Source organism: Xenopus tropicalis, chromosome 4 (assembly GCF_000004195.4).
Source record: "Xenopus tropicalis strain Nigerian chromosome 4, UCB_Xtro_10.0, whole genome shotgun sequence".
Taxonomy (NCBI): Eukaryota; Metazoa; Chordata; class Amphibia; order Anura; family Pipidae; genus Xenopus; species Xenopus tropicalis.
Genome location: NC_030680.2, coordinates 120,109,315 through 120,179,788, shown reverse-complemented (window position 1 = coordinate 120,179,788; position 70,474 = coordinate 120,109,315). Strand labels below are relative to the sequence as shown.

At 39.2% G+C, this 70,474-nt stretch overlaps 3 protein-coding genes and 1 non-coding gene across 6 annotated transcripts in view; all 4 read right to left on the bottom strand.

The window, feature by feature from the left end:
• LOC116410452 overlaps positions 1-6,692 on the bottom strand; it is an 8,090-nt gene extending 1,398 nt beyond the window's left edge. The window contains exons 1-11 of the mRNA XM_031901074.1: positions 6,191-6,692; positions 5,281-5,455; positions 4,772-5,059; positions 4,288-4,443; positions 4,034-4,180; positions 3,735-3,848; positions 2,791-2,871; positions 2,412-2,537; positions 1,712-1,990; positions 1,266-1,334; positions 904-999 (exon numbers count right to left, since the gene is read on the bottom strand). Coding sequence (XP_031756934.1) covers positions 904-999; positions 1,266-1,334; positions 1,712-1,990; positions 2,412-2,537; positions 2,791-2,871; positions 3,735-3,848; positions 4,034-4,180; positions 4,288-4,443; positions 4,772-5,059; positions 5,281-5,455; positions 6,191-6,350 — 1,691 coding nt within the window. The 5' untranslated portion in view covers positions 6,351-6,692. The remainder of the gene's footprint in view (positions 1-903; positions 1,000-1,265; positions 1,335-1,711; positions 1,991-2,411; positions 2,538-2,790; positions 2,872-3,734; positions 3,849-4,033; positions 4,181-4,287; positions 4,444-4,771; positions 5,060-5,280; positions 5,456-6,190) is intronic.
• An 8,484-nt stretch (positions 6,693-15,176) lies between these two features.
• srebf2 (sterol regulatory element binding transcription factor 2) lies at positions 15,177-54,095 on the bottom strand. 2 transcript variants are annotated; one of them, XM_012960582.3, is made up of 19 exons: positions 53,865-54,095; positions 40,395-40,760; positions 38,817-38,998; positions 37,070-37,216; positions 35,380-35,601; positions 34,705-34,819; positions 33,784-33,965; positions 32,577-32,766; positions 30,664-30,848; positions 29,249-29,510; positions 28,411-28,580; positions 27,921-28,083; positions 26,984-27,095; positions 26,651-26,760; positions 22,755-22,878; positions 21,588-21,756; positions 18,684-18,869; positions 18,479-18,590; positions 15,177-17,161 (listed from the first exon to the last, which is right to left on the bottom strand). In XM_012960582.3, exons 1-19 carry the CDS (start codon positions 53,935-53,937, stop codon positions 16,941-16,943), a joined length of 3,291 nt encoding a protein of 1,096 aa, XP_012816036.1. In that variant the 5' UTR covers positions 53,938-54,095; the 3' UTR covers positions 15,177-16,940.
• On the bottom strand, positions 21,251-21,319 carry mir33b (microRNA mir-33b). Its single transcript, NR_049667.1, has one exon. It is a non-coding gene; the product is annotated as a microRNA mir-33b (primary transcript).
• Positions 54,096-68,205: 14,110 nt separating the features above from the next.
• Positions 68,206-70,474, bottom strand: part of ccdc134 (coiled-coil domain containing 134) — a 10,753-nt gene continuing 8,484 nt past the window's right edge. The window contains 1 exon segment of one of the 2 annotated variants that reach the window (NM_001016089.3): positions 68,206-70,474. This exon segment is cut by the window's right edge and continues 657 nt beyond it. The gene's annotated coding sequence lies outside the window, so the exon portion shown is untranslated. 2 annotated transcript variants of the gene reach the window in all.

Sequence of the window (70,474 nt, the reverse complement as noted above, 5' to 3'; positions counted from 1 at the left end):
CCGTATTTCTATTGTTACATTCACTTTGGTACATAGTACAGCTCTACCGATTCTTTAGGGATGATGCATCTTTGCCTCTCTCTCTTTTATTTGTTAACATAAAGCTTAAAAACTCTTAAAGGAACAGTAACACCAACAAATAAAAATGTAATTGAAACAAATGAAAAGTCATTAAAATATAATGTACTGTTGCCATGCGGGTAAAGGTTGCTAGTCAAATAGAAATAGTGTTAAATGGCACAGGTTACATATAGATGACTGATCAGCTCTCTCAAATACCTTTGTATTCTACGAAGCTTACCTGTTATCTGCTATGTAACCTTTGCCTTTACTCCATTTTTCCAGATTGAATGGCTGCCTTCTTGGCTATACAGCAGTTTATTTATATAAACTATAGTAGTGTTTCTGAAGCAAACACACCGGTTTTAGCAGTGCAGGGCAACAGTCCATTATTACCTTTAAACACTATCATTTTTTGGTGTTACTGTTCCTTTAAGGGCATAACATCTGTACCAATACCAAGAATTCTTGTTTGTAGCCAATAACTGAGAATGATTAACAGGATATCAGACTGCGTACAGATAATATATGTTTATATTCTCAGTCAATCAATCACTGGCCATTCAGATAATCAGATATAAAGGTGGGTAGTTATTCTGACTGTTGATGCATATAAAGCTCTGTATGTGCACAGAACACTAAGCTTATCTTCAGTCTATAAAACTCACTCAATAGTTTCTTGAACTGTTAGGATAGGTTTTTAATCTAATCGGTTAAGTCCTTCTCTGACTTAACAGGTTGACTCCTAATATTCGAGAAGTAAAAATGTTTTTAACACCTATAACTCTAGTTTCAGCTTCTGTCCCATACACAATTTCATAGTTTAAACTTCAAAAAACTTACATGTTTGGCTCTTCCATCTGTTGCTGAGGAGAGCTGACTGGAGTTGCCACATGAGTTACTTCATGTTGATTCTGAGTTCTAGTGGACTGCCTATCCCTGTAACAAAACAATATGTTTAATAATGCAAAACAAAATAACTTGAAAAGTCATCATTTAAGTGCGTAATTATTGAGCCGCATTTCTCTTAGAGAAATATTTCTTTAGAGTGATGAGAGATTGCTTAACCTGCAGTTATTCCAATACTTCTTATAATTCAGAAGCTAATCGTATTTGATGATATTCTTGTGTTAGTAAGACAGTTTGGGAGTTTTTTGTTTGTAATGTGCAAAAAGAAAGCAGAAAGTTCAGTTTAGCAAACTCACTCTATAGTTTGTTGAAGCATTTCACGCGATACGATCGGCTTATCTCTTGGTGCTATGTAAGTTCGGGCTCTGAAATAATATTTGAAAGGATTATAGAATTGTTTGTACCACATTTTAAAAGCTAAATTTACAGCATTTAATGAATCAGATGCATTGCCCAAGGGTGTCTGAACAAAACGACACATACATCAGAAGCATGAACAGCGAAGTAAGAGTCTGAGCTAAGATGCAAGATCTTTGGTCTCTTTCATTAGACTTGGATAGTATTAACCCCATAAGTCATTCTAGTTTTAGCTTCAGTCCCACCCAGAAGATCCAAGTTATGTAAAACAGATCCATTTATTTAAACAACCAAACCTAAATATTCCCATCTCTATGTAATTTGTGTGTAACAAGTATCACTAAATAAATGTCACATTTTAAGCTCAGAGGTTTTAGAAACTCACAGTGTAGTTCTATAAGCCCCAGGTATCTCTTCCGGGTGTGCAAGCAGCGCGTCAGAAGAGCCTACACCAGTGCAAATGGCAGTCTTTGACGCACGATGTTTCTGGAAATTTTCTTGCAACTCTTTAGCTAACATCGGTGATATCTTGACCTTGGATTCCAGCTTCTGCTGATAGCCTTTTCCATTGCCCTTCAAAATTCTTTTCCATTCAGTCTCTGGATCTAGGTCCTTATCTGTTCCAAGATGATTTCTCATCATATCCTTTAAGACCTGAGACGCGCTAAAAACAAATAATAGTAGTCTTAAAGATGCTGAAAAGGAACCAAGCACTTGCAGTTACCTCTATAACTGTTTTTACTGCTGATAAGCCATTAAGAAATGCTAAAATCAATGATAAACCATGAAGGGAAATCATGTAACCAAGTAAGGTAATTAGTTTAGGCCCTACAGTGTTTTCCCAAGTTAAATTATTGAATACCCAGCGTGATGCACAAATACAAGAATGGCACTACAGATTGGATAAGCATCCATTTTATTTTCATTTTAATCTTCTAAAGACATTGCTCTGTCAGCTATTTGATGTATATTGTGCCAATGTATGCATGTCATGGCAGATCAAAGAGCTGTTAATGGATTAAATAGGCAAAACATGACAATTTCCATATACAATATGATATAGAAACCTAAACTAAACAGTTTACCAATTAGGCTTAGGAAGTTCCTGGCATTCAGGAAAAACAGGCAGTTTGTCCTGAATTGGATTCTCAGGTTTAGGTTTTATATCTGTTGCTTCATGTTTCACAGTTTTCTTGAGCTTCTTACTTGCCCTAAAGCAAAACAAAAATTTTAAAGGCACTGATGAGTTACATAACAGATCACCGCTTTAGTCACATAAGTATAAAGATTTCTTTTCCTTAGATGTCATCTTCATATGGCTAATGAGAAACAATAGCTTGAAAAATGCAATTACTCCAATACTTATCATTTACACTGTTGTTTAGCCTTATTAAAAGTATGCCTCAAACATTAAAAAAAAAAAAGCAAAAGTAAAAAGGATTAACTGCAGTTTATTAAACTCACTTTAAACCATCTGGAGTGGTTTTAGGCTTTACAGTAGAAACAGGTAACTGTGGGTCCTTCTTTGGTTCCGTTACCTCCCTCCTAAAACAAAAGTATAAACATATTATGTTTGTATTGTGTTGGGTGGGTCATAACTTTATATGTAAAAAAAGATTCCTTTAAATGTAATAGATGCACTGCAAAAGTTGATTTTACATTCTGCATCACCTAAATGTAGATAAATATGTAATTATAACATTAACCCTATTAGAATCTATAGCACTGGTGTAAAAGGTGCAGAGGGGCTGATTTTATGAAGGAAAAAATGGAAAAACTCGCCAGAAGAAACTCACCAATTAAAAGCTGGCTTGGTTGTATAGCAGTTAATGGGAATATTCACTAACCACTTTATTAATTATTATAGTTTTTTTTATTCTAATTGAAAATAAATGGAACAATATGGTTCTCGCTTGTGTGCGTGTTTTTTTCTGTGAAAAAATGCATCCGAGAATATTCTGTCATGTTTTTTTCTTACATTTTTTTCCTGAACTTGCTTATTTTTTTCTGCAAGGTTGAATTTTAATAAGTATGGCTCATATTGCCAGAATAGCAAATTCTAGATTTCTAGCCAGTTGTTTGATGTATGTTGTGCCAGTGTTTAAATATCGATACACAACACATCAAAGGGTAGCCAGCATACAAAGGGTTAATGGTCAAACATAACAAACCCTTTGTAATATGTGAAATACAGTTGTCAATATATGAACTGGGATATAGCAATGAGCTAAACATTTTAAAACATCTTATTCCACTTGTAACTCCAGTGTCAAGCACACAGTGCAAACAATATTTCTTGCAGCATTGCCCACTTACTCTATACCTATCCTTAGTACAAATACATAAATATATATACATAGTTATGATAAATGATGTGGTCTAAACAGTGTAGCGTTAGATCAACTCACATTTTAGGTTCAAGAGCCACAGGAATCTCTTTCTGGCATTCTTTAATTTGATGAGTTGATTCTTCATCATCCTCATCATCTGTGATCTCTTCTATCCACGTCAAGACTATTACCCTGGACAAGCAAATGAAGTCATAAGATAATACAAAATATCCCACATAATTATAACATGATAGAGATAATAACAAATATATTTAAATCTATAAAGTAGAGACATTGCCACAGTGCAAGAAAATTATGCTAGAATAATGATTTCATCCCATGATTTGGGCTTTGAAGTTTAATATTAACAATCTTACCTCTTATATTTAACTTTGGAGCAAGTTTCTTTCTCATTTTCCACAGCAGGTTTGGAAACCTCTGGAATAATAGGCGGCAAAGAAACACTGGCTGATTCCTCGTGTTCCTGTTCCGCAGATTGTATCACACTGGTGATACCGACATTTCTAAACAAAAGAAATGATTATGTTAAGCAGTTTGCAGATAACACCGTGGTGTGATAAGTTACACTTTTTCTTTATGAATAAAGAACTTTACTCATAAACAAACTTACTCTTTAGGCATTGAAAGTGGTTGAGGGCCTTGATCAGATTGCACTGTATCATCTGTGCATTGCTTTGTGAGAGGCGCTTCAGATGCCTCCTCCATAGGTTTATTCACAGGAGCTTTTTTCTTCTTCTTTTTCTTCTTCTTCTTCTTGTCTTTACTCCTGAAGAAAGAGAAGAAATAAATAAGAATAAACAAATATGGATGTGCCTTTCATTAGGTGTTTTGAGGAAAACATCTTATCAAATGTCATACATCTTGACCTGAAATGTGTATAGTAGTTGCTAAGGGATCTATTGCTTGTTTATTTTAAAATAAAAGCTTATAGTAACTTAGAGGTATCACAACTAAAGAGTACAATGACTTTTTAAATACCAGCATTAAGTACAGCTGCAACTTATATGCAGTGAACAAGGTGTTTCATTATACCCTTAACAGAAAATAAAATTTACAAAGACAAAGAAAATGCTCATGTTAAGCTCAATACAAACCTCAAAGTGGTAGATGGCTTAGGCTGAGATTTCTCTATGGCCTTTTCTTCGTCATCAATTGGCTTCCTTTTCCTTAGTTTGTGATAAAGAAGCCTGAGCAGCTCAAGTTTTGCTGAGAACCATGATGTGATTTTTAGTCTGTCATAAAGATGCCTTATAAAGGCAAGGGGACAGTTTTCAGTGAGCCATGAAGTGATTCTAGACATAGTAGGCTTAGCCTGTGATTCCTCTGTTGCCTTTTCTATATCATTGATTGCATTCTTCTTCTTCAGTCTGTAATATAGAAACCTGCAAATGGGAAGGGAACAGTTTGTTGAGATGATAAGGTTCACACATAGAATCCCTTCCCAACAAAGCCAGTGGCATAACTATAGGGGTAAAAAAATATGTAGTCATGGGGGGTATGAAAAAGGGGGGTCTGGTAAGAAACCATGATCTCCATGAATTCTCTGGCTAACTGTAAATAAATATATATTAGATAATGTGTTAGATGAAGAGAAAAGACTTACCATCCAGCTGCTCCTGGCAATCCAATTAATACCATCACAATTAGTGCAATAATAAATACTTTATAGTTGTATTTATTTTCTGTACTGTTTCCTTTTCCCTCTTCCAAGTGACTGGCATTCACAGTAATTTGCTTGGGGGGTTCAGTTACATGCACTCTTTTTTTAGTTGCCGCTGCTAAAATAAAAATGTATAAGTGAAAATCTGGTACACATGTAGTCTAATAGCCTTAATCCAACTAATCCAACACTTGCCCCTTATCCCTATATTTAACCCTCCTCTGTTAGTTGCATTAAATCTAACTCGTATGTTCACTTTCATGCACTCATAATTACGCACATTTATGCACACAGACCCCGTGCAGCAAGCCACATTCATACCCGTTATGATACTCTTAGCAGTATCACCTTCATGTACAAAAAAAATGAAAGTATACATGCAAAACACATTCATATTTATACACTGCAATATAATCACATTCGTGAATATAAACTACACTTATTTGTTTAGTAAAAAGCAATTGTAATGAGCTGCAGGTAAAGTAATAATATAAAAATGTGAATGATTGCCATGGGTTACTGCCCAGGTGCAATTTTGCCAAATGTTGAGCCCCCTAATATGTTAGGATGAACTTTATTAATGACTATGCCCTTGAGTTTCATGCATGGTTTACTGTTCTTACTATGTGTACATTTTATTGGGCACTATGGTCTTATCTCTGCTTGTCTATATGGTCTGTATATTCATAAAGGCTGAGCTCTGCAAGTCCTAGAGATTATGCTATATTATATTCCGTTGTTATCCCTTCCCCCTTATACATCACAAATATATCAGATATACAATATCTCCACCCAAAACCTATCCCTCAAATCAGATTAGTTGCAAAACTGCAGTCGTCATTCCTATACTTACCGAAAGCAGGTTGGATACACTGTACAATGAATCCTACAATAATCATGTACTTGATTAAATATATGTATAATATCTTCATTCTGTTAAGTATCATGTTGGATTTATAATCTTGTTTCTGCATAAAGTGAAATGGATAGAAAAATATTAGAAGAAAATACATATAAAGACATCCATAACCAGATAGAATCTGAGTTATCCTTAACCTCCTCCTAAATAATTGTCTGTTCTGCTTCTTGAGATATAGGCTTCTTGCTTTTTAGTTTTCATTATATTCAATAATGTCTAACAGAAAACTCTCATTCAGGGCTACATTCTCTAATTTTTCTAAATTATGTGACAATACTTTACCTTAACTGTTATACTTCAAATTATTTTCTATACTACTGGAGTCATTATGTGTTTTTCTGCATTAGTTTGTGTTTGATATCTTTCAGCACCTTGGGCTAACAAGCACAAACTGAGCAGAGAGTGTAGGGTTTAACTATAACTATATGCCTGTGATATCATTGTGTGACATCATTACATGATGCCATGGTCACCTACTTTCATCCTGAAACATAAAACTTTGGCATAGACTGTCAAATATAAATTGTAGGCCTAAATATAAAGAATACTAATTGAACAGAAGACTTGGTTAAAAATACCTAAAATTCAACTCATCATCACCATCTTTCAATCTGCTGTTTATTTAAAGGAGATCTAAACCCAAGTATTAAATTGATGTGAATTCGCTCATGGTGCTTCTCTGAGCACTTTTGTCATTTAAATAACATACATCTGAGAAATTTGTTTTTTAGACTTCTAATACCTGGCTTTTGGCTCAACTGGTAATCAGAAATGCAAAGGGTTAACTGAATCCACAAAGTGCAATAAAATATATAGACAGTTAGGCTGATTGAAATTCTAGGCCTTTAATAAAATCTGCAGAGCTGAAGCCTGCCTAGCTGTATGCAATGGTTTAAAACTACCAATTCCTTAGAACCCCCCGTATCCATGTAATGCCAAAAGAGCTGAGAGACTCTCTCTGATTGGTTTACATCAGTTTATTTTCAATCCCTTTTAAGATTTTCTGTTCTGTAGGATACTGACCATGGTAAAAGGCCATTTGAATGTAAGAATAAGGGTGAATAAGAGAGGCCTGAACTGAAATAAGTAAAATATGTAGTTAATGTGTAGTGGAAAATGACTTAGAATTGCATTAATATGACATATCATCAGTAAAATAAATGTGTGTATGTATATATATATGGGTGTGCGTATGTATATAAATAAATTATAAAAAGCACAAAGCCATTAATAGTATTACCCAACTTTGTGTTTATAAACCTATATCCATATTAAATATAGACCATAGATAAGAGCAAATAAAAAACAAATCTCTTTGGAATATAGAGAAGACTCTCACCTTTAGTTTGTTGAAAAATAAGTTGAAAAATAAGTTGAAATAAATAGTTTTTCTTCTTAAATGCGTGTTTGTAGCTGAAGAGCGTATAGCACCTTCAACTAAAAAACACGCACTGAGCAGAAAGTTCTGGGTTAGTTTACAACTAGATAGCTGTTATGTCACAATGTGTTACTATAGCAACCTCTCATTGTGATGTCATTGCTGACCTGCTTTGAGACTGAGTGATAGAGACCCTGGCAGTGATGTCATTATGGTAACCTGACACCACTACTGTTAGCAAATACTGGAAAATTTAAATCCTAGGTTTAAGTATTAAAGAGGTAAAAGGTTTATCCCCATATGTCATAAAAGCCAGGATCAGTCACCCATAGCAATCAATAGCTTCCAAATAAACAGTAACTAGTGATGAGCGAATCTGTCCCATTTCACTACGCCACAAAACAACAAAAAAATTCTCGAAACGTGTTTGTCATGTCACTTTTTTGTCACCCGCAGGTTTTTTCGCGCAGCCACGCCCAGTTTGACGAGACTGCGCCTATTTTTACACAACTGTGCCTTTTTTTGCACGTGACAAATTTTTCCGCAGCAAATTTTTACGGTTTTGCAAAACAATTTGCCAGTGGCGAAATGCAGAAATTGGTTGCGAATCTATGCCTGGTGAAAAAATGTGCTCATCACTACAGGTAACAAGAAGTAATGAGCAAATTTTTTCGCCAGGCATGGATTCGCAGCGAATTTCCTCAATTCACCATTGGCGAATTGTTTTGCGAAACTTCTGTGAAAATTTGCCCGTGGAAAAATGCGTTGCACAAAAATGTTCTTCTTGTCGTGCAACAAATTGGGCGCAGTCGAGTAAAAAAGGGTGCGGTTGTGTCAAAAAAGGGCAGGGTCATGAAAAAAAAGGGCGCGGACGCGTCAAAAAAGCGCGGGTGACAAAAAAATAGACGTGGACAAAAAAATCTAGCAACATATGTGTTTTGTGAATTTTTCGCTGTTTTGCAAATTTTCTTGCCGTTTCTGCGAATTTTATGGCGAAGCAAAGCGGGACAGATTCGATCATCACTAGTAACAAGTGAATGCTACCTGCTGATTGGTTACTATATGTAATAAAAACGTTTAACAAACTTTGCTCCTGAAATTACATAACCCCATTAATATTTATAATGTTTAAATATTGCCAATAACACCTACTAAACAGACACAGCATATATTATAATAGCAATGACAGACATAAGGCATAATACTGTGTTTATTTCTTATTTTCAAATTCACTGACTGGAAACTTGCTGCTGAGCTGTTGGAACATACTAACAGTTAAGCTGAAGGGGAGCCTCTCCATTAATAAAATAGGAAAGACCAATATTTTTACAAACGCTTGATTTCAGTACTAATACTCATATTTGCACTTACTGCTAAAGCTAAATCTTTGGCTTCATAAAACCTACTGAAGGGAATGTGGGATATAACTAAAAGCTGAAATAATCCCCTGCTTTATGAATCTGCAGAAGAAGTTAGTAAAGTGGTATTTGCTTGCTGCAAAACTACTCAGATGCCCGGGTCCAGTTGTAAAAGGGCGGAGGAGACAACTTTTGTTGTATTTCAAGAACAGCAAATGACAAAAGAAAAACCGCCTAAATAACAAAATTGCTTGTAGTGCTGATGAAATCTAAAACAATTATGATTTATGTAAATTGCAAAAGGGCTCAGAAGAACACTATGAACAATTTTCTATTGCTATATAGTGCGCTTATATCAGCTTGGAACAAGTATACACTTTTGTTGTACCGATATAAAAGTCTAGTTTCCTTCAACACTCCAAAAACTTACAGGCAGGTTAATTGGCTTCCAGTGAAATTTCCCCTAATGTGCGTCTTTGAAGGAAATTGCAACAGAGGCAGGGACTTAAGCGCAACAGGGGCAGGGACTGAAGCGCAACAGGGGCAGGGACTGAAGCGCAACAGGGGCAGGGACTGAAGCGCAACAGAGCAAGGGACAGAAGTGCAACAGGGGCAGGGACTGAAGCACAACAGGGGCAGGGAATGAAGCGCAACAGAGCAAGGGACTGAAGTGCAACAGGGGCAGGGAATGAAGCGCAACAGAGCAAGGGACTGAAGTGCAACAGGGGCAGGGAATGAAGCGCAACAGAGCAAGGGACTGAAGTGCAACAGGGGCAGGGAATGAAGCGCAACAGAGCAAGGGACTGAAGTGCAACAGGGGCAGGGAATGAAGCGCAACAGAGCAAGGGACTGAAGTGCAACAGGGGCAGGGAATGAAGCGCAACAGAGCAAGGGACTGAAGTGCAACAGGGGCAGGGAATGAAGCGCAACAGAGCAAGGGACTGAAGCGCAACAGGGGCAGGGACTGAAGCGCAACAGGGGCAGGGACTGAAGCGCAACAGAGCAAGGGACTGAAGTGCAACAGGGGCAGGGACTGAAGTGCAATTTTCTAAACTCCTCCAACAGTTTTAGGGGTACAACACCTAGACTCCCCACACTTCTTCGCCCTATAGCGGAGCAGGTTGCTTGTGCTTTTCTAAGCGATCCTGCCCCCCGTCTTTTTGTGGCGCTGCTCCAAACACCCCAATTTTCCCATTGACTTTGACAGGGAAGATTTTCAAACTGCTGCCACTCTTACAGCTTTGAAGCTACACCCCCCAAACTTGAATAACATAATCATGGGGTCACCCTGAATGAAACAGCAATATTTGTTGGATGACCCAAAGTGGGAGGGGCCAACAATAGCCATTCAAATTTCACTCTTTTACTTTAATGGGGAAATTGAAACTGCTGCCACTCTTACAGCTTTGAGGCTACACTCCCCAAACTTGAATCACACAGTCACGGGGTCAGCCTGAATAAAATATGATGATTGTTGGATGCCCTAAAAATCAGATTTTACTTATTGATTTGGCGGAAATCCAACCTGCTGCCATTCTCACGGTATTAACACCGGGGTCCCCAAACTTTTCACAGTTAGTCACTAGGGGACTGCATTTTTAGTGTTAAAAAGTGGGCGGAGCCACCAACAACCAATCAGATTTCACCCATTGAATTTTATTGGTTTGATGCCAGGGTTCCCAAACTTTGCACAGTTAGTCACTGGGTGACTTCATACTCAAGGTTAGAAAAAGTGGGCGGGGTTGCCAAAAGCCAATCAAATTTTACCTATTGACTTTCAATGGGGAAATTTAACCTGCTGCCATTCTCACAGTATTAACCCTGGGGTCCCCAAACTTTTTGCAGTTGGTCACTAGGGGACTGCAGTTTTAGTTTTGAAAAGTGGGCAGAGCCACCAACAGCCAATCAGATTTCAACTATTGAATTTTATTTGTTTGATGACAGAGTTCCCAAACTTTACACAGTTAGTCACTGGGTGACTTCATACTCAAGGTTAGAAATAGTGGGCGGGGTTGCCAAAAGCCAATCACATTTCTTTCATTGTTTTCGGTGTGGAAATTTTAACTGCTGCCATTCTCCCCAAACTTTGCACAGTTTGTCACTGGGTGACTACATTCCAAGTTTAGAAAAGTGGGCAGGGCCAACAACAGCCAATCAAAATTCACCTATAGACTTCATACCTTTATATTTAAACTGCTGCCATTCTTTAAATATTAATACTAAGGTCCCCAAACTTTGCAGATATAGTCACCAGGTAACTGCGGTTCAGAGTTAGAAAAAAGTGGGCGGAGCCACCAACAGCCAATCAGATTTTAACTATTGATTTTCAATGGGGAAATTCAACCTGCTGCCATTCTCACGGTATTAACACCAGGGTCACTAAGGGACTGCATTTTTAGATTTAATAAAATGGGCAGAGCCACCAACAGCCAATCCATTTCCACCCATTAAATTTCATTGGTTTATATTTAAACTGATGTCATTATTTAGGTATTAATTCCAGGGTTGTTAAACTTTCCAGAGTTAGTCACTGGGTATTAGCCGTTCAAAGTTAGATTTAGTGGGTGGAGCCACCAAAAGCCAATCACATTTCAGATATTTACTTTCAATGGTGAAGTGTAAAATGCGGTCAGTCCCTCAATTTTTATGCCCAAGTCCCCAAACTTTGCAAAGTTGGTCACTGGGAGACTGCAGTTCAAAATTAGGAAAAGTGGGTTGGGCCACTAACAGCCAATCAGATTTCATTCATTGAATTTTATTCGTTTAAATTTAAAATGCTGCTATTCTCACACTATTTATGCCAGGGTGCCCACTGTTTGTCACTGGGCGACTTTGACTCAAGTTTAAAAAAAAGTGGGCACACCCACCAACCACAATTCACCTATTGACTTTTATTGGTTTAAATTTAAACTGCTGCTGTTCTTTAACTATTAATCCTAGGGTCCCTTAACTTTGCGGGGTTAGTCACTGGGTAACTGCAGTTCCAGGTTAGAAAAAGTGAGCCACTAACTGCCAATCAGATGTCACTCATTGACTTTTAGTGGGAAAATTTAAATTGCTGCCATTCAGACACTATTAAACCCAGGGGCCCCAAACTTTGCACAGTGGTTTTTACTATATAACTGTGGTCCAAGGTTAAAAAAAGTGGGCAGAACCAACTACAGATCAGAGTTCATTCAGGAACTTCACGTTTTCCAAACCAACATGAAGTTTACTGCTCTAATATTTATGAAGTTCATTAAAGTTGTCTATAACAAGTGAGCAGTTTAAACGATTCTTCATTTAATGCCAAAGGGGCTACTATTAGTTGCCATACGCTGGCACTTTTTAGTGGGCTTTAGTGTTCCTAAAGTGTATTTTATATCTCAGTCTGGCCCACCAAAGGATTTCTATGGCCATTGGTCTGCACAAACATTTTTTTTTAGGTCTGGTGCTAGATTTATAACTGCATTTAGCTTGATAACAGGGAGGCTGTTATCAAGAAGTTGAACAATATACTTTGCATATTCTGTCCCAATCCTATTCAACAGCACAGGTATGGCCTTTCAGTTGTTGCTGAAGTATGAGTCCTATTTTCCCCAACTGCTTTTAGGTGTTGGTAGGTATCGGGAATTGCACAGTAAGAACTCCATCTTGCACTACTACAATTTATAAGCTATTCCACTGCTATGGTCCAAGGGACTAATGTCACTACTAATAGTGGAACTAGAAAGTAGAAAGTGTCGCAACCTATAACTTACCCAAACCGAGAGCATGTTGGTTCAGAGGAAACAGCTATAGCAGGCAGGAAAGTCTAATGGTAATTGTTAAACAAAAATGCTCAAAAGTTGTTCATGGCTGCGAATCGAACACCCGCAGTCTGTTTCCTCTGAACCAACATGCTCTCGGTTTGTGTATAGGAACTAGAAAGTAGAAAGTGTCGCAACCTATAACTTACCCACACTCTCTGTTCGTTTGTTTCCTTTGACTTCCTTTTATTTATTTTTTATTTTTATTATTTTTACTCTTATTTCTTCCCCACACTTCTTAAAACTGTTGATGGTATGTCTAGTAGGAAGCGTTTTTCCACTTGTGCGGTTGCCAGGATCACCGCCCCTAACAACCACACAGCGGTAGATTAGTTATCCAGCACTGCTAATTGAGTGGTACATACTAAGATGCACCTATGTGGACATGGTTCCATAATAAGATATCCTTGACAGTGATTGGGTTGTTTTTTATCTTTATTTATATACCGATGTGTATTTTTTCACAGCACTGAATTTGTTTACTGTGCACTTACGTCATATACTCACGTCATTGGGATGAGTTCCCGCCACTTCTTGTATTTAGGTATGTCTCACAGTATGTCTTGTAACTTTGAGAAAGGCTGGTTATCCAGCTGAAACGTCAGACTTTGTTATTTTGCTGCAATAAACATTTTTTATTTTCATAAGTCCTGTGTGAAGCGGTCCACTTTCTACGAATATCTATGCATTATCCTTTGGACTGTACCCAGGCAAGAGCTTTTTCTTTTTTCGTGAGTGCCTATCTGCTATTGTTTTGTTATATATATATATATATATATGAAATGTTCAGCTAGACAGAAGGTTTACAGGAGTTGAATGTGTAGTATGTTTGGGATCATTATCTTGTTGCAGAATGAAGCACTGTCCAATGAGTTTGCAGGCATTTACTGGAACTTGAACAGAAGCTTCTAAAAACCTCAGAATTCATTGTGTAACCGCCATCAGCAATTATATCACCAATGAATATAAATGTGCCGGTACCTGTGGCAGCCATACATGCCCAAGCCGTAACACTCCCACCACCATGTTTAACAGATGAGCTGGTATGCTTTGGATCTTCCTTTTTGCCTCCACACTTTCCTTTTGCCATCACTCTGATACAAGTTAATCTTGGTCTCATCCGTCCATAACACCTTTTTCCAGAATTATGCAGGCTTTTTGACAAACTGGAATCTGGCCATTTTTGCAGCTAACTAGTGGCTTGGATCTTGCAATGTAGCCTCTGTATTTCTGTTCATGAAGCCTTCCGCGGATAGTAGTCTCTGACAAAGACACACCTGCCTCCTGGAGTGTTTCTGATCTGTTGGACAGGTGTTTGAGGATTTTCTTTTTATCATAATAAGAATTCTTGTCATGAGAAGTGGAGGTTTTCCTTGGCCTACCAGTCCCTTTGCCATTACAGAGCTCAACAGTGCATTCTTTCTTTTTAATGATATTCCAGACAGTTAATTTTGGTAATCCTAAGGTCTGACCAATGTCGCTAATGGTTTTATTCTTGTCTTTCAGCCTCATAATAGCTTCCTTGACTTTAGTTGGACTTTTTTCCTCATGTTAAACAAAGGCAACTACAGACTCCCAATGGCAGAAGCAGCCATAGTATTGTATCCCTGCTCTAATGAAACAATGCAACACACCTGAGTGATCACACCTGTGAAGCCAATAGTGCCAAACATTATGGTGCCCTGAAATGAGGGGGGGACTATGTACAGAAACTGTTGTCATTTCTACATGGTGAAACTAAAATGTATGCAAATAACTTTACATTAAAGCCTGATATATGCATTTTAATCACATCTGAATTGGTTGATTTAAAATTGTACACTGAGGAACAGAGGGTTAAATCAAAGAAAAATATGTCTGTCCCAAACATTATGGAGAGCACTGTAAAATCAGGTCCAGGCTGGGAAACAAAATAGGCCCTGGCATTTCAATTATTTTAAAGTACAACTACAAATCTAAAATTGAAGTAGTTAACTATTTACTACTTCATTTTTACCTTAGTAGTTGTCCTTTAATGTAAGTAAGCTTATGTCATGGGGCTTTTTAATCCTCACATTTTCTCAGGTGCAATCAGTAGCTCAGCGCCCTGCTCCTCTAGGAAAGCAGACACTGATCAGCAGATAAATGCAGGCTGAGAATCAGCCCCTACGCCGGCATCAGCCTTTTCCTGTTCCTGTATTCAGAGCCACTGTGCTGGCCTGTGTGCATGCCAAGAATTAGCCCCATACGGCATTAGCTTTGCAGTATGGTAGGTGATTATGTAAAGCTAACAAGCTGGTGTCGCTGCACATGTTATCGTCTATTCTTCATCTTGTTCCATATCCCATTATATGCAAACGAATGTTGTGAAAACAAGCAGTCAAGCAATTGGTTAAACACATACTAGTTCAAGCACCTCACCTTACAAAATGTCAGTTTATTCTAGAAAAAAATTGCTTTGTAAATAAAAATGTAATATACCACATTTCTCCAAATTTGTGTTCGTAAGGAATATACAATTGTGATTCACAGGGTAAAACAGCAGTACTATCCCTCCTTGCTGAGGCATAGTATCATGTACATTTATTTAAAAAAATAAATACATGAAAGAGTTATTTACATACATGCGATGATGCAAATGAACCAAGTCCTCTCCAAACTTGTTGCCGAAAGTAATGAGCTAGGCAGCTTCCCAGGAACATTTGGGGTACAGAGGATTGAGCATAACCAAAGCAGATGGTGAAAAAGCAGCTTGGCTCACTACACACAAGTTATTATGGTTTAAATTAACTACATAAAAATATACAGCAGTCTCCCTTTATTTAAAATCAGTAACAATTATTAACCATTACCATTCTTACTTTAAGGAATATTATTCAATGGGATTTTAGGCTGCTTTACCACACCGATCCATTTTTTATACCCAGAAGTAACACATTTTACATGGGTAAACTATTTCCAGCTGCTATAAAGCGCTACAGAGCTCAAGTATATATATCAGAACAAGGCACATATCCAAGAATTTGTGCAAGCATTTTAGATGAGTGCCATGAAAGACTCAAGAAAGCCAGGGTACAACAGAATAGTGCCAAACATTAAGGAGCAGCAAGAATGCAAGTACAACAGAATAGTGCCAACACTTACGAGCAGCTTTCATAGCAGTTGCAGTGACCGCTTGACTGCCGTAAAAAATGCAATTCTATGGTGTGTGCTGCCAGGGGCTTGACTGCCAACTCCATAGATTTGCATTTCCTGGTTAAGCTTTGATCTATGCCATTCTACATATTTATCAGTAATGCAAACTACATATAGATCACAGTGCTGCAATGAACTAATCTGCAGTAGAAAATGGGCTAAGCAGGAATGATATATCTAATTCTAAACAATCCATGATTTTAATATTATTTTTTATCTTTTACAGCCCAGTTTTATTTTCTCAAGGAATATGTTGTTTTTTTCCCATAAGGTATTTAAGGAGCAGGTAACAGTAACAAGCTCAGCCTATAAGCCAACTGCACCAGACCGGTAAACAGGGAAGAAAAAAGCCATATTTAAATATGGCAAATCCGTGCATCATGTAGGGTTCGAAAGCTAAACAAGTAAGAGTTAACCAGGAGATCTGGATATTTTTAATGTAAAGCTCTTTGGCAGAGAAAGACAGGAGTTTTATGTCCTGATCTTCAGTTCTTTCTGCTAGCTTTGGTACATGTTAACCAAGGGATTTGTATGCAGCTACAGGACATGTGTGAGTAGAGCTTTGACATAAGAAATGTCAGTGACAGTTGAAAATGCCTTCAATGTAGGAAATGGGAAATATATAACTGTAGCAATCTCATTGCTATGAGCCTGTAGAGGCGAGGGCTGAAAAAAGCACTATATTACATGTACCCTGAGAATGAGGTGAACTATAAAAAAAAGAGACTTAAATATTATCAAGGTGTGATGCTCAGAAAATGTATATTACAAAGCAAAGCATGGTCCACTTCAATTTATCTCTACAATCCTGGAGGAGATCCCTTCTTGAGACTCAATAGTTGACATCATTGAAAACCCCACTGAGCTGTGAAGTCTCTGGGTTTTAACCTCTTAAAATATTGAATATGTTCAACCCAGACAACATTGTTTGTTCCTGCCTGAAAAAAGTTGATGTTTTATTGGACAGATCTTGGCGAGTGTTCTTTTCAGGAGGCTGCCATAGCAGTGCCGCCACTCAGCTTTACCATCATTTGCTGACAATCGTGGTAAGAACGGCGGTCGCCCACTTTCTCAAGAGTTCGGGCAGCTTCGGCAAGCATGACTGCTCTCTGCCCGGGGGACGACAGGAATGAAAGTGGTAGGTGTCGGCAGGCCAGGAGAATGGCTGTAGCTCTCTCCCGCTGCCCCGGTAATGAGTCCAGGTCACCTGTTGGTAGAAACGCAGAATCTATGATTTGCTATACTCCCATCAGTTTTATTTATAGAAAATGCACATCAGGCTTCTATTTAATAGTTCAGCTTTATGAAATGCAACTGGAATTTATCACAAATTTCTAGAAGAGAAATCTAGAAGAGATACAGAAAAGCAGTCATGTATTTTTTCTGAAAAATAACGAACTGTAGCTGCTAGTCATATCTGTTCCTTACTTTAAAAAAAAAATAAAAATTCAGCAATTATTACAAAAGTTTATAAGGGAAACTCTAAGACCAATATCCACTTTCTTGAGCAATTATAGCATTCGATAGGATTAGGAACCTGCAAGGTTATGTCATAGAAGCTGATGCTACATGGTTCATTACCAAGTTCTGATGCAGAATTCAGAGTGACGCTATGTGATGTGAATCTGAATTAATTACTAATCAGCCTTGTATTGTGACATTTAGATTCTATATATACAGTATATTGTCCCTCCCTAGACTCAGGTAAGTAACAGCAGTACAGAGAATGTTTTGTGAATCAGCAGAAAAGAAGATGGGGTCATCATATGAGGCACAGATATTCACTGCTACAGGGCTTGTACCTTGTCTGGTACAGAACTGTAGCAATTGCAGCAGATATATGGGAGTCTGGAACAAGATAGCAGCAGCCTACTCAGCACACAAGCACACTGGGGTGGTGCATTCCAGGGCTGTGGAGTCGGTTGATAAATTCTCCGACTCCGACTCCTCAGTTTCTGATACTTCCGACTCCGACTCCTCTGTTTTTAATATGCTAATGTATTTTATACATTCATACAGTCAATAAAACTTCATGGTCACTCAACGTGTTCGTTTATGCACTGCGTGCATTGGGCTTTATTCTTATAGCAGAGAAGTAATTAATTATGATTGTTTGTGAATTTAAACTTGCTTTATTTTTTTTTTTTTATTCCCATTTAAATTTAGTAGGAGTCGGAGTCGGTTCATTTTTTGCCGACTCCGACTCCAACTCCAGGTACCCAAAATTGCCTCCGACTCAGACTCCTCGACTCCGACTCCACAGCCCTGGTGCATTCTGGGTTATGAGCTTATGTCCCCTAACCCTTTAACATAAAATGTAAAAAATAGCGCAGTATCACTATATAACGGTTGTGGGAGCAAGGTGAATAAAACACAGCTCTTGAATTCCCTCATTTCTATGCCAAAAGCAAGTACATAGCAGCACCAACCTAATGAACTAATGGTGTAACTAAGATCCAGGGACTTAAAGGACTTTAGATGGAAACTATATGCCTTTTTAACATTCACAGACTTTATTACAAACCTTGTTTATTTGCAAGTGCAGTGCGTTTCTGCAGGCTGTGTTGCAGAAGCTGATGTGTACGGGTTGGACTTGCACCGGCCATCAATCGTACTGTGGCTTCATGAAGGAAAAGCTAAAATGGAAGAGAAACCATAGGATTAGCTAATTTTACATTCATAATCAGATATTTACCCAACCAACCTATTTCTGTATAACACACACAAACCTTGCAGTGGGCAGGTTTAAAGGTGAGAGCCAAACGGCGCAGGCTGCTGAGATCACGCTGGAATCCTGTTAGGACAGAAGTGGGTGCATGAATAGATTCTCCGGCTGCTGGACTAGAGGAGGACTGTTTCTGCCATAAGGAAGTGCGCAATGAAAGCAGAAGGTCGCAAATTAAAAGCTGCACCACCTAAAAGTATATAAGATTGAGAGGGTTAATAAAAGTAGAATATTTATTTCCAAAATACGATCTAGCTGCAGGCGCCTGCAATTATCCTTTAAAGGGGTGGTTCACCTTTAAGTTAACCTTTATTATGTTATAGACAGGCCAATTCTAAGCAACTTTTCAGTTGGTTTTCAGTTTTTATAGTTTTTGAATTATTTGACTTCTTTCAGCTTTAAAATGTGGTTCACTGACCCCAGCAGCCAAAAAAAAATACTGTTATGTGATACTACAATTTTACTGTTATCGTTACTTTGTATTACCGTATATACTCGAGTATAAGCCGGGTTTTCCAGCACTCAAAATGTGCTAAAAAAGGAATCCTCGGCTTATACTCGAATCAAGTAGGGGCACTGCTGGATTACCTGTCGGGCGATTCCGTTGCTGAGCATGGACACATTGTGCCCCCCCCCCCCCCCCCCAGCCAAGTACAGGCACTGCTGGATTACCTGTCGGGCGATTCTGTTGCTGAGCATGGACACATTGCGCCCCCCCAGCCAAGTACAGGCACTGCTGGATTACCTGTTAGGCGAATCCGTTGGGACACATGGACGCTGCGCGAACCACCCCCGCATCGCCCGAGCGCACACGTCGCACGCCAGTCGCGCGCGACGTGTGCGCTCGGGCGACGCGGGGTGGGGTGGGGTGGGTTTGCGCGCGGCGTACATGCGTCCATGCTGCCCAACGGATTCGCCCAACAGGTAATCCAGCAGTGCCTGTACTTGGCTGGGGGGGGCGCAATGTGTCCATGCTCAGCAACAGAATCGCCCGACAGGTAATCCAGCAGTGCCTGTACTTGGCTGGGGGGGGCGCAATGTGTCCATGCTCAGCAACAGAATCGCACGACAGGTAATCCAGCAGTGCCTGTACTTGGCTTGGGGGCGGGGCGCGATGTGTCCATGCTCAGCAACGGAATCGCCCGACAGGTAATCCAGCAGTGCCTGTACTTGGCTTGGGGGCGGGGCGCGATGTGTCCATGCTCAGCAACGGAATCGCCCGACAGGACAGGTAATCCAGCAGTGCCTTAGTGCAAGTTAGTACTGTGCAATTCTGATCAAAGGGCATTACATTTAACAAAAGACAAAGCAATTCTTGCATACATCCCACTTCATAGAATACTTCTATAATGACTTCTGTCTAAATATAAAATCTTTTTAGTATGTAGATAAGATTCACTGGCATCTCTCTCCGTTTGCATTATAGACTTTAAGATGCTCAAACAGTATGGCTAAGGACAGGTTACATTACAGGCTTTACAGTTTATGCAGTTACACACTGCTTCTTTGGGAAGCAATGGGCTTATTATTTGTCTGCTTAAATATTTGTATGTTGGCCTGACCTGCAAAAATCAACAATAAATATTCTACTGCATCTGTGCAGAGGGCTGCTAGCTGCTGCAATAGAAAACATGTCCCTGTGTGTGCTTTACTGCAGTAGGAATGGGACCCCTAAATGTATGCACATGTATCTCCTTATTCTGGTGCATGCTCGGCAACGGATTTGCATGCTGTGGTTAACTTATGTTGGATGCGCCTCATTTTCCAGCCCACACCTTGTGTTTATTAATATGGTAGTCGGCTAAGCACTTGTGAGTGTCCTTTTATTAAATAATTTGATTATTGAAACTTAGCAGTAGCGGCTGCATTTCCCACCCTAGGCTTATACTCGAGTCAATAAGTTTCTCCAGTTTTCTTAGGTAAAATTAGGTACCTCGGCTTATACTCGGATCGGCTTATACTCGAGTATATACGGTACTTATTTTTCTATTCAGGCCCTCTCCTATTCATATACCAGTCCCTCAGTCAAACCACTCCCAAATAAGACCCTAGCAACCAGAAAGCAGCTAAAACTTCTAACTGGAGAGCTGAAGAAAAATTGAAATCATTAAAACACTACAAATGATACAAAAAAATCATTTGCAAACTGTCTCAGAAGATTACTCTTTACATCATACTAAAATTTAACTTAACAATCCCTTTAATGGTTATGTGAAACCTTTAAAGGGTCTCTAAAACTTTACTTTGCTTACCTGTCAGTTGGCATGACACAGATCAAACACATCAAAAAGTAATTTAAGCTTTACTCCAATCAAGTGGTTAATGCATTATAGTTCTGCAATTTTCATGGTTTAGTTTTCTTTCCAATCTCTGTACAATCTCTGGCAGTCATTTATTAATCTTGCTATTACTGTTATAATCCTTGAGAGGCAAATCCTTGACTGTTCCAGGAACTCTTCTTGTCCCATTATGTAATAATGACTTTATATGAGCAATAAATACTGTACTGCAGGGAGACCCAAGTAGTTATCTCTATCTCATAACAGGCAGATACGAAGACAGCTGGAACCACCATACTGCACTGAAGAAACATTGCACAACGTCCAAGGTGACATGCAATGCAACAACAATGCACCAGGGTGACCCCAATATTATATCAATGAATTCTACTTCTGCCATGAATTTGCATTTATGTCTGCACTAACAACTATTGCAAAAGCTGTCTAATTTTGGAAGAATGATGAAGACGCTTCCTCATAGATGAAAATGAACAGTTCTACTTAAACATTTTTAACTGACAATACAAAAAAATATTCAAAGAATAGAAAAATTAACAAATAAGGGGCCTTAACCCCAGAGTAGTAGATTTAAGGACAGAAATTAAATACATTAAAGTGTCAGTAATCACCTTGTTGAGATTTGCATATGAGCCAGTGCTGCTCATATTAAGACTGTTCCACAAGAATGTGCTGGCTTTCTCACAATGATAGAATGAGCTCTGTGGGCCATCACATTTGCCAAGTACAGCTGCTTGCATGGCTCTGCACATATGGATCACTGCTTTCACCAGAGGGTTACTATAAAAATGAACACTTTTATTAGGATTTGATAGCAAAAGGCTCTAGTCCTACTTTTTAGGATAAAACTATACAACTACATCTCTACTCTTGGATGTCTTTTTGTTTCTTAAGTCCTTGATCAAGCAAAGCTTTGGCTTTGTTTCTTTTAGCCTGCATATTGTAGGCAGGCAGAGAGAAGTGGATCTGCTGTCTTCCACCGCCCCATATAGCTGCACTGATAAACATAGCTCCTGCCTGAGTGCAGCTACACGGAGAGTAGATCGACTAAAAAAATTGTGAAAGCAGACATTTTTTGGCTGTGCTCCGTGTAGTTGCAATCATGTGGAAGCTATGCCTGTCAGTGCTGCTTTATGGGGCTGAGGAAGAGAGCTGCTTTTTTCTGCCTGCCTACAAAACACAGGCTGAGTGAAGCGAAGCCAACAAACACTCTGTGTGACCAGGGCCTAAAACCCAACTTGTAGAATGCTCTACCCCAGCACTGTCTGTTACGGTAAATAACACTATCATTACATAATTACATAGTTGCATACATAGAGTGTAAGCCTCCGGACACAGCCCGCATTACGTAATGTAACAATTTGTTTGTAAACTATGTACCCTTATGTAACATGTACAGTGCTTTAGAAAATGTTGGTGGTTTATAAATGAATGTAGTAATAATAATAATCATAATCATCATCATCATAATAGGGAGGTCCTAAAAAAAGAAAAAAACCTTTACAAACAATATTTAAAAGGCAAGTATATGTGTCCAACAAGCAATTGTTTAGATATTACTGTTACTATTACTGTTTTCATGATCATAAAGGTACACACACCACAGGGTTGATCAGAATGGTTTGCCCATTTTTATGCACAAGTCAGTTGTTGAATATTCCTCACTATATTAAATCTGGACCTACTGCATGCATGAAGGATTCTTGAATGGTGACAAACCTAATGCTTAAATGGCTACAGATGTTGATTACCAACCAGGCTATGGGGACGGTACTTACTCAGAGTCAAGGAGCTTAGGAATTCTTTCTACTTCTGCAAAGTGTGATTTCACCACAGAATCATCCCCTTGTAACCAGCCAATAGCCATGGAAGATACAGAATACCACCAGCGACAGATAGGATCTGTATATAAAGGTATTTCTCATTATATGGCACATATTTATCAAAAAGTGAAAACAGATCCTGACAAAACTCAGTTCATTCTAATTAAAGCAGCCTGGTCAGTAAATACAACTGTGAAAACACATAAATATTTCATGTAAACCCTATGAACCTTTCAGTGTTAAACCATAGTTTTCCCCCCCCATTACTACCATCGATTGAACCCAAAATAGCTCTTTACCCATAAATTGCCAGAGCACGTTTGTCAGACATACTATAATATACACTATATGGCCAAAAGTATCCCAACATTTGTCTGTTCAACATCTCTTTATTTAGTTTACGGAAGTCGTGCAAAGTTGCCTGTAGAAGGAAAATATGCTCAACTTTGGATTCCCGAAATGATGCAAAGGGATTTCTACAGGCGACTCCTATTGTTGCCGGTGGAAGGCCATTTAGGAGTGGTTAGTCGACCTTAATAGCAGAAATCTATTGTGGCAAACTGAATGCTCTGTGGGTTCTTACCCTTAGGCAAAGGTATTACTCTTTGCTGACACAGCAGCCACTATTGGAGGGTATAAGGCACCAAACAAAATGGTTAATGACTTGTGAAAATTATAACATTATACAGTGGCTTGCAAAAGTATTCGGCCCCCTTGAACTTTTCCACATTTTGTCACATTACAGCCACAAACATGAATCGATTTTATTGGAATTCCACGTGAAAGACCAATACAAAGTGGTGTACACGTGAGAAGTGGAACGAAAATCATACATGATTCCAAACATTTTTTACAAATAAATAACTGCAAAGTAGGGTGTGCGTAATTATTCAGCCCCCTGAGTCAATACTTTGCAGAACCACCTTTTGCTGCAATTACAGCTGCCAGTCTTTTAGGGTATGTCTCTACCAGCTTTGCACATCTGAGACTGAAATCCTTGCCCATTCTTCTTTGCAAAACAGCTCCAACTCAGATTAGATGGACAGCGTTTGTGAACAGCAGTTTTCAGATCTTGCCACAGCTTCTCGATTGGATTTAGATCTGGACTTTGACTGGGCCATTCTAACACATGGATATGCTTTGTTTTAAACCATTCCATTGTTGCCCTGGCTTTATGTTTAGGGTCGTTGTCCTGCTGGAAGGTGAACCTCCACCCCAGTCTCAAGTCTTTTGCAGACTCCAAGAGGTTTTCTTCCAAGATTGCCCTGTATTTGGCTCCATCCATCTTCCCATCAACTCTGACCAGCTTCCCTGTCCCTGATGAAGAGAAGCACCCCCAGAGCATGATGCTGCCACCGCCATATTTGACAGTGGGGATGGTGTGTTCAGAGTGATGTGCAGTGTTAGTTTTCCGCCACACATAGCGTTTTGCATTTTGGCCAAAAAGTTCCATTTTGGTCTCATCTGACCAGAGCACCTTCTCCCACATGTTTGCTGTGTCCCCCACATGGCTTGTGGCAAACTGCAAACGGGACTTCTTATGGTTTTCTGTTAAAAATGGCTTTCTTCTTGCCACTCTTCCTTAAAGGCCAACTTTGTGCAGTGCACGACTAATAGTTGTCCTATGGACAGATTCCCCCACCTGAGCTGTAGATCTCTGCAGCTCGTCCAGAGTCACCATGGGCCTCTTGGCTGCATTTCTGATCAGCGCTCTCCTTGTTCAGCCTGTGAGTTTAGGTGGACGGCCTTGTCTTGGTAGGTTTACAGTTGTGCCATACTCCTTCCATTTCTGAATGATCGCTTGAACAGTGCTCCGTGGGATGTTCAAGGCTTTGGGAATCTTTTTGTAGCCTAAGCCTGCTTTAAATTTCTCAATAACTTTATCCTTGACCTGTCTGGTGTGTTCTTTGGACTTCATGGTGTTGTTGCTCCCAATATTCTCTTAGACAACCTCTGAGGCCGTCACAGAGCAGCTGTATTTGTACTGACATTACACAGGTGCACTCTATTTAGTCATTAGCACTCATCAGGCAATGTCTATGGGCAACTGACTGCACTCAGACCAAAGGGGGCTGAATAATTATGCACACCCCACTTTGCAGTTATTTATTTGTAAAAAATGTTTGGAATCATGTATGATTTTCGTTCCACTTCTCACGTGTACACCACTTTGTATTGGTCTTTCACGTGGAATTCCAATAAAATTGATTCATGTTTGTGGCTGTAATGTGACAAAATGTGGAAAAAGTTCAAGGGGGCCAAATACTTTTGCAAGCCACTATACTTAAATACTTTACAAACTACAATTATAACTTTAGAAGGGGTTAAAATATCAATGGATAAAGTGTTTTTCTTTATTTTATCTTGTGCACAGTGGCATTATCAGGTTTAAACAGGTAAGGGCCTTTCAAAGCTGTACTTTTGGACAACAAACTAGCAAATGGTGGTGCTTAAATGATTCCCTAGAAATGTGGCAAAGCATCACTCTATTTCAAAAAACAGAAAAGACATGAAAAACAAAATGGCTCTTAGCCTTTTATTAATAGCTACAGATGTTACAAAGGGTAGAAATTTCTATTTTATCAACTGAAAAAATGAATTGTCATTGTATGGTGTAGCATTGGCATAGATTTGCTTTCACTGGTATCGGGGGCTCTACCCTTAATCCCCCCAGACCACTTATCCTCCTCCTTCAACTTTACAGAACCATTATGCAAATAGGTAAGTAATGTACTTTTGCCATCTGCAAAACCTATGGTTTGGCAAACTGACTAGTTGGAAAGGTGGCATGCTATGATGGGGCCCACAGGGAAAGTCAAATGAGCTCATCTGTATAACCTATTGTGCTATTGTGTTAACTGCTGGAAATGACGGAATTAAAGGAGAAGGAAAAGTGAAATCATTGGGGGGTGCCAAAATATTAGGCACTCCCCAGTGATTAAGATTGTTTACGTTATACCCCAGGCTGATGCTCCTGTTAGCAGAAAATCGCACCAACCCAGAGTACAGGCAGACGAGTAATCTTCTTTCTTTCACTGCCACCCTGGGGCCCACACAAACATTTTGTTAAAGTGCAGCTTTTCACTCTATTGTGCATGACGAAAGAGGATCGCTGTCCTGCATGTACCCTGGTGCGTATTTTTGCTAACAATACCTGAGCCCAGGGTATCAGGTAAGTGGATACAATCACTAGGGGGTGCCTAAAATTTTGTGTCCCACCTCCCCCAGCGATTCTACCTTTTCTTCTCCTTTTAGGCTTTTGCATCCCATGACCGCACTGTAAACATTATCATTACTTATTTAGCTTGTTGTTGAGGGTTTATCTAAATTGTTAAATGTCTAGGTACATATACCTTTTTTACATTAATATAGCTGTTTCTTATATTTTGTGTTAATACGTGAAGGCACTTCAAAAATGTGCAAGTGCTGCAAACTGTTGCTGTGGAAAAAGACCTGTAACAGTTACCCCTTATCCGGAAACCCGTTATCCAGAATGCTCCGAATTATGGAATGCCCGTCTCCCATAGACTCCATTTTAATCAAATAATTCAGAATTTTAAAACTGATTTCCTTTTTCTATGTAGAAATAAAACAGAACCTTGTAATTGATTCCAACTAAGATATAATTAATCCTTATTGGATGCAAAACAATCCTATTGGGTTTAATTAATGTTTTATTGATTTTTTAGTAGACTTACGGTATTGAGATCCAAATTACGGAAAGACCCCTTATCCGGAATACCCTTGGTCCCGAGCATTCTGGATAATGGGTCCTATACCTGTACCTTGAAAACAGATGTCTACCACATAACTATTATTTTGTTGCAATTTTCTTTTCATAGAAGCTTTACCTGCAGATGACATGGGGGAAGATCCACTGAGGGGAAGAGAGGCAATGTTTCCCACTGAATCTGCAAACCCACTGAGAAGTTTTAAATATTCCTGAGCTCTGGAAAACTCACTGAAAAACAAATAGTTTATGTTACAAATACGTTACTAAGGAAAAATACAAGATTCCCTCTAAAAATTGCTGGATTGAAAAGATCCTTCAGTTTCCTTTATTTCCCATATGCTACTGAAACCAAACTTATGGTTACTATGCCTAATACCTTCACTTAGTTGTTTTTTTACTGCACTTTGCTATCCCTTAAAAGAGCTTATTTTATTTTTGCCTAAATACCTACCAACTCTCCTCTTCAGGGGGTGCTTTACTGGTTTCTGGTTTCGCCATGGTGTACATTGCTTTTTCCAGCAGAGACTCACAAAAAGCACGATGAATCTGTGTAACTGGATCAGCTGCATTGCAGAATTTAAAGGTGTCAGTCAAAAGTTTCCACTTAAAAGTGCTAGTTACTATAGTCCCAGCAACCCTTTCAAAGAAGTTAAACTACACTTCCCTTTATTTGGATTTATCGATCATTATAATAGATTAACACCCGATTTAACAAAAGTTAACCAACAGAATACATTTGTTATGACAGGAACAGGCAACCTTTTGTTCTACTGATGCTGTAGAATTTTCAGCACTAAACTTAAGCTTAAAGGAGAAGGAAAGGCTAAGTCAATTGGGGGTGCCAAAATGTTAGGCACCCCTAAGTGACTTTAATCGCTTACCTTTTACCCCGGGCTGGTGCCCCCGTTATAAGAAAACCACACCAGCCTGGGGTAGTTGCAGAGAGTATTTCCTCTTCCGTATGTCTTCTGTCTATGGAATCCCTGGGTCATCGCATGCGCAGTAGAGTGAAAAAGCTGACTTTTTTGTTAAAGTTCGGCTTTTTGCTCTACTGCGCATGCGCAAGCGCGCAAAGGAAATTGAGACGCTTGCTGCAGCTACCCCGGGCTGGTGCAGTTCTCTCCTAACAGGGGCACCAGCCCGGGGTAAAAGGTAAGCGATTAAGGTCACTTGGGGGTGCCTAACATTTTGGCACCCCCAAGTGACTTAGCCTTTCCTTCTCCATTAACTGGGATTTGTAAATCTTCCAATATCTGCAGTTGCTTATCACCACAGTAGGATGTGCTATTACAATTAACATATACCAACATTAGAACTATTTCAGTTGACTCCACATGTACTGTATTTCTCAGAAGATATACGCACTCATTAACTGGGCCATAAAGTACCTGGGTTTCTTGTTGAGGTGTAAAGAGAGTCTTTAGTCACACTCTTCAGAGCCCAGTTAGAATTGATGAAAAAGTATTTTCCCAAAGGATGCGCAAGCCATCGCACGGGGTCAGGAAGAGATTCCTCAGAAGAAGCATTTTGGGCACAGCCAAGGAAATATGCCTGTGTGAATTATAAAGGATTAGGTCTGCATATAAATTGATTCTGAAACTACAAAAAGTGCAGAATGGAGTGCAAAATACAGAGGATTTAAGTACCAAAACTTTTGATGAGGTGCTATATTCTCAGTCACAATGTTTCAGAGGGTTAGTACATACATATGGGTATATATAGTTACAGGCCCAAAATAATAAAATAAAAAAGATTTTAGAGCATATAGCTATGCTATCACTAAAGTGGTGTGAAGCAGAACCATTCTGGCTTTAAGCACCATCATTACAGATTTCATCCAGGTTTATATTTACTGTAAATAAAACTTTTTAAACTTACAGTAAGAAAGCGGAATCTACTTGGGAAACTGGTTTTCATTTGAATGGCTGTAGTTAGGTGGATTTCTGCAAGTAAATTTGGAGAGATCTTGTTGCCAGCACATTCGGCCAGGTTTACAGCACAGAGAGCAAGGTTGAGACCTGAACAATTCCAATTAGATGGCAGCTTCCCTGCACAAAAAAACAAAAACTCATTAAGAAGGAATGCAATATGCTTTGTGACAAACTGTGCACTAAATACTACAACTTCTCTGAAGAATTGATCTTGAAAGTGCTGAGAAATTATTTACGAAACTGAATTGCCAAACATGGTGTAATAATTAACAGAAAAACTGTTCATGGATCTAGCACAACCAATAAATAATAAACTGCCTAAAGAAACCTGGATACTGCTACTTTAGTGATACTGCATGCTTTAGAACAGAGGTTCCTAAACTGTGGGTTGGCCCCCTAGGGGGCCTGGACATGTGGCAGTGGAATTAAGGATGAGATTTAGTGAGAATGCCTATTTATATCCTAGACACTGACAGAAGCACAATTTAAAGGTAAACATGTATTTGCTTTTCTAGATATTATTGAGACTATGGCTCAATTTCTCAATTTTTGATTTCTGACGTTTTCCTCTTTTCTGTAACTATGTAAAGCTAAGCAGAAAACAGAAAGCTCTTTCTTTCAACCCTTTAGTGCTCCTAATAATAATAATGATGAATAAAAGATGCATTATTGGAAACACACAGAGCCGTGACAACCTCTCCATTTATGTAAGATCAGCATTGCAACGTTTTACTATATTTTACTATTCTTTTTTTCCAGACTTTTCTGCTATTTGTAGTTTTTACCTGTCAGATGCAATTGGTGCAGTTTATGGTATACTAGGGCAGCATCCCTTGCACTGGTTGTTGCCTCATCCTGAAACTCTGCTTTTTTGCAGTACCCAGGGGAGTGTTTTAGCAGCCAACGGACAAGGCTGATCTTTTGCAGGCTACACCGAATGATGTTCCAAGAAAGGCTGCATGCCAGATCAAACCGTGAGGCAGGTAATGAGCGTCCCAAAACACACAAGCATGTCTGCAGGTTTATTGCTGCGGCACCAAAATCCCCCTGGAAACAATCAAGCAAAGATGGAAATAAATACTGAGACCCATAACAGCTGCATGTGAAATAAATTTGTACATTCTAATAAAATATCATAATGAATGAAAAGGAAAAAAAAAAACTTGTTGTTAGCTGCTCAGTCTTGTTTAGTACAACATTTGGTCTACAGATTTATGGTTCCTGGGTAACCACATTCTTCAGAAAAAGTTATCTTTATATCGGTCTATGTGCATGCCAAGACACACATGTGATTGGTGCAATGCAGCCTCTTGGTAAAGACAAACTGCCTGGCTAAATTTAAACAGGTAACACCATTAAGGAAGCCCAATGTAGTTTAACCAGTAAAGATGATATCTACCTGTGAGGAACTGGAAGTCCCTGTGACCCTTTCCACACTAGCTATACAATATATTTAGTTACTCTGCTTACATAAGAAACAAGTCAAAGTACATTTTAACTAGCAAAATGAATTAATGAAGTTAATCTATGTATATAACTCAGCACTAAAAAGCAATTTTCTTTTAAGACCACTCTGTTCAGTTATCTTTCCTGAGTTATGCGCTTTGAAGGTACTAAGTGATGCAACATTAACTACAAACACATTTAGTTAGCCAAAAGCATTTTCCTTGAAAAAGCCCCAGGTTCAATTATTAGTAATAGACTGCACAATTTATTCACTCATTCTGTATCAATGTTCATGTACCTCTTTTATTGTTAGTGTTGCTGAAGTGGCCATTGTTCTTTCCAGTTTTCAAATGGGGGTCACTGAGCCTGTCAGTGAAGCTATTGCTCTTTGAGGCTACAGTTTTATTGTAATCTGTTATTACTTATCTTTCTACATAGGCCCTGCTCTATGCATATTGTGGCCTGGTTGCTAGGTTATATTGGATCCTAGCAACCAGATAGCTTCTGAAATTTCAATCTGGAGAGCTTCTAAACAAAAAGTTAATAATAAAACAATTAAAAAATGAAGACCAACTGCAAACTGTCTAGCAGTCTTTACAATTTAAAGTTTAAAGCAATCCCTTTAAATGTATATTGGCATATCCCCCCTACTTAAGAGGCACACTATACCATGAAAATCTTTTTTATTTGTGATAGAAAAAAACCTCATACCATCCTTTTTGCTTACAATTTACAGCAGACTCATTTTTTTTACCTTAGCAAGATCCAAATCTGCCTGCTTGCGGTGTCTCCAGAATTTGACGGATGAGCGGGAATGTAGACGGGTCACAGGCTCTCCATGGATAAGCAGTTTCATGAAGACGCTGAGAACAATCACTCCATTAACAAGCCAAAGGATTAATGTGGGTATAAGCCAATCAAACCAGCTGCCATAAAAACCTGTGTAACATTTTAAAGATGAAAAATACAGCATTTTAAAGGTCTTCAAAATAGACAATTTTGCCAGCTTGATTGAGAAATGAATGTGACCATAGATAAGGAAGCTGAATGAGTTATTTTTTAGTCTCCCCAATAAATAATTCACTATGTCTACACTTTTGTGTGCCCACCATGGCCATGCCATCTGATGTGAATATCCCTCATACACAGCACAAAATAGAAATCAGGTAACAGGTCTTATTTGGAATTAAAAATTAGATGCAAAAAGAGCTGTTCTTTGTGTGGAGATGAAAATATTATCTTTAATCTCTCAGTACCCCATGATGCATCAAGGAGGTTAAAAAGCACTAAGTTGTTTTTTTGACCCATTCCTTAAAAAGCTTGGGGTTAAAGGAACAGTAACACCAAAAAATTCCAGTGTATAAAAGGAATTCCAATATAATGTACTGCTGCTCTGCACTGGTACAACTGGGGTGTTTGACTCAGAAACACTACTATGGTTTATATAAATAATGCAGCTGTGTAGCCATGGGGGCAGCCATTCAAAGGAGAAAAGGCACAGGCACTTAGCAGATAACAGATAAAACACTATTGAATTCTACAAAGCTTATCAGTTATCTGCTATGTAACCTGTGCCTTTTCTCCTTTTTTCCAGCCTGAATGGCTGCCCCCAGGGCTACACAGCAGCTTATTTATATAAACTATAGTAGAGTTACTGTAGCAAACACACAACTTTTACCAGTGCAGGGCAACAGTACATTATATTTCTTTTACTTTAAAACTCTTTAATTTTTTGGTGTTACTGTTCCTTTAAGAATTCTGTAAGGCAGGGCCTGCATGGGAGACTTTATTGCGGTGTTTAATCATAGTAAAACTTTGTCCAAAAATGCTGTGCATGGCACAAAAATGAGTCAGCTGGCACACTTGCCTTTGCTGGCAGACAGTGATGGGCCTAGCTGTGGGTATCAGCTGCCACATCCCTGAAAATACTTGCACTGTGATAAATTATGCTACAGTAGGGTAACTGTGACTTAGGTAGGGCTATATGGAAACCATAATTTCCTGCGTGTCTCTATCACTACGAGGTAGTTCATCTGCTAGAGTTTTACACTTTCTTTTTTAGTATGGGCTACAAAGGATCTATATGATATCTTTCTGTTTCTAAAATACTTGCTTACAATACCAGTGCTGTCTGGCTATACTGCTATTTTATTAATTAAAAAATCACAACACGGAGGGAGAATTATGGAATGCCTCCGGCAAACTGAGAGAAAAAAAAAATATCTATAAGGTGTTCAGTAAGACTAGCACATTTTGACAGCATAAGTCACAACATCAGCGTGCATTTTGATAGCAGGGCACCTATTCTTGGTGTTCACTTGAGGTTTGGTGCCCTTTTCAGGTGTAAAATTCTGCCACATAACGAAGGCAGTGTGCATGGGAGGTGCACAGGTGCAAAGCATATGGAGACTGGCGTGCTGACAGATAAGAGAGCAGAGCACCTTACACCATCTACAAGCAAGGCAGATCATTGCAAGTTGTACCACCTGTTATAAAGGTGACCATAGCGGGGCTTGTACCTAAGGTATAAAGTATCTTTAGTTATATGCTGACTACAGACTACTCCCATATTATAGAACTACAGCAAAAATGTAGAATTAAAAAAAATTAGAAATTGGATCAGTGTTTTTTTTTTTTTGCATCCCTTCAGAGAAATAAGGAGATTACCTGACGTTTCAATACCAAGCATGGTTCTCCCTGTTCCATGTTGCACTCTCTCAGTATACTGGCCACTTTCAGAGTGTAACAAAGATGTCAGGGGATTGAAGGACAAGCAAAGAAATGTCATGGTGCAGAGAAGCATCCGGGAGCGGTCCATCATACCCAGTCCTGTGGGTGAGTCTGGTTCATCTTTAACCTTTAACAGAAATTGTTTAAGAAATGTCAATAATTACCACAGCAGGGATATATGAAAAAAAATTCTAATCTGAGACATTAAGCAATAGTGCAGGAAAATGTAAGGAAATGTTATAAATTAGATTATTCTTCATATTCTTCTACAGAATCCTTGTAAGAATTATATATTTCATGTATAGTGAAATCCTAATCTAAAAATGCCGACACTGGGGGCAGATTTATCAAAATTTAGAGCTTAATACATAAAGACGTACACAAGTTCTATTCATTCCTAAGGGATTTTTATTGTATTTGTAGTGTATTTAAGTGTATTTATTAAAAATGCTTCTAAAAATCTTATAGAAATGAATAGAACGTGGGTGAGTTTTTATGTCTTGAGCTCTAAACTCACATTTTGATAAATCTGCCCCTAGGTGCCACCTTGCATTGGCTCCTTCATGTTCTAGGCCTACTAGGCAAGGAAACAAATCTATAAAGTAGTGGTTACTCTCTAGGGTCACTATAGGCCTCTCTAGGGTGCCCAGAACAGCGGCTGTGGAGACCTGGCACAAAGACTAGTTTGGGTAATGTTTTGTGTAGAATGTGTAGTTGATACTCAAGGAAGCTTAGCCAGAAGGTATGATTTTTATATACCCTTATTTGTTGCCCTAGGGGCTGATTTACTAATCCACGAATCCGAATGGGAAAAATTTGTTTTGGAAAACGAACATTTTGCGACTTTTTCGTATTGTTTGCGACTTTTTCGTATTTTTTGCGACTTTTTCGTATTTTTTGCGACTTTTTCGTATTTTTTGCGACTTGCGCGAATTGTCACGACTTTTTCATAGCCATTACAAATTTCGGGAATTGTTGCGACTTTTTCATAGCCATTATGACTTTCGTGAATTTTCGCGACTTTTTCATAGCCATTACAAATTTCGTGAATTGTCGCGACTTGTATTGAGCGCTCGAAAAAGTCGCAAAATACCGATCATTACAAAAAAAACATGTTCCAAATTTCTTGTCTAGTGTAAGTAACCTTTTCATCATCCAAAAGAGGGCTCCCTGGTTCAGAATCCACAGAATATGGAGAGAACACAGCAGGGGAACCAGAATCCGATGCTGGAGGAGACATCATCAAAATGTTTTGATTGAATTCATCCATCTTCATTCCAATGCTTGTATCCACCAGACTGCTAAGATCAATACCTTTTAAGTATTCTGCAAAAGAAAAATTAGACAACTCATTCCTAAACCTGTAAAATGCTTAAAGCATGTTCAATAAAAATGACTACTCTATTATGACTGCTTAAATATAAAGGTTATGGTAATCTTCAACTCTGAGCCTGTGATTAAGCACCAAGAGTTTGGACATCCTTGGTGGTAGCAATTGAAAACAGAGATGGTGCTCAACCCATGACCACATGCAGTTATCTGCCTTCATTAATACAATCCAGAAAACAAGTAACATATCTTGTTCTCTAGCCGGTATGAATGTGAAGGAGCCTAGATCAGTCTATCACGACATAAAGTAAAAGATAAGCAGGACCATGTTGTGTCCCTATCCCCTCCCACTTTATCTGAGCTAGGTTTGGATTGTTTGTTTCTAGAGCCTGGAAAACGAAAACTATCAATGTCATGGTTAAAATAAACCCAAACTCCCAACATTCCTGCCCTCTAGATTTCATAGCAGTAATTTTTATTTTATTATATTTTCATGTACTTTTGTACTGCCCTAGACCAAACTTGCACCTCATCCTCCTACTCACTTAAAAGAAGAAAGCTACACTGAGGACAGTGGCTCCTTTCTTTTTAACACTATTTGTATGTGTAATCTATGATTAGAAATTAACTGCCCTTTCTGGATTTTCCACAATTCTAGACACAAAATAAGCATAAAACAGAAAGGGCATACTGTTATTAATATAAATGCCCTTGGCATTTAAGTCACCATACTCACTGTTTTTCTGGTTGGCTAGTTTTAAAGCCATGTTTTCCTGACGCAGTTTCTGGTTGACTTGTTGCAAGTATTTTATATAATCAATAGCCTTCTTTAGGACCCCTGATTTGTGCATCTAATAATGCAAAAATAAACAAAAATGTAATACTTATTTGTAAAAAAGTAATACATAAAAACAATATAAAACTAAATGACCTTCCCTCCTACCAATATCTTACACTAACTGCTGACCTTTACATTTACCTCTGACTGCCAGCCCATTAATGGGACACATTTTTAGGCTAATGCCAATGGCAGTGGATTCTCAGCCTGGAGATAAGCATGCACAGGTGGAAGCTGTACTTTTCAGTGCAGATACAGGAAGCCCCTGATTAGAGCCAATCCACTTCTCTTTGCCTGATTAATATCCACAGGCAGGGAGAAGCACTGGATATGCTCTGTGTGCTCTTCCCCTAAAATTATGTTCACTGTCCAAGGCTAGCTTTAATAAAATGCAATTCTTGTTAAAATACACATTAACTAATTTAAAAGCAATTAGGGAATACTAAAGCTAACCTAAAAAATTTAAACATTTAAGGCTGGGGTCAAATAGCAACCATGGAGCTGACACCATAACTAAATAATTACAGGTATAGTAATCCAAAGTAAATAATGTAATCATGCAGTAACACCAACCTTGGCATCAGTGCCCATGACCAGGTCCTTCAGCTCGATAATTTTGTCATTGATGGATGATCGATACCTTTTTTCTATTATGTTGTGAGTTGTTCTCCTCTCGCCTTCCTTCGGCACCTCTGGCTGCTTTAGACTTCCTGGAACTTGTTTTATGGGCATTTTTTCCTGTCCCATCATTACTGGCATTGTGGTTAGAATAGTCCCGTTGCTGCCCATAAGGGTCTATTAAAATTACAGGCACATGTCTTGAAAATGGCAATAATGCTCTAATTTTCATTCAACAATGACAAAAGGCACACCAAGCGACCCTTTACATCAGGGGGTGGCCAGACTTTCTTCGGTTGCGATCGACCGGACTGACACGGAATGTGGAAGTTCGGCGTGAAGGCGTTCGTACGTGACGCAGCGTATGTACGAATTCACGGAGCACTTCCACATCCCCAGCTTGATCGTGGTCCACCAGAAATCCACGGGGAATTGACTGGTGGGCCGCGATCAATGTATTGGCCACCCCTTCTTTACATGTTGTCTCATTCTTATGGGTCATTATAGCTGTAAATATTTGCTGTTAATAGGCACTTGCAAGAATATGTGCTTGCCTCAGAATATCTAAAACTTATACAGGTATAGGATCAGTTATCCAGAAACCCGTTACCCAGAAAGCTTTAAATTACGGGAAGGCCATCTCACATAAAATTACTTGACTTTTAATCAAGTAATTCATTTTCATTTTTAAAAATGTTTACCTTTTTCTCTGTAATAAAACAGTATCTTTTACTCTATCCTAACTAAGACATTATTAATACTAATTAGAGGCAAAATAACCCTGTTGGATTTATTTAATGCTTAAATGGTTCTTAGACTTTAGGTTTGTTCCTCCAAATTACACAAAGATCCCTTATCCAGAAAACCCCAGGTCCCAAGCATTCTGGATAACAGGTCCCATAGCTGTATACATTAGCTTTTTACATACATATGTGTATATTACTAAATGCCATTTGCCTTAACCAGTTTGCTATGATGCAAACGTTTTGCTTTCTTTAATAATGTAAGCAGCATCCTCATTCCTATAACTGAAAACAAACCATCTGTGGCTGTACCATGAAGCAAACCTTCACCTCTGATATACTGATAACAATTCAAGGCAGTTCATGAAATCATTAATGAATTCTAAAACTAGTCTGTGCTAAGCATGCAGAGTCTGTTTTTATGAATAATAATTGCACTAGCATTTTTAATTGATGTTTTTGAATTGTTGGGTAAATATTTGCAGGAAAAATGCAAAACTCTGGACTGCAGGCTAGACTACTAGAAAGTACTGTAAGATGTCACTCAGATTTAAAGGTATCAAAATAACAACAATGACATGACTAAAAATGTGCTTATAATCAATTAATAAGGGAGGGGTAAGCCCCCAATGGGACAATGATCCTGTTTGACTGGCATAATAAATGGGGTAAGCTCCCCTAGCACAATTGTTGGTGGTCTCTTATTTGCTTCATTCATGAGAGGAGGGCCACAAACTGTTAAGATTGCTTATAGCCTGTAAGGGTATCTAACACATGCATCCTGCTGTACAAAGCACTCAGTAATTAATATACTTTGAAAAAGGTCACTGTTCCCTTTCAAGAGCACACTAAAGATACAGTGCAATGTAGTGTACACAAGTCTTTTTAATAACTGTACTCACAGGTACCTGGAGAGCTGTAGTCTGTATAGGAGTAGCAAGTGTTGTTATTGCTGGATTCTGCATAGTTGTCATCACAGGGCTGCCATCTGCCTTCACTGCAGTAAGCACCAAAGACTCAGTTTTGATTATCTGTGGCTGCACAAGCACCTGGAAAGCACAAATTCATATGAAGGTTTTGAATTAAAAAAAAAATATTGATCAATTATACGCATAGAGATATTAAACAATATTACCTGACACAAAATAACGATACATACCTCCATAGACTTAACCTTTCTATGCCCCAACTTTCCATATAATTTGGTAATTTTCCAGCTGAACTTTATGATCATCTGGCTATGTGTACCCTTCAACCCCTGATCATTTTCCATATCTTTGATAAACCCAAAGAGAAAGCTAAGCCAGATGATGAGGTGGTTCTGGCATTGGACTGCTTGTGCCCAGACATCCGTACATCAGTCTCTAAGGTCTATGGAACATGTGGCTTTCACATTGGTGCTCTTTGAAAGAACAGCTGTGATTAAAATGTCTCTCTCCACTGTTCACAACCTTTTTAAAAGAATTGAAAAACAGCCAACAATCCTGCCTATGACACCAAAATTAAAAGTAAGGAACAAAATTAGCAACATTATGAAAGAGTTCCTGAGCAACTATTGAGAGCAGGTACAACAAAAGTCAGCATATGTAACCAAAAGGCGACAATTTGAAAATAACTTCTAATATGTAACAAGCTAAATATAATCATATATAAAAGTCTGGTGCTTCCAAGTGTGGACCAAGTAAAGGTTATCAGTCAATGTAACAATTCAACCCTCTGTGCACTGAATGCACTGTATACAAATCATTAAACAAATATACACAGAGAACCTAGTCACCTCCATGTAGAGATATCCAGTATATAAGATATGGCATAAGCTGACATGGCAACTAAATGGGTTCACCAAGCAAAAAGATTAGACAGCTTAAGCACTTTCCATGATTACAGTCTTTCACACCATTTTATCCATATGCAATGTTATGTAAAGGACCTTGCGTAAAAACATAAATAGTTTTGAGACTAAAGCCAATATTTATTCTTATTATTATTTATAAAAGGTAAAAATTTTTAAGAGAACAGATGCATTTAAAGGAGACATATTGGATAAATGGGGAGCAACGCTAATTTTGTAGGCAATTATGAATAATATCCCGTGCTGGTTTCACTTTGTGCTAAAAATAAATTCTCTCTGTAAAAATGGCCCCTTTATTGGAGCTCCCTATAGATCCTCTCACTTCTCCCTCCAGTGTGAAATGGAGAGTGGGCGTGTCCTAACGGTCCCTGCCAGATACACAGTAGGAGGGGGAGAGCCAATCACAGCCCTGCACTCACACAAGCACAGAGAGGCTTCAGTTCCCTATCAGGTCAGCCTAGCTGCTGATTGGTTCCTATCCTACAGTGCAGGGTATGGAGGGCCGCCGGCTCCCCAGCTCATCCAGAGAATTCAGCCAGCAGGAAGTGGCACAGATGGGCGGGGCTAGTGGGGGTTTTGTGGAATTTCTCAAAAAATCAGTCAGAAACACAACTTTTTAAGCACAATCCTTCTATATCTAGAGGAGTATAATTCCCTGGTACATTCATCATTTTTATAGGATATGTCTCCTTTAAGATATTGGAAGATATGCATAGTTATTTACCACTGTTTACCATGTTATGGTCATTTGGCATTAAGGCCTAAAGAACTAAGCACTACCAGTGCAATATACTTACAGGAACTTGCTGGACCTGAGGGGTAACGGTCTGAACAGTAGTTGCTGGGGTCAGAGTTTGGATTGTACCATTAGCTGCTTGAGTTAGGACTCTCTGGGCCTGGACTGTCTGTACTTGCTGCTGAATTGTGACAGGCTGCATCTGCTGTGTTGTCATTAGACTTTGAACTGGAGGTTGCAGCACTAAAAGGAAATAAAAAATATGCATTTCCATACTAATAATGGGTCCTTTATCACTGAAACGACGCCTGTTATATTGGATGAATAGGAAACAAAGTTGCTGTTAGGCTTCTAACTGCTGTCAGAGTAAGACAACAGCTTTGGGTCCTGCTATTTCAATCAATGGTATGCAGTGGTGATTAAAAGCCATGCATGCCACAGTCTAAAATTGTCAGTATCAAATAACAGAGACCTATAATTTTAAAGGATATGTAAACCTGAAAATGAAATGATGTAAACTTACCAAGTGTGCTTCTCTAAGCACTGACATTAACAGTCTAAAACCTCAAATATCACCACTAAACATGAACATTAATGTATATTCCCTTTGAAATGCTGATTTTAGGAAGAGGCATATATATCATTCCTTATTGCTCTCCTCATTTTGCCCCCAGGATTGTATAATTTTTAAAAAGAACTGAGTGGCATAAATTGCAGTTACTCCAATTTAGCTATGCATCAGAATGTAAGAGTTAAATCATGGACAGCAAAGGAGATTTTCTAATTGATGTATCTTGGTAAAACTACAAAAGCTGTGGTTGCCCTTTTTTTTAACTCTCAAAACCCTTTCAGTTCAGTTGTTTTTCTCATTTGCTATTTTTCATTTTTGACCGTTTTTCTAAAACAGAAAGTTTAATGTTCCTCTCTCTGTTTTAATCTGGCAGCTCAGTAATTCAGGAGCAGATGCTAAATGGTTACAGCTGAATTGGTAAGAAGTTAGCAACAAATGTATCAATTCTAACAGCTTTATTTATAAGACTAAGAAATTATGCTCCGCAGGGTAAATGCTAAAAAAAAGTATCAATTAATGTATAGTTCTCCCAGAGCTGCTTCAGGAAGACATGAGCTTGTGAAAATATGAAACTCTAATAGATTTTCTATGGAAATTTAGAAACAGTCAAAAATAGAAAGCAACTTAAAAGTGTTTATTTCTGCTGTACTATTTGAACTGAAAAAAAGTGTTTGGAAGATAAAAAAAATCTTTAAATTACTTTCTGGTTGATGATTTGGGATTATCAGGCATTAGGTTTAGACTAAATAAATGTTTTGTAAGTGCTGCAGACATCAGTTGACTACATGTGTTTTACCCTTTAGATGTTTTGTCTTTGGTTATAAACTTCAGTATTATAACTACAGCATGAACAGTATCTTGTTGATGTTTGTGTTGGTTTGGGCACCTGTGACAGCCTGTTTACTGAGGGGGAACACAAACCAAAAGAACTCTGTAGCACAAATACAAATTTTACAGATAAAACAGATGGTTGAGTATAGATTACTTGAGAAGGTTAAAAGACACATATTCTATTTAATGTACTAGTAGAGTAATAATGAAAAAAATGGGTGTTAATCAGTCTCATACCCTGAAAACTTGTAGCAGCATTCTGATAGATGAGTGGCTGCTGTATGATTCGGGTCTGTGGGGCAGTGCTGAAATTTGGGGTGAGCATCACTGTCTGTTGCTGCAGCTGAGGCTGAGGAGAAGACTGAATCACGGGTCTGGGCTGGAGAAGAGGTGCGGTTCTCTGGGGTGTTACTTGTGAGGGGGCTTTTACAGGTAACGTTTGAGGCTGAGGTGTTGAAGTAGTATATGGCTGCTGCGGTGCCTGGTTATAAGCTTTGGGTAAGGCTGTCTCCATTGCATTATTTCCTTGATAACTCTGGCACAGCTGCTCTTCAAACAGGTCTGGAAAATCACCCACCTGGTTACTGACAAACTGCAGCATTTCTAGGGAAAGAAAGAAAAAGATTAGTGTTCTAGCTGAAAGCAAGAAATCTAATAACAACCTACTGTACAACTCAAACTAAAATTTTAAAAGCCCTGTTGGATATGTATGGCAAAATAAGTTTTTAAATCAGAAACGTCAGGTTGGATCCAGGTTGCAGTAAGCAACTCAGGCTCATATGAGCGGAGGAGTGAAAAGGAAAGCTGCATATATAACAGGAAATATATGCTTTAAATGGGACACAAAAGACTATATATGAATATACATCATATCTCAACTTCTATGCTATAATATTAATTATTTTTTAATGGATAGCAGAAGGGCTAGATAGCAAATAAGCAGTAAAGACTGATATAATCTCTCAGCCAACTTAAGTGAGTAAATTCATCAGATCACACAATAATTCCTAGGTGATGGCCACACATAGTTGTTAATAACACCTTAGAGCTGTGACAGATGGGAAGATTAGTCGCCGCGCGACAAATCTCCCTTATCGCAGGCAACTAATCTTCCCGAAATGCCATCCCACTGGTTAGAATGTAAATCGCCAGTGGGATGACATAAGCAGGCGCCGTGATTTGCTGAAGTTGCCTTGACAGGAAGCTTCGGCGATTTCGGCGCCACGTAAGCCATCCCACTGGTGAATTACATTCTAGCCGGTGGGAAGGCATTTCGAGGAGGTTAGTCGCCCGCCGACTAATCTCCCCGTCTGTCACAGCCCTTAATGAGTGTGGACAATATTGATTGTGTTCAAGATTTTTAAGGATTGACAACTCGGAACTGAAGACAAGGAATATCCCAGTAATATACCTTTTCATTTCTAATAACATTTTTTATTGAAGAATATACTAAAATAATTGAACTTTTCATATTGATTTATTGTATTTGTTACAGTACAGCATACAGTACCCTTACAGACACCTGACAAGCCTTGCATTTATTAGACCTAAGGGCTAAGGCACAAAAACTTTACATTAGTCCTATTCAAAATAATAATGACAGTTTTACCTACAACAGACATTAGCAGAGGATGCACATGAACACCATAGTCACTAAGGGGGAGATTTATTAAGACATGAATGCTCAGAGCGGTTTTTTGCCGTTTTTTCACGCTTGCACGTCTTTTTCGTATGCTTGTGCGAAAATTCAGAAAGGTTCTACCGCTGTTTACAATTGTTCGGTATGAAAATTGCGTGACTTTCAGATCGCCAATACGATATTATCGTGACTAATATGATTTTTTCGGAAGCATTTTCGTGATATTTGCGATCTTCAGAAATTATCGTATCCAATCCGAATTTTTCCCATTTGGGATTCCAACTCATGTTTTAATGAATCGGCCCCTAAGTGTACCTTGTCCATCAAGAGCTGCCACTTCAGTATACCTTTTAAACTGGAACTTGTTACAGGCAGAAATTGACTACTGTGGTTCTCCCTGTGAGGACTGTAGAGGTTAAATTACCTTTTTTTTGCCATAAGCTAAAGAGGATTGGAACAGTGTGCCAGGTGGGTAGTGTGATCCCAAGCTAAACCAGAAGAATATAGTAAGCGAAATGAACTCATAAAGACCTATTTACATTGTGCCAATTTCTCCAATGAGAATTTTTTTTCCTAATATTGGATTTATTCGGTGCTGTTATGAGTTCAGCAGTGAGTCCCTATTACCTGACTGCAGTGATTTTGCACAGAGGGGCTTTCTGGTTTCTCTTAATCTACCTTACCCTGTCCCTGACCTTGTTGGTTACTCTACATAGTAAATACTGGACAGCATGATCCACCTTTATAAACATTAGTGATGCTGAGCTTGGGTTTGTGACGCACAAGCACATACAAATATAATCTGTAACATATCCATACATTAAATGTTGCAAAGGTCATGGTTACAATGATCATGATGGAATGATACAGCAGTAGATACGTCTTATCTACAACTTTAAAGGGGTGGTTCACCTTTAAAGTGATACTGACACCAGAAATTAAACCGTTTTTAAATATATCATAACATTGTCTTTGCCTGAGATTTATAATTTTGCCATAATTGTATTTGCCCTATGCTTTTACATTACCTATCTGTCCCTCTATGAGGGGGCTGCCATATTTGTGCAGCAGGAGTCCATTAGCATTAGAAGCTATAACTGACAAGCTGAGAAGGGACAGTCAGGTTGGTAAAACAATCAGGTTTAGGAACTTGATATAACAATTACTTACAAAAGCAAACCTGTCAGTGAAAAATGATCAACAGGCCCTATAGGTAACTTTTTATGTACATTAATATTTTGAAGAGTAATTTTTTCATGTCAGTATCACTTTAAGCTAACTTTTCGTATGTTATAGAATGACCTATTCTAAGCAACTTTTCAATTGGTCTTTATTATTTATTTGTTATAGTTTTTGAATTATTTGTCTTCTTCTTTCAACTCTTTGCAGTTTTTAAATGGGGGTCACTGACCCCGGCAGCCAAAAAATGATTGCTCTGTGATGTTACAGTTTTGTTGTTACTTTTTGTAACTTTCTTTTGTATTCAGTCCCTCTCCTATTCATACAATGGTCTCTCACCCAAACCACTCCCTGGTTGCTAAGAACTTGGACCCTAGCAACCATATAACTGCTGAAAGCCCAGACTGGAAAGCTCCTGAACTAAAAAATGCAATAACAAAAAAAACTACAAATAAAAAATGAAGACCAATTGCAAAATGTCTCAGAATATCACTCTCTACGTCATACTAAAAGCTAACACAAAGGTGAACAACCCCTTTAACATGCTACAATTTCTGTCAAATGTCACTAACTTGTGATTTTCAACAGCTTTTAAACACTTATGCATACCCTTTGTAGGTATGTTTGGAATGTACAGTGGTGTGAAAAACTATTTGCCCCCTTCCTGATTTCTTATTCTTTTGCATGTTTGTCACACAAAATGTTTCTGATCATCAAACACATTTAACTATTAGTCAAAGATAACACAAGTAAACACAAAACGCAGTTTTTAAATGAGGGTTTTTATTATTTAGGGAGAAAAAAAATCCAAACCTACATGGCCCTGTGTGAAAAAGTAATTGCCCCCTGAACGTAATAACTGGTTGGGCCACCCTTAGCAGCAATAACTGCAATCAAGCGTTTGCGATAACTTGCAACGAGTCTTTTACAGCGCTCTGGAGGAATTTTGGCCCACTCATCTTTGCAGAATTGTTGTAATTCAGCTTTATTTGAGGGTTTTCTAGCATGAACCGCCTTTTTAAGGTCATGCCAAAACATCTCAATAGGATTCAGGTCAGGACTTTGACTAGGCCACTCCAAAGTCTTCATTTTGTTTTTCTTCAGCCATTCAGAGGTGGATTTGCTGGTGTGTTTTGGGTCATTGTCCTGCTGCAGCACCCAAGATAGCTTCAGCTTGAGTTGACGAACAGATGGCTGGACATTCTCCTTCAGGATTTTTTGGTAGACAGTAGAATTCATGGTTCCATCTATCACAGCAAGCCTTCCAGGTCCTGAAGCAGCAAAACAACCCCAGACCATCACACTACCATCACCATATTTTACTGTTGGTATGATGTTCTTTTTCTGAAATGCTGTATTACTTTTACACCAGATGTAACAGGACACGCACCTTCCAAAAAGTTCAACTTTTGTCTCGTCGGTCCACAAGGTATTTTCCCAAAAGTCTTGGCAATCATTGAGATGTTTTTTAGCAAAATTGAGACGAGCCTTAATGTTCTTTTTGCTTAAAAGTGGTTTGCGCCTTGGAAATCTGCCATGCAGGCCGTTTTTGCCCAGTCTATTTCTTATGGTGGAGTCGTGAACACTGACCTTAATTGAGGCAAGTGAGGCCTGCAGTTCTTTAGATGTTGTCCTGGGGTCTTTTGTGGTCTGTCGGATGAGTTGTCTCTGCGCTCTTGGGGTAATTTTGGTCGGCCGGCCACTCCTGGGAAGGTTCACCACTGTTCCATGTTTTTGCCATTTGTGGATAATGGCTCTCACTGTGGTTCGCTGGAGTCCCAAAGCTTTAGAAATGGCTTTATAAGCTTTACCAGACTGATAGATCTCAATTACTTTTGTTCTCATTTGTTCCTGAATTTCTTTGGATCTTGGCATTATGTCTAGCTTTTGAGGTGCTTTTGGTCTACTTCTCTGGGTCAGGTAGCTCCTATTTAAGTGATTTCTTGATTGAAACAGGTGTGGCAGTAATCAGGCCTGGGGGTGACTACAGAAATTGAACTCAGGTGTGATAAACCACAGTTAAGTTATTTTTTAACAAGGGGGGCAATCACTTTTTCACACAGGGCCATGTAGATTTGGAGTTTTTTTTCTCCCTTAATAACGTAAACCTTAATTTAAAAACTGCATTTTGTGTTCAATTATGTTATCTTTGACTAATAGTTAACGGTTTTCGATGAGCAGAAACATTTAAGTGTGACAAACGTGCAAAAGAATAAGAAATCAGGAAGGGGGCAAATAGTTTTTCACACCACTGTATATATGAAGTATGTACATGGTGATACAATACATGTAAAAAAACTAGAAAAAAATCTATTAAAATAAAACCTTCAGCATACACCTTCTTGGTACATACTCTCTTTAATGCCAGAGGCTTATTGTGGGATACATTATGGTATAGGCTTTAGCCTCTTGGAGATTACTACTGAGCCATGGGCTAACCTATTTTAATATTACATTCAGATCTTAGCTTTGAAAAGTCTGTAAAAACATTGTGCTTGGTAAAATAAAAGGTTCTGTTCAAACACTCATCTTGCCCTGCATCATCTTCTGCAGCTTTTTTTCCTAGTTGCATCTATAAATTTACTGTTATAGTGCTTCAACAATAAGTATGGCCAACCATCTTTCAGTTAAAAATTGTGTTAAGGGAGACAGAAAATGTAATCATTGGAGGTACCAAATGTACTAAATACAAGTAGGTATAGAAATGTTGTACATTATGTTTTGGGCTTCGGAACCAGCCCAAGGCAACCACGGCCCTTTAGCAGGGAAGATCTGTGCCTCCAAAGATGCCCCAGTAGCTCCCCATCTTCTTTACTGCTGATTCCCTGCACATGCTCTGTGCTGCTGTCACTTACCTGAGCTTAGGGACTGACACACAATATACTGTATATATACAATATAAATGTCACAATATACTGTATATATAGAATATGTCACAATAAAAAGCTGATCAGTAAATAATTATTAGTAAATGGCAACTTTGAAACCAGTGCAATTTGCATCAAACTGTAATATTTAGCAGGCACACAAGAGAAGTGGATTTGCTACTATCGCCAGCTCCATTGATCTGCAGGCACACACAAAGCAGATGTTGGCCCCGAAAATGTCTGCTTTCTGCTCTGTGTGCCTGCAGACAAGCGGATGTGCAGATCAATGGAGCTGGCGATAGAAGCAGATCTGCGTCTCTCAGCCAGCAAAAAGATGAGATGCTTAATCAGAGTGCATTTGGATCTGGGACATGATTTCCATGGCAGGTTTGAGTATTTTGTTCTTAAGTGGAGCAAGCAGCACCTTTTCTGTGTCTGCCATCTTCCCATACGTATAATGTACTGGTAATATAAAAGGAGTATAACCTCTGTGCATAAAAAGTACATAAAGATTAGGAAATAAAACCCTGTAATGGGTGGACACTAAGAAGAAAGCACGCCATACTTAAGAGTAGTTTAAGTGCTGCTGTTTTTGCCAAACATGTTACTTTATTAAAAGAGGCTATGGTGATCCACCCTAAACAGTATGGTAACCCATTTCTGGGTTCTGACGCGTATATTAAGAATTCCCGGTATAATCATTACATGTGTTTTTTTTCTTGCAGAAAGAGTTGGTTTGAAAAAAATCCAAGAACTGTCACAGAGATGTTGATAAGTGTATTACATGACAGAAAACAATATACACTATATATTTGGAATACGGCCCATTTATTGATAGAATAAATACCAGCATTGTTTAGATCAGACAGAGGTGGGTGCCGGAAAAAGCATTCACAGTGCGGTCAGTGTTCAGCAACACAGTGTTATTGGGAAGGGCCTTTCAGTGCCAAACCTCAGACACTGTTTGTGTTGGCCACATAACCCGCAAGCACTAAAAACTACAATCCAAAACCAAACACAAGGAAAACCATCTCCACTAAATGAAACGTCTTGATTAAAATACATCTTGGTTAAGGCACCATTAAAGGAAAACTATACCCCCAGAACGAATACTTAAAGGAAAAAGAAAGTCAAAGTCACTTGGGGGTGCCAAAATGTTAGGCACCCCCAAGTGACTTTGACCACCTACCTTTTACCCCGGGCTGGTGCCCCTGTGAGGAGGGAACAGCGCCAGCCCGGGGTAGCTGCCGGCGCTTCCTTCTTCCTGATTCGCTGCGCGCGCATGCGCAGTAGAGTGAAAAGCCGAACTTAAACATTAAAGTCGGCTTTTCACTCTACTGCACATGCGCCCACCGCTGGCATTTCAGCAACGGAAGCAGGAAGCGATCCGCTCCAGGTGCCCCAGGCTGGTGCTGTTTTCTCCTAACAGGGGCACCAGCCCGGGGTACGAGGTATGCGGTTAAAGTCACTTGGGGGTGCCTAACATTTCGGCACCCCCAAGTGATTTTGCCTTTCATTTTCCTTTAACAAACAGATTATATTATGTTAAGTCACCTATTAAAGAATCTCGCCACACTGGAATATTTACAGTAAATCAGTAAATATTACGCTTTTACATTCTTTTCCTTGAGCCACCATTTAGTGATGGGCTGTGTGCTCCCTCAGAGATCACCTGACAGGAAATAATGCAGCTCTGACTGTAACAGGAAGTAGAGTGGGAGTAAAAGACAGAACTTTGTCCATTAATTGACTGATGGGGCCTAGCATGTATGTGTGCCTCGACTTATTTGTGTGCACTGTGCATCCTATGATCCCAGGGGGCGGCACTTAGTACTTAATATGGCAGTTTTCTATTTAGGATTAACTAAGTGGCATATACTACTAGAAAAGTAAATTTTTATGGAAATGGTTTATTTAGATGAAGCAGGGCCTTACATATGAGCTGGTTTATGCAATATATTTTAACAGATACCTACACTGTTTGGGGGGTATAGTTTTCCTTTAAAATGAAGAAGCACTGACAGTGCATATGTCTATTAGCATTTAGCCGGAGTGCCCCAGCTTAGCTAGGTTGTTGCTGACTGGATGGATCAGTACTCCAAATGCTATATCTTTGGTCCAAACTACACTGCCAGATCAACAGTTATATTCATTACTAAGAAATACAGGATCTAGATTGAGATTCTAGAAACATACATAGTTTACAATAGGAAAATGACTAATGCTAAAACCCATTGCAGGGGTCCTTAATATAATTAGCAAATGTGCTGCAATAAGAAAGTGCATCAAACAGAGAAAACTTTACACAAGATATGTAATTTTTTACTAGTAAGGTTCTCCCTTAAGAGCAGAAAACAAATGACAACCCATCAGCTTCTGTCAAGGTTTAGGAGTTCCAGAAAAACATTTCTGAATGTTACTAACTACATATGTAATTTTATCAATAACCTGTGTTTTAGGTGTGATTTTAAAAAAAAAAAAAAAAAAAAAAAGAGATTTCCATCTAAAAACTGTTTTTAGTATAATGAAAGAAACTGCAATTCTTAGCAATATTCCATTAATAAATTATTAAAATGTTATTATAGACATTAACTAAATATTAATTTATATTAGAATAGGGATCCTCAAACTTCTTAAGACTGTTGGGGGGCGTGTCTAGCCTAAGGCCATCAGTTGAACAGCTCTGCCTTATGGAAAACAAAGTCTCCAAGTAAGATATGCAGATAACTAGACTAGACTTTTTTAAAGTGTAACCAAACCCTGTTAATAAGGAGTGATACGTGTGAAATATTAGCTTACCCTGTACACAAAGCATTCAGTATCTGTATATTTTCTATATAAAGCAAGACTCAACATAAATACTGCATAAAGACAAGGACCTGAAATAATAACCAACTAGGCATTGCTCTGTATTGCTAATATCTGATAAAATGATTCAGCTGAACCAGGCAGCACAGAAGCTACCATTCATACAGACATTTCACTATTCATAGAATAAACATGTTGTGCACAAAATGATGCCTGTTAAGGGAAAAATGTAAAATAGCACATAATAAATAGTCTGCACTTTCCTAATTATGCTTTTGCTACTACACTTTACCCAGGAGAATGTATTCTTTTTTATGAAGATCAAGTTAGGATTCATGAGTTAAGACTAGTCAGGCTAATTTAACTCAGTGTTAATTTAACCCAATTCCTATACACGTGAACAACAACAAAAATAAATTAGAAATCAACAATGTTGCCATTCAAAATGAATGGGAATGCTACCAAGCTACATAAGGCTTACCCTGTGTGAAATCAGACAAAAAAATCACTATATTACCTTGACAACTCCCAATAAAAACAGAATCTTCTCATGAATGGACTGGTTTAAAAAGAGTAAAAGCAAAGGGGGCCATCTTAGGAATAGTTTTTTGTAAGATGTGTTAAAAAGGAAATAATTATAATTTATTTATATAGCCCCAGTAAGTTACACAATATATAACAAACAGGAGTCCTACAATATTTATAGGTAAATTGATCGAAAAACTTGAAAATCATATATGTAGTGTGTAAATGATTTTTCTTTTCTAAATTTCTTTCAAATGTAACACCTACTGCAGGGGCAAAAGATGCTGATATTCCAACTTGTACTGACACAATCCTATAACTAAGAGGAACATGTACCACAAGTAAATGAGTCCTGTACTATTGTTATTTAAAAAAACAAAAAACAACCTTACTTCCTGCTCACAGGTTACTAACAGAAAAGTTACCAGACAGTAAGCTATGATAGCTGAATTGTTTTTTTAAACAAACGCCCCTGATTTTTCAGATGACCTGTTAAACAAAACTCTAACAAGGCTAAAGTTTCCCAAGTCTAAAGTGTTGGTTCCTCCACTCACAGGGCCACGGAGGGAGTAGGATTCTTCCATAGGCCAGAGTTCAGTTTACCTTTGTACTCTTGCCTATAGAGAAATAGTACCTCCCCTAGTTGAGTGCGACTAACAAATGTGCCTCTACCTGCAATAGCTGACAGTTCAAAGCTAACTATAGGCTGAGAATAGCTTAGTATGAAAAATAATGCAGTTCACGACTAGTGATAAGGAGACATTCCAATCTACTATAGAGGTTCAGTGAAAAATGTTCAAGGTAAAAAAAAACTTCAGATCTTGAAATTAGTCTTAAAGAATTGTATACCTATTTATAGGCAACTTCTTTAATGAACCATTTGCTAATGCCAATATAACAAAGTTATTCTGGGACTAGTGATGTGTGAAATTTTTCGCCAGATTTCGACACAAAAAAAAGTCCACAAATGCCAATGGCTGTAAAGAAAATGTCATGGAGTAAAAAAAAAAAAAAAAAAAAAAAAAAAAAAAATGCCGTCTGTTGACTTCAATGCATTTTGCGAATTTTTGCAGTTTTGCAAATTTTTGTGGCGAAACAAGACAGATTTGCCAGTCACTAGCTGGGACACATTCTAAATCTGCAAAATTATAAATGAATTGTCTCTTCTTGCTGCAGCTGTCCCTTCTCCCATCACAGTGTGCTGCAGACATGCAATGTTCTGATAGGCTGGAGTAGGAAGATAAACATAAAATAAGCCTATCAGTAAATTGCACTCCCCAAGGCCAGAATAAGGAGGAACGTGCTGCTGCTCTTTGTTTCATGTGATGCCAACACAATTTCTATTTAATATCACCATATATCAACTGGAGACTGCAGATTTCAATGCATGACATCACCAATATTATCTCGCCTTAAAAAATGTAGTGTGTCAAATTATTACATTACCTTGTACAATTATAAGTTGTACAGAAGTGCATTAAAAGAAGAAATTAAAATACATTGCAAAGCTACTGAGTCACAACAAAAAGGCAGTTCACCTTTACAAAACATAATGCTTTTAAATAGTATACCACAAATAGTGACTTTAATTGCTTTTAATTATTTTTCAGATTTCTCCAAGATTTAAGTTTCAAAATGAATTTTTTGAATTTTTAGGCTCCTTCTTGGTTCCTGGCAGCAGCTCTGTACAGCAGGTCTGTTAAATGTCATACATTCATTTGTTTATTTCTCATCAGAATTAATGAACACCAGCAACTAACGTATCGAGTTTTAACCCTGTGACAGAAAGGTATTGACTATTCACTTATGTATCAAACTGTAACTGTCTAGAAAACTAGTGACCTAGCTTGTAGGGCTGCTACAGGAAAACAAAATGATTTTAAAACGTATATTTTTGCAAATAAAAAGAAAAGTGAGGGAACATGTCTGAGTGCAATTTCCCTCTAAGCCATTGTGCATTTTTTCATAACATACCATGCTTTTACTTTAACTAAATTGTATTTATATCCTATTATGAATTATTACAATTCAATATACCCATCTTAACAGTAGTCAAATGCAAACACCACTTTGCATGTCACATCTAAAAATACAGGGGAAATAACACACATGCACAAAAACAATTTCTGTTCTTTGCCTGTATTTATTTCTATCCACTGCATATCTGCTTTCAGTGTTAATACATAGGGGCACATTTACCTATCCACGAACGTCCGAAAAGCGCCCGAACGTGTTTTTTTTGTAATGGTCGGTATTTCGCGATTTTTTCGTAAATTGACGCGACTTTTTCGTAGCCATTACGACTTGCTCGTAAATTGTCGCGACTTTTTCGTAGCCATTACTACTTGCTCGTAAATTGTAGCGACTTTTTCGTAGCCGTCGTGCCGAGTATGAAAGTTTCGGAATCATTCAAGCTTCAGTATCGTGACTTTCCTTGGGCCGGGTTGGAGCTGCAGAGTGCCGTTGAGCCCTATGGGAGACTTTCCTTGGGCCGGGTTGGAGCTGCAGAGTGCCATTGAGCACTATGGGAGACTTTCCTTGGGCCAGGTTGGAGCTGCAGAGTGCCATTGAGCCCTATGGGAGACATTCCTTGGGCTGGGTTGGAGCTGCAGAGTGCCATTGAGCCCTATGGGAGACTTTCCTTGGGACAGGTTGGAGCTGCAGAGTGCCATTGAGCCCTATGGGAGACTTTCCTTGGGCCAGGTTGGAGCTGCAGAGTGCCATTGAGCCCTATGGGTGACTTTCCTTGGGCCAGGTTGGAGCTGCAGAGTGCCATTGAGCCCTATGGGAGACTTTCCTTGGGCTGGGTTGGAGCTGCAGAGTGCCATTGAGCCCTATGGGTGACTTTCCTTGGGCCAGGTTGGAGCTGCAGAGTGCCATTGAGCCCTATGGGTGACTTTCCTTGGGCCAGGTTGGAGCTGCAGAGTGCCATTGAGCCCTATGGGAGACTTTCCTTGGGCTGGGTTGGAGCTGCAGAGTGCCATTGAGCCCTATGGGTGACTTTCCTTGGGCCAGGTTGGAGCTGCAGAGTGCCATTGAGTCCTATGGGAGGCTTCCAAAATCATGCAAAGTCGCAAAGGTTTGCCCGCCGTTTACGAGCGCTCAATACGAAAAAGTCACGACAATATACGAGCAAGTCGTAATGGCTATGAAAAAGTTGCGACAATTTACGAGCAAGTCGTAATGGCTACGAAAAAGTCGCAACAATTTACGAAAAATCGCAAAATGTTTGTTTCCAATCCGATTTTTTCCCATTCGGGATTCGGATTTGTGGATTAGTGAATCAGCCCCATAGACTTCAGCATCACCTGCCCTAAAAACCAACCAAACATCAAGGTAAGTGCAGTAAAATACTGAGACCCAAGCTTTGTTTAACTCTATATCTAAACAGCACTTGATTTATGTTTTCAGCAGAAAAATACATTGTTATTGGACCTGCAGTAAAATCTTTTTAGGACTCCATTAAATACTTTGGAAAGACAAGGTACCACACACATATACTGAAACTGGGTATCAGTCATGATGCTTATTCCTCAAACACCAGCAGCTGCTATCCCTGTTGCTTAAGCCTGAAATGAAGGCTATAAATCTAGGGGACGGTAAGGCATTCTATTATAAAGAATGCAAGATGATTGGCACTTTTGCTTAACTGATTTGTTGCCTTTATAACAAAATGTGACATTTTAGTCCAATTCATGTCCAGAAACTAAATTCATTATGAGCAAATGACAAACGTCATTAGGTTTCAGATGCAAATGATCTTCATCTCAGAGTAAAGCAGGAGGAAAAGGGGGTGGTTACGTAATACTTAGCAACCTACATAAACAGGTCAGCCTTCTTGGTTTGGGAAATTAATTAAAATAAAATACCCAAATCACACAGAATGCTAGAAAAGGACAGGTCACAGGAAAGCAGAACCTTTACCCACAAATACAATCTAATAGAAGAAAAGAGTGTATGGACATAGGATAAAAGCAGCTACTCAGTTATGGATGTAGCTTTTTTTTCCCTGAGGAAGAGCACAGTGAGTGCTCGAAACGTTGGATCTCTTTTCTTAAATAAATTTATTTTTTGTCAAGTCCTGGTGTGTGCAGCTTACTTTCTTGCTTTATATTTTTTGCTAGCACCCTGGGCATTTGAACTTCTATAGGGTGTGCTCCGTTTGTTCTTGCTATATTATATATATATATATGGTACAGATGCCCTAGCCATTAAAGCATCAATGCAGTAAATATACAGTAAATATACAGTCCTACATAGACTTGCATCTCCTTCCCCCCCAAACCTTTCCAGCCCAAGTGGCCCAGACCAGGCGCAATGCCTGTAACTAACCTTAATCCGGCAAGGTATATAACAAGGTATATAACAACACAGCCAACACAACCCTAACAAGTTAATGATGAATTATTTCCTTCTGGAATTTGTAATCATATTCTCAGAAAAGGCGTGATTACTCAATGGATTCCACACACTGCAATGAAATGGGGGCCCAACATAAGGACAAAAAGTACTGGATATCAGGAATGACACGGCTAGTCCCCTAAACCGCTAGAGCTGTGTAAAACTACAACTCCCAGCAACCCCTCTTTGACAGCAGCAGGCTAGCTACGCTGTTACTATTTCCCAAACTACAGAAATGTTTTCGAGCCGCACCCCCCTGCAGAAAGATCCGTTCAGTTCCACTCTTACCGTCAATATCCCCTAGGGTGAGCTCATCTCCGAGTTCCGTCAGCGTCTCCATATTTTCCATGTTTAGTTCCATATGATATCCCGGGCTGTGACAACCCTAGCGCTCCCGAAAGGAGCCGGTTCTTGGTTCCCTATTACTGAACCTCACGAACCTGTCACTGACAAAACTGACGCCATGTTTGGGCACCACCTCCCTCCACACTACATGACGTCAATCCTATGTCTTCCAAACCTCGTTTCAGTGCCATGGTTAGAAGCCCAGAATGGATCCACAAAGAGGCGTGAAACGCACCCCGCCCCTCCCCCACCCTGACAGAACTGGGCCGCCTGACGCGGGAGTAAGCGGAATGCCCCGCCTCTTTGCCTTGTACAAACGCGTGCTGGATGTTTTGTTGTCAATGAGACCAGACGCCCCGGACGAATGAGCGAGCTTGACAAGCTGTGGTGTGATACGACGTCAGTGATCAGGGGATGTTGTATTTGCATAGGGGCCCGCCTTGTGTGGTTTATTTAGGAGCACGCCTACGGGGGACATTCAGTGAGGTGTTGCCACTGCTCTGCTGCTGCTGGGAAGCCCATGAAATAAAAAGGGACGGTGTTAGCAAGAGAAACGCCGCTGTAGTGTTACTTATTCAGTTCTTTGGGTTTTAAGAAGAAAATAAAGGAGTAATTTAGTTTCGTTGTGAAAGGTGCAACTAGCTAATAAGGAAATGTTATTAGACAAGCTGTTAAGGAAGTGAAATAATATTGTACTATATGTTATAATAGAATGAAAAACCTGTGCTGTATTGGTGCAGTTATGTGAGTGCTCATTCTGGACTGTGTCTTGGGCAAGTGACATGAGATTAGTTGCCCTGCAATTGATCTCAACTAAAGGTCCCCATACACTATAAGATCATCGCCAAGCGAGCGGATCTTTACCCAATATCCCCACCTACGGGAGGGCGATATCGGGTAGCAAGTTGCTTTAAAAAAAAAAAAAAAAAAAGCCAAACGATCGGATTACAGTTGCGGCCATGGGGCAGTCGGTTCGGGGACCGCATCAACGAGCCAATGCGGTCCCCGATCCGACTGGATTTTCTAACCTGGCCGATCGATATCTGGCCAATTTCAGGCAAGATATAGGTCGGCCAGGCCGCTCGTTTCTGCCCATACACGGGCCGATTAGCTGCCGAATCGGTCCAAGGGACAGATATCGGCAGCTTCTATCGGCCCGTGTATGGGGGCCTTAACTGTGGCAACTAATCTCCTTGAATGCTTTCCTGCCAGTGAGAATGTAGTAGTAAGAAGTAGTAGTCGCCCAATGTTGCCTCATGAGGTAAAAAAACATTGGGCCCCACAGAATGGAACTGCTTATAAGTGAGTGCAAGTACTCAGGAACAGAACTAAAGTTCAACACGGATATTTGTATATTTTGTTGCAGAAATACTTACGTATTTTAGTGCCAAAATCTGCTCCATGTGTCTGCCACTGAGCTGACTTAGTTTAAATTTTATCCTGGATGGTAGGGGAAGCCAGTGCAGGGATTGGCAGAGTGGCACGGCAGAGCAGGAGGGGTTGGAGAGGTGTATGAGCCTGGCAGCAGTATTCATTATGGACTGGAGAGGGGACAGTCTCTGAAGGGGAAGGCCAATAAGCAGAGAGTTACACTAGTCCAGGCGAGATATGATAAGAGAGTGAATAAGAATTTTGGCAGCATCTTGGGTGCTAAATGATCGTATTTTGGAAATATTTCTTTGGTGAAAGTGCCATGATTTGATAAGTGACTGGATATGAGGAGTGAAGGACAGGGCAGAATCAAGGATAACCCCAAGGCACCGGGCCTGGGAAGATGGGGTGATGGTAGAATTGTTAACCGTTATAGATACCTCGGGAACAATGTGATTGTTGGATGGGGGAAAGAGAACCAATTCAGTCTTAAAGAAGGTTTAATTTAAAATAACGTTGGGACATCCAAGTAGGGATAGTGGACAGGCAGGAAGAGACACGAGTTAGGAGCTCTGCGTTGAGATTAGGAGAGGAAAGATAGATTGGAGTATCATCATCTTAGAAGTGGTACTGAAAGCCAAAAGAACTGATTAGTTAGCCAAGTGGGGAAGTATAGAGAGAAATAGTAAGGGGCCCAGGACAGAGCCTTGAGGAACCCCAACGGAAAGAGGCATGGGAGAAGATAATGCTCCATTGTAAAAGACACTGAAAGATCGACCTGAGATATAAGATGAAAACCATGATAAGGCAGCGTCACAACGGCCAAAAGAGTGAAGAGACTGGAGGAAAATCAACAGTGTCAAAAGCAGCAGAGAGATCGAGAAGTATTAGTAGTGAGTAGTAACACATAATGCCAAAACCCCAAATGATACTTCACAGCCCATTTTGGCCAGTTCCTGATCCATTCAGGTCACACCCCGCCATTAACACCAACAAAGCCAAGCAAAAGCCCTGCTAAAAGATGACTTCTTTCAGTTTTATGTAACATCAACCAACTAGTCCTGTCAGATTTCTATTCATGTCATTATAGCATTTTCAATTGCTTACCAGATTTTCTGCAGTGTATGCAATCCTCTAATGCATATATGTCAAACACAAGGCCCGGGGGCCAAATCCGGCCCACCTGGCTGTTTTATGTGGCCCTTGGTGAGTGTGTCTGACCATCCAGCCTGATCAATTTCCATTTTCCTTACATAGTAACTAAGACTAAGGTGTATATTTATCATGCTGTGTAAAAAGTGGAGTGAAGCATTACCAGTAATGTTTTTACACATTGTGATAAATATACCCCCTAGTATCTTACTAAATATATTAATAAAAAATTTGGCCCGCGACTTAGCCTGTGTTTTAGATTTCGGCCTCCTTATGTGATTGAGTTTTACACCCCTGCTCTAATGAATAATATAAGTATAACATGTGCTTTTTTAAGTACATACAGTGGAGGAAATAATTATTTGACCCCTCACTGATTTTGTAAGTTTGTCCAATGACAAAGAAATGAAAAGTCTCAGAACAGTATCATTTCAATGGTAGGTTTATTTTAACAGTGGCAGATAGCACATCAAAAGGAAAATCGAAAAAATAACTTTAAATAAAAGATAGCAACTGATTTGCATTTCATTGAGTGAAATAAGTTTTTGAACCCCTACCAACCATTAAGAGTTCTGGCTCCCACAGAGTGGTTAGACACTTCTACTCAATTAGTCAACCTCATTAAGGACACCTGTCTTAACTAGTCACCTGTATAAAAGACACCTGTCCACAGAATCAATCAATCAAGCAGACTCCAAACTCTCCAACATGGGAAAGACCAAAGAGCTGTCCAAGGATGTCAGAGACAAAATTGTAGACCTGCACAAGGCTGGAATGGGCTACAAAACCATTAGCAAGAAGCTGGGAGAGAAGGTGACAACTGTTGGTGCGATTGTTCGAAAATGGAAGGAGCACAAAATGACCATCAATCGACCTCGCTCTGGGGCTCCACGCAAGATCTCACCTCGTGGGGTGTCAATGATTCTGAGAAAGGTGAAAAAGCATCCTAGAACTACACGGGAGGAGTTAGTTAATGACCTCAAATTAGCAGGGACCACAGTCACCAAGAAAACCATTGGAAACACATTACACCGCAATGGATTAAAATCCTGCAGGGCTCGCAAGGTCCCCCTGCTCAAGAAGGCACATGTGCAGGCCTGTCTGAAGTTTGCCAATGAACACCTGAATGATTCTGTGAGTGACTGGGAGAAGGTGCTGTGGTCTGATGAGACCAAAATAGAGCTCTTTGGCATTAACTCAACTCGCTGTGTTTGGAGGAAGAAAAATGCTGCCTATGACCCCCAAAACACCGTCCCCACCGTCAAGCATGGGGGTGGAAACATTTTGCTTTGGGGGTGTTTTTCTGCTAAGGGCACAGGACAACTTATTCGCATTAACGGGAAAATGGACGGAGCCATGTATCGTGAAATCCTGAATGACAACCTCCTTCCCTCTGCCAGGAAACTGAAAATGGGTCGTGGATGGGTGTTCCAGCACGACAATGACCCAAAACATACAGCAAAGGCAACAAAGGAGTGGCTCAAGAAGAAGCACATTAAGGTCATGGAGTGGCCTAGTCAGTCTCCGGACCTTAATCCAATAGAAAACCTATGGAGGGAGCTCAAGCTCAGAGTTGCACAGAGACAGCCTCGAAACCTTAGGGATTTAGAGATGATCTGCAAAGAGGAGTGGACCAACATTCCTCCTAAAATGTGCGCAAACTTGGTCATCAATTACAAGAAACGTTTGACCTCTGTGCTTGCAAACAAGGGTTTTTCCACTAAGTATTAAGTCTTTTTTTGTTAGAGGGTTCAAAAACTTATTTCAAAATAAGTATTTAAAGTTATTTTTTCGATTTTCCTTTTGATGTGCTATCTGCCACTGTTAAAATAAACCTACCATTGAAATGATACTGTTCTGAGACTTTTCATTTCTTTGTCATTGGACAAACTTACAAAATCAGTGAGGGGTCAAATAATTATTTCCTCCACTGTAGATACAAACTTTATAAGTAATAAATATCCTGAGCTCTTCATATTAGAATTTTGCCTTTAATAAAACAGCCATTTCATGTCTAAAAGCAAACAGAGTATTTATAAATGATACATTCTTATTGTCATGCATCAACCCTGCATTGACAAAGGCCAGACAGGAGTACTATAATACCCTTATAAGCAATCCAACCCACAATGCCTCTTTTCAATACCCTTCTGCATCCCTTATTAACAGAATTACTTAACCTTATGCACACTCCCCTGGACTTTTTCAAAACAAAGTAAAGTCCATCCACAATTAGATTCCCACCTCTACTAACACTGACCAGGTTCTCCTTCCTGAGCCCACTGCATGTCTTAAAGGGGACATATACCATAATTTTTTATAATGCACTAAACCATGTAAAATAATGTCAAATAGAAGTAAGTGCTTTTATTTTAATACCTTTGGATTCAAATATGTCCATAACTGCTTGAAAACTGTGCTCTATCCACCCCTTTTACAAGCTTCTGGTTTAGGACTCTCCAGTATGTGGCTGGGAGCCGCCTGCCCTGATCTACTTCAGTAACAGAGAAGCTGCTACTTAGGGCAGTGACACACGTGGAGATTAGTCGCTGCTTGACAAATCTACGTTGTCGCGGGCGACTAATCTCCCAGCAATGCCATCCACCGGCTTGAATGTAAATCGCCGGGGGGATGGTATACACGGCGCAGCGATTTGCCGATTTTGCCTTAAGAGGAAACTTTGGGCGACTTAAGCAAATCGCAGCATTGCTCACAACTTGCTCTCTTGACCATTTGACTTTTTCTCTGCCTAAACTGTGTTGCTGAACTTACTCCAGCTCTTACATCTTCAAATTCTCTCTGGCTTCTGAAAATTTCCCCTCCCTGTTTTAACAGGCATGCATCAAGCCTATTCTTAAAAAGGCCACGCTGGACCTATCCTGTCTCTCTAATTACCGTCCTGTCTAGCTTCTACCTCTTGCCTCTAAAATCCTAGAACATATTGTGTTCTCCCGTATTACTAACATTCCTAACACCAATAATCTGTTGGACCCACTGCAATCTAGTTTCCAGCCCGTACACTCTACTGAGTCTGTATTTTGCAGAGTTACACATGATCTTCAGGTTGGCAAAGCCAAAGGTCACTTCTCTACACTAATCCTCCTGATCTATCAGCTGCATTTCATACCAATGCAAATTCTGCATTCGATCAGGCTGCGTCCTGGATATATTCTTACCTTTCTAACTGATCCTTCACTCTCTCTTATGCAAACAAAACCTTATCTACAGTTCTCTGTAACCTTATCTACTAATCACCTCGTGTGTCTTCGCCCTTAGGGCTCTGGCACACGGGGAGATTAGTCGTGAAATGCCATCCCACCGTCGAAAATGTATGCGGCGCCGCAATTTCCCTGAAATCGTGGAAGTTTCCTCTTAAACATTTTCCCCTAAAACATTTCTGTCTTGAGGTGCCCATACACCTACGGGTGGCCAATATTGGGAGAATCCAGGCTAATTCGATCGTTTGGCCCTGGGGCCGAGCCGATGCGACTAGATTTTTTAACCTGCCCGATCGATATCTGGCCGATCTCAGGCCAGATATCAGTCAGCAGGCCCATCGGTAGTGCCCACACACCAATTAGCTGCCATATCGGTCTAATGGACTGATTTCGGCAGCTAGAATCAGCCCATGTATGTGGACCTTTACTGTTCCATATATTTGGAATGCCATCCCTGTTTTTTTCTTCAGAGAATTCTCCTTCAAACTTTTCAGAACTAAACTCAAAGACTCTGTCTTGGAGCACTCACATGGCACTAGAACTGGGAACTGGCATTTATATTGCATACCCTCCTACTTGTGTCTTAAATTACCCTTCCATTTAGATTGTAAGCTCTACGGAGCAAGGACATCCATCCCCTTGTCTCTTTTTTTTTTGTAACTTGAATTTTTTATTGAAGAAACATTTCAATGGTTTACATACATTCTTAAAAAAGTAGGTAGTAGAAAGTTAAAGAGAAGAAGTAGGAGAGGAGGTAAGTAGGAGATCAGTTTCATCCCCTTGTCTCTTTGATTCTTAACTTACTGAAACCATACTTGTATTATTATACTTTGTATTTATCTTTTATTGTTTTAACCCCCTGTTTGTTGTATTAATTTATTGTTCTACTGTACAGCGCTGCGTACACAAGTAGCTTAAGTATAGATAGATATACAGTACATACATACTCATACATACATATTCATACTTTTTGAAGAAACAGATTACAGTGAACAAAAAGTAGGCTACAAATGTCATACAATAGGGTGCCCCAAAATGGATGTAATGGAGAGTGCAGTTGATGTAACTCATTAAGGTACTTGCTTCCAAACACTCTCCTGCACATCCACATGGTTACCCATGCGTTCATTTGGCCTATTCTGATAAATGGTGCAGAGCTATACTTATCAACAATGGGAAACCCAATCTACTGCCACACTGGACCTTGTACACCAGACTTAAGCCCAGTGAATTGTAATGAAATACTGTTTTTAACTTGCATTCTGGAAGTTATAGAAGCACCTATCTGAAGATGTAACTTGCACCTGATTTGCGGCAAAACATAAGCACAGTTACATTTGCACGAAAACACGAATGTATGCATTTTCCCTCTGATATCTGCTCTGTCTAGCTGCGCACAGGCTGACGTTAGGCCTGTCAATGGAGCTATGGAGGTGTGCACATAAGAGTGGATCCATTTTCTCTGTGTCTACAAGGGTTCAGTGTGCCCTTGCCCTTCAGAATGCTGCATTTTTCTGCTGGTACAGTAATTTCAGTATATATATATATATATATATATATATATATATATATTTTTGTACAGCACAGGAACCTGACATTTTATAGACTTTTTATATCCATTGTGTGTATATATATATATATATATATATATATATATATATATATATATATATACACACAATGGATATAAAAAGTCTATAAAATGTCAGGTTCCTGTGCTGTACAAAAATGAGACAAAGATAAATAATTTTAAAACTTTTTCCACCTTTAATGTGACCTATAAACTGTACCACTCAATTGAAAAACAAATTGAAATCTTTTAGGTGGAGGGAAGAAAACCAGAAAAACTAAAATAATGTGGTTGCATAAGTGTGCACACCCTCTTCTAACAGGGGATGTAGTTGTGTTTAGAATTAAGCAATCACATTCAAAATCATGTTAAATAGGAGTCAACATACACCTGCCATCATTTAAAGTGCCTCTGAGTAACCCCAAATAAAGTTCAGCTGCTCTAGTTGGTCTTTTTCTGACATTTTTTTAGCGCATCCCACAGCAAAAGCCATGGTCCACAGAGAGCTTCCAAAGCATCAGAGGGATCTCATTGTTAAAATATATCAGTCAGGAGAAGGGTACAAAAGAATTTCCAAGGCATTAGATATAACAATGGAACACAGTGAAGACAGTCATCATCAAGTGGAGAAAATATGGCACAACAGTGACATTAACAAGAACTGGACGTCCCTCCAAAATTGATGTAAAGACGAGAAGAAAACTGGCCAGGGAGGCTACCAAGAGGCCTACAGCAACATTAAAGGTGTTGCAGGAATAGCTGGCAAGTACTGGCTGTGTGGTACATGTGACAACAATCTCCCGTATTCTTTATATGTCTGGGCTATGGGGTAGAGTGGCAAGACGAAGGCCTTTTCTTAAAAAGAAAAACATCCAAGCCAGGCTACATTTACACATTTGAAGTCTTCCAAAAGCATGTGGGGAAAGGTGTTATGGTCTGATGAAACCAAGGTTGAACTTTTTGACCATAATTCCAAAAAAAATGTTTGGCGCAAAAACAATATTGCACATCACCAAAAGAATACCATACCCACAGTGAAGCATGGGGGTGGCAGCATCATGCTTTGGGGCTGTTTTTCTGCAGCTGGAACTGGGGCCTTAGTTAAGATAGAGGGAATTATGAACAGTTCCAAATACCAGTCAATATTGGCACAAAACCTTCAGGCTTCTGCTAGAAAGCTGAACACGAGGAGGAACTTCATCTTTCAGCATGACAATGACCCAAAGCATACATCCAAATCAACAAAGGAATGGCTTCACCGGAAGTTTTGGAATGGCCCAGCCAGAGCCCAGACCTGAATCCAATTGAAAATCTGTGGGGTGATCTGAAGAGGGCTGTGCCCAGGAGATGCCCTCGCAATCTGACAGATTTGGAGTGTTTCTGCAAAGAAGAGTGGGCAAATCTTGCAAAGTCAAAATGTGCCATGCTGATAGACTCATCCCCAAAAAGGCTGAGTGCTGTAATAAAATCAAAAGGTGCTTCAACAAAGTATTAGTTTAAGAGGGTGCACACTTATTCAACCACATTATTTTAGTTTTTTTTCAGTTTGTTTTTCAATTGAGTGGTACAGTTTATAGGTCACATTAAAGGTGGAAAAAGTTCTGAAATGGATCAGACTGGATCAACTAGTAGTTAGGCAGGTTATATATAGGCATTATGGTTGAACTTGATGGACGTATGTCTTTTTTCAACCCAACTTACTATGTTACTATGTAAATGATTTATCTTTGTCTCATTTTTGGACAGCACAGGAACCTGACATTTTATCAGGGGTGTGTAGACTTTTTATAGCCACTGTGGGAGAGCACAGTTAGTGCTCGAAATATTGGATCTCTTTCCTTAAACTTATTACACTTTTGCCAAGTCTTGGTGTGTGCCGCTCCCTTTCTTGCTTTATTTTTTTTTGCTAGCACCCTGGGCATTTGAATTTCAATAGGGTGTGCTCCGTTCGTTCCTGTTATATATATATATATATATATATAGCATTAAACAACATTTCTACCCATATTCTTTGTTATGAACTAGTGTCTGAACTGATGTATTACTGAAAATGGGGGCGTATGCTTAAAAGTCTGTTCTGTACAAATCAAATTTGAGGTTAATCATTAACAATGTTGGGCATATTTGTCAGAGTGAAAGTAGAGCTCATCACAGTCAACAGGAGTGAAATTATGCCACTCTCTATTTGGATAGGATTTTTAGAGGCATATTTATGAGTGATCTGTCACCTTAACCCATTGTTAAATATGCCCCTAAAAATCCCATTGAAAGGAATAGAGAGCAGAGGAATTTTACTCTGGTGTACAGCGGAAAGCTCTAGTTTCACTCCTTTGCATCAGTTATTTTCATTGTACCATTTCCCACACCCATACATATGTAAAATATCACCATATCTAAAGAATGTCGTACACAACCTCACCCCATTATTCATCACCAGCCTTACCTACTCACCTGACTTTCCTACTGTACAAACCAAAGTCACGAGGACAATATATGTTATAAACTCAGATGTACAGCACCCTCAATGCCCTCTCTGCAGTTGTAATATTATTAATCCTCATCTATTCAGTATTTTGAACCATTGCAAAAACCATTTATTCTTACTAAATTTAAAAAAATTATCAGCGTCCTGCAAACTTACAAGGAGAGCACGGGCTTGATGTGCATAAAGGAAGCAAAGGCTGCATTTCTGTCTCCACCCCTTCCCAGTCCCCCAAATAAACATCTAAATTCCAACACATTGCTCAGGCAGTTGTTTAACACCTCTATAAAAAGACCGTAATCCATCAGCCTATACTGGCTCCTGTGTCTGCACTGAAAAAAACTGGTTTAACCTTAGTGGAGATATACAGGGGCTCATTTATAAACACCGGGCCAATTTGCACCTTGGCAGTAACCTTTAGCAACCAGTTATATGTTTGCTTCTGTATTCTACCTACAGCTAGCTGAAAATAAGCTAATCACTGATTGGTTGCTATGGTACTGGCCAGGTGCAAATTTGCCCAGTGTTTATAAATGAGCTCCACAGAGTTGATTTAGGCATGGAAATTTGTGAGTGTGCAGTTTTGTGCCGAAATCTGTTCAAGGCCAAGAATCTGGCATAAGCCATAGTATCCAAATCCCATCTGTGCCTGTAATATCGCTCTTGACTGTACTGCAGAAATATTTGCTGCTGGGGTTTCCAGGCTGCCCCACACAAATCTCACACTGAACCAATGTGTGTAGAAAAACAATGTTATGTGCATAATGTTGTGAAGTCTATGTACAGGTTCCAGGGGGCAGGCAGATCTAAAGATACTTTGTACTAAGAGTTAATTTTAGTAACCTCCTGCTAAAAAGGTATCCAAGCCTCTCTTAAAACTCATAGTAATACTGAACGTTGAAAAAAGACACACGTCTATTGACATTTTATTTTAACAAAATTTTTTTTTTTAAAAACTGCCTGTTAGTTGATCAGAGGAAGGCAAACAACACTTCTGAAATGTCCCCAATTTTATTCACTTGCTAAAAAGCCACCCAACCCCCCAACTAATGTATCAGCCAGTACGACTGCTTCAGGGAGGGAATTTCATTTGATTCTCTTTTTTTTTAAACAAATTAAAAATCCCTCAAGCCCCAGGAGGAGAGTCCTTGCAGAAATCAAACCACGGAGCAGGTGCGCCTCAGGTGTGATGTCACACGTGACCAGAAGTGGTGATACTCTTCCGCTGTGCGTGACATTGCTTCCACAGCTGGGGGGGCTAGTATTTAGGTCTGGTGTCTGGGGTGGCAATGAACCTAAATACAGCACTGTTCACAGCTCTCACTGTAAAAAACCCTTTCAGAATTTTTAGACAGAACCTATTTTCTTTTAACCGGAATGGGTGGCCTTGTGTCTGCTGGAAGGGCCTAATGGTAAATAAAGCATTAGAGAGTTTACTACATGGGCCCCTTATATACGAATACATATTTATCATATCCCCTATTAAAAAACACTTCTCTGGTGTTAAAGGAAAACTATACTCCAGAATGAATACTCAACCGACAGATAGTTTATATTATAAAAAAAGTGGCCTATATATAAAAGTGGCCTATTAAAGAATCTCGCCAAACTGGAATATATATATCAGTAAATATTGCCCTTTTACATCCTTTCCCTTGATCCGCCATTTTGTGATGGGCTGTGTGCTTCCTCAGAGATCAGCTGACAGGAAATAATGCAGCTCTAACTGTAACAGGAACAAGTATGAAAGCAAAAGGCAGAACTCTGTCCAATCATTTGCTGATGGGGCCTAGCATGTATGTGTGCCTTGGCTTGTGTGCACTGTGAATCCTATGATCTCAGGAGGTGGCACTTAAAGTGACAATTTTCTATTTAGGATTACTCAATAGCACATACTACTAAAAAAGTATTTTTGTTATGAAAATGGTTTATTTAGATGAAGCAGGGTTTTACACATAAGCTTGTTTATGCAACATGTTTTTATGGAGACCTACATTGTTTGGGGGTATAGTTTCCTTTAACAACCCCAACTTGGCCAGTCTTTCTTCATAACTGAGACTGCCCATACCCCTAATTAGCTTAGTTGCCTTTCTCTGGATGCTGCACAGCATATTCTACATTATACTATACATTATACTTTACAAGAGTTCTGTAAACTGGCAGAATGACCTTCTCCTCCCATGAATCTGGGCCCAATTAAAAGAAAACTATATCTTCAGAATGGAATTAATTTAACTAACAGATAGTTTATAACATATTAAGTGACCCATTAAAGAATCTCACTAAGCTGGAATATAAATATCAGTAAATATTGCCCATTTTCATGTTTTTCCATTTTGTGATGGGCTTTGTGCTCCCTCAGAGATCAGCTGACAGGAAATAATGCAGCTCTAACTGTAACAGAGTGGGAGTAAAAGGCAGAACTTTGCCCATTAATTGGCTGATGTGCCCTAACATGTATTGTGCCCTTGGTTTGTTAATTTCTGGTTGGTTTCTCAACAACCTGTGACATAAAAATAACCAGTGCTGATAAGCCCCACACAGGCCGAAGCTGTGCCTGTCAATGGAGCTACAGGGGTGTGCACATAAGAGTTGATCCGCTTTCCTCTGCATCTATAAAACATCTGTGGAGGACAGCAGTGAATTTGCTTAGTATGCCATTGCCCTTACAGAGTGACAAGAAATCCTCCCTGCCAGTCAATATATTGGAGCCATTGATTTTTTTAAAATCTATCACTGAATCTATCTTTGAGACTGGAATTGTCCAGTTAAGGCCAAATTTGACAATACCAGTTTGCCAAAACACCACCAGGGCAGAAGTCACATCAAGAGGACAATTTGGGGAGCTGGAAAGGGTGTTTGCTTTATCAAGGCAGGCCAGTTACTGTGTCTGGATGGCCTCCACAGACTGCTGCACTTTTTTAAGAGGTGCAATAGCCAGCCTCATAACATCTCCTATAAAGAATACAAATATGCAAGCACTTTTACTACAAACAGAAGCTAGACCTCTGGGAGGACACTTTGAATTACAATGATATTTTTCTCTAAAAAGTTCAATCAAGTCCACTTAACACCCCTGACAAAGGGTTAAGCTGACTGAGCACCAATCAAGCAAGGATATCTTAAAGACAAGGAAAGGCTAAGTCACTTGGGGGTGCCAAAATGTTAGGTTTACCTTGTGCCCCGGGCTGGTGCCCCTGTTAGGAGAAAACAGCACCAGCCCGGGGTACCTGTAGCGATGCGCTTCCTCCTTCTTGCTTCGTTTTGCAACGACTAAACGACAGGCGCATGCGCAGTAGAGTGAAAAGCCGACTTCTCTGTTAAAGTTCCACTATTCACTCTACTGCGCGCGCGAGCGATACAGGAAGAAGGAAGCGCTGCAGGTACCCCGGGCTGGTGCTGTTCTCTCCTAACAGGGGCACCAGCGATTTAAGTCACTTGGGGGTGCCTAACATTTTGGTCTTTCCTTGTCCTTTACGGAGACTGTTGCTCTCTTTATAAGTGAAGGCGCTCATGATCCTTTTGCCTTTTGACACAGTAGCCACAATTCTAAATTGTCATAAATATTCTCACTAAAGAAACTGGGACGTTTTATGATAGCAGTTTACCTCTGATCTCTTGGTTTTCAAGGCCAAAGGACTTCAGAAGGGAAATGTTGGATCACATTAAGCACTAACAAGCCAGCCTCCAAATTATTGTGAAATCTATTATGGAAGAGTATGTTTATGGAAAGGTAAATGTCTGTCACAAAAGTGAACGTTTCACTAAAGATTAGTAGCAAGAGGCATGCTTGCTTTTATTCTAAGGAGAACAGAAACTGGGCTTAGATCTGAGCAGGGTTATACCTAAACTCTGACTTCAAACATATTCATTTCTTATTAGTTTTCATAATTACATTTATTATCATGTCTGATATATTAGATTTTATATTCTGTAGGCCTTTAGCAGCTGTTAAAGGGGAATTGTGGCTTCCAAACCAAAATTTGTTAAAGAGCCCCACAAAACACAGAAACCCCTCACTGTAATCTGTTCCTTTAAAAAGTATGAATAAATACCATTTTCATATGCTGAAATCCAGCTGCAAAACAGTTCTTTTTCTGCATCATTTGAAATCCTGGCAGGGGAGGAGGGACTAAAACATTGATGTTACAAATTGTAGCAACTTTTCCACAGCATACAGACAGCATGCAGGAACTAAATAAACCACAATATACTGCACTGGGATATTCCTTTCCTTGTTGACATCACTTGTGCAGAGGATTGTGGGATTTAGAGAATGCTTTGTAAAAGGAATTGGATTCCATTTGGCCAAACACGTGGTTTTGCAGAATCCTTCTGAAAAAAAAAAAAAAAAAAAAAAAGACAGAATCCCCTTTAACATAGCTGTTTCAGAATCCTTCAATAGTTCTTCCGTAAGCCTGTGAAACTGCTATAAGGTTTAATAGAGTCTTTTATTTATTTGTCCTGTACAAGCAACATAAAAAGGATTACTTTTTTTTTTTTAAATAATGTTTTAATAATATTTAAATAACATTTTTTTTTCCACATCTGACTTTTGTCCTCAAAAAAATGTACACTAATTGTGCGTGTATAATCCCCATATTGCAGCTGCCATGATAATGAAGAATTTAGCACAGTATTTTCACGAAAAACTGCTAACAGCACTCACAGATAAAATGGGAAAACAACACAAGTCTTAAATTAATATTAAATGGGCAGGATTATATTTTTAACCCTTTACAACACACTTGCCCAACAAAAATATTTAATCAAGCAACTGTTTAGAGGGTGTAACAAAGACTTTTCTCTTATGAGACACCCCTACAGAATGTCAGTCACTTCACCAATATTGTTACAGATCAACTACAGTCACAAAGCACATCTTAGTAACCTGTGCGCCTCCCACAGGGAACAGCTCGCTACAGCACATCTCTACAGATTTGGCGTTAGGAATGATATCTACATTTCTCAAGGTAAATAAGACAGAAACAGGCATTTGATCCAGATACTGATAATTCAGAAAGCTTCAAAACACAGCAATGCCATTTCCAATAGGACCTTAGCTAAACAAACAATTCTTCATTTTTACCTTGTACTTAATGGTAAATAAGCTTGTGTAAACTCAAGCCTATTGTTTTTAGGGCCACTTTTATGGCCACTGCATTGCCCAATTTTATCTTAAAACATCACTTAAAAAACAAACAAAAAAAATAAAATCACCATATCTTCATAAACTAAGATTTCTATTTTTTGTAAACTGTTTCAAGGGCAAGTATAGCCCTTTGTACATTTCTGCTCCTAGTTTCAAGACACATCTTGTGTCCAATACTAGGTACCCCTGCCTAAGTGTGAGCACTGAACCCCAAATGCAGCACATTGTGCATACATTTAGTCCTGCACTTTTAGGAGGAGAGCCAATTTAGAAGATCCTTGGGGGTATCTGGGCCATATTAGGAGACTATATTTGACATGGCATAAGGCTGCTGGCTTTGGGAGTGGTTAGGCCCATCTTTACTACATAGGCACCTGAGGCCATGTGCCTAGGGTGGCAGATTTAGGGGGTGGCCAATGGGTGCCTTTATAGGAGAGAGAGAGAGAAAAAGATCTGTTAAAAAAGATTTCCTCAGCAAAGCTGAGGGAGAGGGGTTACCCATCTCTTTGAAATCGCACAATGACTGTCCTGTGAATGTGCTGGTCAACTATGGCTCAACAGTGCCTAAGCCAGCACCGGACCTAACAATAGCCCTGGGAGAGGTACAGAAACCTTATGCCATAAAAGGAATTCAAATAAAGTGTCTTCAGATGTCCCTTAAAATTAGGATTTTGTCTCAGTGCCTTTTATGTATTGAATTAAAAATGTATTTGGCCAGTATTCAAAGGATAAATATACTTTTTGGAGGGCACAAGATATATCTAATTTATAGAGTATACATTTCCAGGAGCACAGAAAATGCAACAGCCCTAGAATTTTAGATATTTGCTGATCTGAGACAAATTATCTAGAGGGCACCCAGAATATGAAACAACTTTGTGTAATCGAAAAGTGCATATTCTTAAACAGAATATAATTGCTTTGTAAAGTACCCGTTTTGTGCTTTTATTTCATAACCATCAAAAACTGCCAGTGACAACTCTTTTACTTCCATTGCCCACTAATTTCTTTAAGCCAGGGGGTTAGATGACACCCATGATTTACCATAACATGGGCAGCCAATGCAATTCTTCAGGGATGAGGTACATATATTATATATATATGCCAGACAGAACTTCGCCTGCTGCATAGTGCACTGCATATATAACTTATCAGCAGAGGAGGAAAGGCTTTGGGTCGGTTTCCTTTTTCATGGAAACTGCATCCTGGAAAGAAATAGGATGCATACAATAAAAGGGGAAAGTGCACCACTAGAGTGGATGCTTATTTATTTTTCACACACATGTTTTATTATTTTTTCTGAAAACTTTTATGGTTAAAATCAGGTCTGGACTGGGATTCAAAATGGCCCTGGTATGTCATGTACAAAGAGGCCAATCAACCCCCCTACCAGCCCAATAAATAGTGACTGTCTCTGGCATCTTATAGCAGCCCCTCTGGCATTTGCCAGAAGTCAGAGATTCCCAGTCTGGGGCTAAATTAGCGTGCTTCCTCAAGCAAGAACTTTTTCTGTAGCAAGCAACTCATTTGTGCTGTTTGTCAGTAATGCATTGTAAATTGCTGGAATATCAGATGATATCTGTCATCAATTTACAGGACAATGGTTGC

What these genes read in the sequence shown, in the direction of transcription:
- srebf2 (XM_012960582.3), bottom strand. Translation starts at nt 53,937, where the DNA reads ATGGAACTAAACATGGAAAATATGGAGACGCTGACGGAACTCGGAGAT. An exon ending in CACCCTAGGGGATATTGACG is followed by an intron (nt 40,761 to 53,864) that starts GTAAGAGTGGAA and finishes TTCTTTCCCTAG; the next exon opens with AAATGCTGCAGTTTGTCAGT. An exon ending in TCATGGGCACTGATGCCAAG is followed by an intron (nt 34,820 to 35,379) that starts GTTGGTGTTACT and finishes TTGCATTATTAG; the next exon opens with ATGCACAAATCAGGGGTCCT.